This window comes from Salvia splendens, chromosome 15 (assembly GCF_004379255.2).
Source record: "Salvia splendens isolate huo1 chromosome 15, SspV2, whole genome shotgun sequence".
In the NCBI taxonomy this organism is placed as follows: Eukaryota; Viridiplantae; Streptophyta; class Magnoliopsida; order Lamiales; family Lamiaceae; genus Salvia; species Salvia splendens.
The window spans coordinates 12,733,836-12,805,924 of NC_056046.1; the positions used below are offsets into that span (position 1 = coordinate 12,733,836).

The 72,089-nt window shown below is 35.5% G+C and overlaps 2 protein-coding genes, 1 long non-coding RNA gene, 2 other non-coding genes and 2 pseudogenes across 14 annotated transcripts; 4 read left to right on the forward strand and 3 right to left on the reverse strand.

Annotated features, from left to right (window-relative positions):
• Nucleotides 1–27,816: 27,816 nt before the first annotated feature.
• LOC121767666 lies at nucleotides 27,817–36,594 on the reverse strand (annotated as a pseudogene).
• A 4,315-nt stretch (nucleotides 36,595–40,909) lies between these two features.
• Nucleotides 40,910–46,575, forward strand: LOC121766714 (annotated as a pseudogene).
• LOC121769630 lies at nucleotides 41,462–41,568 on the reverse strand. The gene has a single exon (XR_006043650.1). It is a non-coding gene; the product is annotated as a small nucleolar RNA R71 (small nucleolar RNA).
• Nucleotides 46,576–49,524: 2,949 nt separating the features above from the next.
• LOC121769230 lies at nucleotides 49,525–51,593 on the reverse strand. Of its 2 annotated transcripts, none has more exons than XR_006043520.1 (4): nucleotides 51,173–51,593; nucleotides 51,031–51,079; nucleotides 50,090–50,160; nucleotides 49,525–49,991 (listed from the first exon to the last, which is right to left on the reverse strand). It is a non-coding gene; the product is annotated as an uncharacterized LOC121769230 (long non-coding RNA). The 2 variants fall into 2 exon arrangements; XR_006043519.1 differs by having other exon boundaries at nucleotides 50,783–51,079.
• Nucleotides 51,594–51,672: 79 nt separating this feature from the next.
• On the forward strand, nucleotides 51,673–51,743 carry TRNAG-CCC. The gene has a single exon. It is a non-coding gene; the product is annotated as a tRNA-Gly (tRNA).
• A 530-nt stretch (nucleotides 51,744–52,273) lies between these two features.
• LOC121769535 (glutamine-dependent NAD(+) synthetase) lies at nucleotides 52,274–60,073 on the forward strand. Of its 2 annotated transcripts, XM_042166373.1 has the most exons (13): nucleotides 52,280–52,640; nucleotides 53,065–53,370; nucleotides 53,888–54,111; nucleotides 54,806–54,909; nucleotides 55,082–55,216; nucleotides 55,928–56,096; nucleotides 56,974–57,109; nucleotides 57,769–57,907; nucleotides 58,062–58,238; nucleotides 58,550–58,717; nucleotides 58,979–59,074; nucleotides 59,442–59,570; nucleotides 59,649–60,073. In XM_042166373.1, the coding sequence occupies exons 1-13, from the start codon at nucleotides 52,447–52,449 to the stop codon at nucleotides 59,853–59,855; spliced, it is 2,184 nt and encodes a 727-aa protein (XP_042022307.1). In that variant the 5' UTR covers nucleotides 52,280–52,446; the 3' UTR covers nucleotides 59,856–60,073. The 2 variants fall into 2 exon arrangements, with proteins under 2 accessions (XP_042022308.1, XP_042022307.1); XM_042166374.1 differs by lacking the exons at nucleotides 58,979–59,074; nucleotides 59,442–59,570; nucleotides 59,649–60,073 and adding an exon at nucleotides 58,823–58,971 and having other exon boundaries at nucleotides 52,274–52,640.
• Nucleotides 60,074–60,937: 864 nt separating this feature from the next.
• LOC121769044 (glutamine-dependent NAD(+) synthetase-like) lies at nucleotides 60,938–64,753 on the forward strand. Of its 8 annotated transcripts, none has more exons than XR_006043463.1 (13): nucleotides 60,945–61,335; nucleotides 61,457–61,765; nucleotides 62,028–62,251; nucleotides 62,325–62,428; nucleotides 62,508–62,642; nucleotides 62,712–62,880; nucleotides 62,960–63,095; nucleotides 63,176–63,314; nucleotides 63,457–63,642; nucleotides 63,746–63,886; nucleotides 63,968–64,051; nucleotides 64,091–64,241; nucleotides 64,450–64,469. XR_006043463.1 is itself a non-coding variant. In XM_042165699.1 (13 exons), exons 1-13 carry the CDS (start codon nucleotides 61,142–61,144, stop codon nucleotides 64,603–64,605), a joined length of 2,106 nt encoding a protein of 701 aa, XP_042021633.1. In that variant the 5' UTR covers nucleotides 60,951–61,141; the 3' UTR covers nucleotides 64,606–64,753. The 8 variants fall into 8 exon arrangements, 4 of the variants coding, with proteins under 4 accessions (XP_042021635.1, XP_042021636.1, XP_042021634.1 ...); XM_042165699.1 differs by having other exon boundaries at nucleotides 60,951–61,335; nucleotides 64,113–64,241; nucleotides 64,450–64,753; XR_006043466.1 differs by lacking the exon at nucleotides 64,450–64,469 and having other exon boundaries at nucleotides 60,938–61,335; nucleotides 63,457–63,628; nucleotides 63,757–63,886; nucleotides 63,968–64,109.
• The last annotated feature ends 7,336 nt before the right edge of the window (nucleotides 64,754–72,089 follow it).

The following is a 72,089-nucleotide window of genomic DNA, read 5'->3' on the forward strand; positions in this document are numbered from 1 at the left end:
TCAAGTGAGACAATTAGTTTTACACACATTGTAAAAAAGTAGTATTGTATATATGATGTGTTATATTTATATTAAATATATTATACTAAATTAACTTTTCAATATGAAGCTAGTAATTTTGTAAAAGAAAACCACCTTCATACATGTATATGCAGTATACTGGCAAAAACTCAACGTAGTTATCTTTGTATAATAAAATTATGCCTCACAAACATTATGACTATATATTATAATTAGATATTATTAATAATTGAGTGAACTACATTAAAAGTCTCTAACGTTTTCATTTGTGTCACTGCAGGCCCCTAACTAAAAAAAATATCGTCAGACAACCCTAACCTTAAACATAATCACATATCGTATATTTATAGCCATTTTTCGGACCAAAATGCCTAAATGCCTTCAGGGGCATTTTAGTCAACTTACCAAAAACATGTACACCTACACTGCAGACCTCCACTGCCTTGCAGACCTACCCTCTGTAATGTCATGTCATATTTGAAATTTCCCACGATATATACATCCATATTTATTTGGATTTTTCATAAGATTGGATTAGATTTAGGATATCTTTGTCTTCAAAATTTGGGCATTCGGTTTGATTCAGATTGTATTTTAAATAATAAAAAAATCCAAAAATCATAATTACGTTGTTTATAATTATATACTATAAATTAATACTAGTACATTCAGCAAATTCTATATACAATGTCCCCAACTTAATGTTCATAACTTTCAACGTATTTCACAAAATATTCCGCTATGCAAAAATTCCCATCAAGTCAACAACACATGAAATAACATCATTATAGCAAAAAAAAATCGAGAAGGGTTAATAGTGTTTTATGTCCTCAACTTATTTTTTAAAATGTTATGGAGATTTTCTGGAATATGCTAAAAGTAGGGGACATTTTACGAAATACACTCAAAGTTTGAGACTTTTTCTAAAATGTTCTAAAAGATGAGAGCATAAAATGTTTTTAATCTTCTTTTTTTTCCTAATCATAATTGTTAAATCTTCATATACCAACTTCTATTGACGGATTTAATGCTATACCTTACCACATTAATTAATAATAACCACGTTGAATAAATATGAAAGTGAAAAAGTAAAAAGGAGGCATGGAATTCAAAGTTATTTTACCTTTCATTTTCATATTCATTTTGGTAGAAAAGTTGGCACGCTGTAGTAAATAGTTCGGTGCTCCATCTTTATTGGTGACAATATCTATATCCAATATTAATAAGTGTAATATACTTAATTTAAACTTTAAATGTATAATTTACCATTAATGATTAAAATTTATTATTACATAATTTAATTGTTATTATGAACATCTATCAAAATATCATTTATATAATAAAATTTATTATTATTTGTTACGATAATGGTGATACATGTGTTCTATCGTTAGTGTAGTCTATAAAGATGTTTTCCAGATTTTATGTACTATATTATTGATATTAAATTTATAAGTTTTTAAATTATTTTTTATGTATTTAAATTATGTGTATAAGATGATATTTAAGTTCAATTAAGATTTGCACTATATTACTGTATATGTGAAGAATACGAAATGACTGCACAATATGTCCAATCGCCAACCATCACTCGTGTCAGGAACAATAGAAGTCGCAGCATGCAGGCCGCCACTGTCAGAATGTTCACTGAAATGACTGGAATGCCCTTTTAGGGCTTAAGGGCAATATAGTCAGAAAAAACACGATATGTGATTATGCTTAAGGTTAGGGTTGTCTGACGAATTTTTTTTTGGTAGGGGCACGCAGTGATACAAATGGAAACGTTATGGACTTTTGATGTAGTTCACTCTTAATAATTTACTTGCATTATTATTATGCTCGGAAATCCAACATAGGATTTTGTTTTTTTATTTATAATCACTCTCTTAATAAACTAATTAATGATTATTAAGGATCATATGGCAATCTATATATAACTTCTACAGCTGGGAGTAATATTGAAATTAAAATTGAAATTCAACCATTGTTATGCTATGTGTTGTTGATATCTTTTGATTATATTTTGATGGACAATGTTGAAGCATAGTCTAGTAGTTCCCACGTGGATTTACTTATGAGTAAAAAAGAGAATATAATATACTATCTATCATTATTTCCGTATACCACTACCTACGTGTGGGGAAGTATTAATGATTATGTGATTGTTACCCACAAATATCTTCTCAAGTCCCATCCACATTATTTTTCCCAACTATAAGTTTTTCCTTTTCAATTCATCAAAATCAATTATTTTGATACGCATTTACTCACATATCATTTCCATCCACTAAAGTACTTTTTACAGTAGCTCAAAGTATGTTCATATATATAGTGCATATATTTAAATTATATTTCGATGAAACAAACTCAACTAATAAACAAATCACTGATTTAATTGACAGAGCATGGTTGTGAGCATCTTGATTAACCATTGTGCCAGTTAATTTTGGTCAATTAAAGTATAGAACAAAACAAATACTCCGTAATATATGTACTTGAAAATTGTTTGTAACTACCCATTTTTAAAGTAGTGTATAAGTGAGATTAGATATCAAAGAATATTAAAGTATATTCAAGACCAAGCTAGTTGATTGATAAAGCACAAATCTAAAGGAAGGGACCACTTATAATAGTTAATAAATGATCTATTGCATATGCTAACATATTTTATTTTATAAAGAAATTAAATGCCAGTCATTATATGTTTGACGTAAGCAAACAACCGACAGATCTCAAATTTTATAATTATTTTATGCAGGGAAAATTTGAGGAGATCAATTAAGTCAATGATAATATATATGGAAATGCTTATGTGTAAAATCAGTGTGCCTTATACGTAATCATTTGGGCAACAATCTAGAAATATATGAATATATGTGACCATCTTTCTCACGATTGCATTCGCCTTCAACTAATCAAATCATAAATCGAATACCAGCTCTTTTAGTCTGAATAACCTCCCATAAGCAAAGACGTAAAATATAAAGGAAGAATATAAGTCAGCATCTTTTGTTAATTAGTAGTACTATCAAAAGTTTAATTAAAAGTTTTTGTAAAATTATTAATTTGGAATGCCAAGTCATATTGCCAATATGTCTAGACTATGGAATATTTTCTCCACATTAATAGTAGTATAAGGAAAAATAAAGGCTCTATCCGCCACTATTGATGCTCTTACACAAAAACAAACCATTATTTTGTTGGAAAATAAGAGACAAACTTGCCGGGCGAAAATTACAAGGAAAATAAAATAAGGAAATTTACACGGAAACAACTGAAAAATATTACACAGAAAAGAATACGTGGAAAGCGGTAAGCCGAGTCGAGGAGTCCTCTTTCCGCAAGACGAGATAAGCTCTGGTAGTGCTCTCGGTTTGGCGTGTCGTCCCCAAAGATAAAACGGCTTCGTCTCTAAAGTAGCAGCACCGCTAGCAACAGAGCTCCGGCGAACAGGAGTAAGGCGGGGGCAGAGCTTCGACGGGAAGATTATGCAGAGAGGGAAAGAGTGTGTATGCAAGAATGCTTGTGTATGTTCTATTCTGAATGCACTAGCCATTGGGAGCTGAAGAGACACGACGCACCTGGACATGCTACACGACGGGATACACCATGGACCGTCGGGGTCCATCGGGGACCTTTTGTCTCCCGTTGTGCGTCGGGTTCCAGTGGGGACATTTTGTCTCCCGTTATGCGTCGAGGTCCAGCGGGAACATGACGTGGACCAGGACCCGTCTGGGATAGCGTGGAGTTTGGGGTGCTCTAAAAAGAACAAGCGGGGCTTGAACCACGCTCCAACAACCAGCTCCAAAGAAGATTCAAGATCCAAGGCACACGGGGCACGGGGCACAGTGTGCGGCGGAGCGCGTGTGCGCGCGTGTGGGCTCGGTCACCCGTTTTATTCCACGATAATTATTACACATAATAATTCATCTGATTAAATACTTCATCAAAGAAGTTTATCATCCCGATGTGGGATAATTAACACTTAGTTAATTAATCCCTTAGTTTTTCCCATAACTTATTTCTAGCTTTATTGTGACCAACTTTAATATATTATTTCTCACTCACCGGGAATCGGATTTGAGAAAATGAATATACTACGGTCATCTACTCGGAACGTAGATCGACGCAATTGCATTTAATTTCACAAAATTAAATGTCTTGTAACATTTATTATTAGTCAAAATCATTTGACCAAGCACGATTCGAACATATTTGAAATTATCCTTTTTTATACGATGATGAATTCCAATCAATTCGAAATAAGGTTTATTTCTTTATTTTTTATACAAAATTATGACCATACTTTTTCTTTTCGAATTATTATGGCAACACGATTTATTCTCAATATTAATAAAACTATGAGATCGACATATTTAAAATCACAAAAGCATAAAAAATATTTTTGCAAAACACAGATTTTTTCTTTTATTTTAGAAATCAATATAAAAACTCAAAAAAATATAAGAAAAAACTTATTCGATTTTTTAAAAAAACTAAAGATTTTCTATTTTATTAGTATAAAATAAAATATGCTTACGTAAGACGGAAGGTGTAGAATTTACAAATCATAAAAAAGTATATAAATTTGTTTGAAATTAAATTATACATGTTACCATAAATCTATAGTAATAAAGTACTGTAATAGTAATTAATTAAAAGCAATAGTTGGTACCTGATAGTACTATATTTACTTACAGAAATGTATGAACTATTGAAATTAAGATAATCAAATTTCTGAAAGTCACAAAACCAAAATTGCAGAGTATTGAATAAGAGTATCAAAAAATCAAATCTTCTGAACTAATAACTATACTATAAGAAATGAGGATTTCCAGCCACAAGAAAACAAATAGTACTAGTATTATAACTTCTTTCATAGTACCACCACTACTACACCTTTTATCCTGCAACATATATGGTTCTAAATATATTTATCTAGTTACAGGGGAGCAGTACACTTTCTATGCACTTATATAGTTATAACATTGAACTGTTAGATATACAAATGTGGGGTTGTGATTTCATCAACTGAGATTGCATTTTTTAGCATTGTAGTTGCATTAAAGGTAAATTAGTCAGTTCGTGTATTTAACCCACTCTTCTAATTTGAGGCGCAAGATTTCAAGGATCATTCAATTACACGATCCATCTGCTCATTCAACTCATTTCAAACCTTTCCACTATCTTTCTAATTCATTCAACTTTTCAATTCCGCCGCGTTCACTTCCAAAAACCTCCAAAAACACATTCTCAATTCAAAACCCTATCAACCGATCACCAATTCGATAAATGTCTAAAAGACGAGAAATTTCAAACACCACAGAGCCTGACATCAAGAATCTTCACGAATTGGTAATTTCCTGCGTGTCCCGGTTCTTGTTTCGTGAAGTTTTGTTTGCTGATTCAATTGCTTAATCTATTTAATTTCTTTTTTTGTGTATTTAGATGTTCTTCATTATGTCGATTTGGTGTGATGTACTCCCTCCGTCCCGTGTTACTTGCACGTATTTCCTTTCTGGGCGTCCCAAGTTATTTGCACTCTTTCCATTTTTAGTAAAAATTATCACCTACAGCCGTAATATTTGACTTTGTCTATTACTCATTCCTTAATCTCCGTGCCGAAAAGGAAACGTTCAAGTAACGCGGGACGGAGGGAGTATTTGCTTAGCGTTGTATTCCTTTTGCTTATTGCGATTGATTTGTTGCTTAATTCTTTTTTGTTTGCTTAATTTCGTGATAAATATGCTTTTTGTTAGATGATATTTGTGTGTTGAAACGTTTTGCTTAAGCTATTCGAAATGTTGCTTTTTTTCTTGTAAAAAAAATTGCTAACTTTGTGTTTAACTATGCTTAAATTTGTGTTTTGAAACGTTTTGCTTAAGCTATTTGAAATGTTGCTTTTTCCGTAAAAAATTGCTTACTTTGTGTTTAACTATGCTTAAATGTGATTAATTCTTTTTTTTGTTTGCTTAATTTCATGTTAAATGTGCTTATTATTGTGTGTAGAAAAATTTTGCTTATGATATTCGAAATCTTGCTTTTTTGTATAAAAGATTGCTTATTTGAACTAAACTGTGCTTATTTTGGATGCGATAATTAGATTTTTGCTCATTCTGTACATTGTTTAATTTGTTGGACATTTTGCTTATTTTGTTCGAGAACATGCTTAATTTCATGTTAAATATGCTTATGTTTGTTCGATATTTTGTATATTGAAAATTTTTGATTTGCAATTCGAAATGTTGCTTTTTCTGTACAAAAGATTGCTTACTTTGTGCTTACCTATGGATAATTTGGCTACAAAAAGTTTTGCTTAAGCTATTCGAAATGTTGCTTACTTATTGAGATACTTTGCTTACTATCATGGTCTGAATCGAGTTTTCTGTACACCTTTAGTTCACAAGCGACGGAAAGGAAAGAATCCAACTGATGGCGATGCTGAATAGTGCAATGAGGAAGGGAAGAAGAAAGGGCTAATTGATGTTAAGAAAATGATAGCAACGTACTCTAAATAGTAACGCACGAGAGTTTATGATTTTCAAGCACTTGCTGTTTTCTGTTGGATACAATGTTGTGAAGCAACTTTTTTACCGTACGGTGCAATTGATACTTGTTGAACGTGCAATTATGTTTAGATTATAAGTTTGTGATGGAAACAATGGTTTATGACTAAATAGCTTTTGGGACTGGTAGTTGATCCTTATTTTTTGACTTGGAGATGTCCTATTGTAGTTGATATGTGAATCAATTTTTTGACAGCAATGCGAATGTATGTTAATGGTGATGCAATTATTTGGCTGTTAATGGTAATGCAATTATATATGTTTAGGATGCAATTATTTTGTGTAGGAACCCCTCTGACATATATATTTATAATAACAAATACAAATTAAAAAAAGAAATCATATATTAATCATTCCACAATCCAAATGTCATAAACAATTTATTAGACTTATTTAAAAATATTCTAAATCCGCACATATAAATAAACATCAAATGTCATAAACAATTTTGGATCCATATGCATATGCCTCTCTGCTCAATTTATTATTATGTGACAAATCAAGCCTGGTATCTGCCCGGGATTCCATTGTATATGACCCGAAGGTCCCATTGCCTTTGTACATATATATGACCCGAAGGTCCATTGCCATTGTGTATATGATCCGTAGGTCCCATTGTCATTGTATACATATATATGACCCGTATGTCCATTGTCATTGCATATATGACATGTAGGTTCATTGCATTGATATAAGACCCAAGGCAAGACTGTCACATATCCTTTTTAATTCAAATGATTCAAATATTCTAATGCCATATAAAACATATCAATTGCACACTAATATATTTATTGCACCAATCACATATCCATATCACATTCCACAAAATAATTCCAAATAACACAACTATATCATATTCATATCATATAATCCAAATATTCACTCCAATGTCAACACATAGCAATTAACTACATTACGTGCGTAAAATTAAAAGTGTGATTTATACACACCCGATTACAATAAGATAATCTAGCTAGTTGAGCACTTGTTCATGCTTCCCGTCCAAAATCCTCAATTATAAAAGTGAGAGTGTATATGAAAATTAAATTCCTAAAGCTCATCTTGCATTCGCTTATCCTATTTAATCTGCACTCGTTAATTTTGGTTTCCTCCTCTAAAACTTCCTTCTATTCTCTTTTTTTCTCTCTTCCTCTCTAAGATATATACATATATAAATAATTTATATATATGCTGGAGGAACATAAGTCGGCTAAATCGACTAATTTTTAGTAAAACACCTAAGCACAACTTTCATGCATCATTTCCCTTAATTACACGTGTACTCCATTCCACATGTATAAAACCCCAATTTTATTCTTTTAAAGCATTAGCTATAAGTATACTATTTACAAAACTTTAGTAACTAAAAGATTTCATAGATTGATGCAAAAGGCTATACAAATATGTACATATATTGTACGAGACGTAAATATATATACTTAGTGCATATAAGAAATATTATTTAAATAAATTCTTGTTACATATATATCATTTTATTGTCACGTATGTATATAATAATGCTTAGCTATATATTAGATTTATGTGACGAGTATGTAATAAAATAAAATACATTGTTATGCAAAATTATGCAATTTATAAGGTTAGGGATGTTACGTTGTCAATTTTTAAATTTTTTAAATTTTCATAATGCAACTTTATCTCCACGGTAATGCAACTTCATCTCCACTGCAATGTAACTTCGCATGGAAAGTAATGCAAATATTGACTTATGAATTTGATCAGTTCATGCTGAAATAAAAATTTTAACCTATCCTAATTCAAATGGAATTGCACTGTAAAAACTGTAAAGAGATTGTGTTCGAAAATGCATAATTAAACCAGTGTATGCATAATACTAAAACATAATTGTTCTTCAAACTTTATAGTTTCAGCAAGTAAAACAAAAATGCTTCAAACTTTCTCCTTCCCCTTGCCCTTACTCTGCTTACCACAATTTCTCGAGTCGTGCTAACCCAGTTCATTGCATTTTGCACATCTTCGTTGAGGTTTACTAGCCTTCAGGATGGCCTCCTCTTTTCTGAACAACCACCGCCAGAAACAAATTTCGAAGTTACTTTCGCCAAACAATCACACCTCTTTGACAAACGGCGCCGCTTGTGTACGAAATCCTCCCTTGCACTTATTTGGTCTGTGTAGTCCACCTTTCTCATTCCTTGTTGGTTGCATACTAAATACTGCCAAGTAACCTGTTCGCGAACAGCCTTATTCCCTTGCTTACGCGTATCAAAAACAGCCACACGGCATAAGCATCGTCATATGAAATCTCATCATCTAAAGTTCTGAATTTCTTTCCTACAACGGGCTTCATCTCATCCGGACACTCAGGTACACACCGCACTGAAACAACAACATAATTCGCAATACATAAAATCTACATGATATCAAAAGCATAATATATACCAAAAATTGCATCAAAAGTAGTATATGTTGCATTGTAATAGATTGTGGTTCTTATCTAGAATATGTGTGTTTATTTTGAAAATTGTATTGCATAAACATATGTATGCGCAACTCTGATTACAGACCTGGACCATCTTCTAGCATAAAATCGTAAACTTAATGGGATTCACATTCATAAACACGTTCTTCTTGAATTTATATTCAATGAAAAGAAGTCAAATGAACAAAAGTAACAAACTGAAATTTAAATTCAATCACAGAATACAAAAAACGAAGAGCGAATTAAAACATCAATTGAACGTGAATCAACCAAAACAAAAAAACTGACCTTCGCATGAACTATCTAATTCCATTGATGTCATTCGTTGGTGATTATAGATTTCGGCAGTGTAAAGATGGTATATTCTGTATTGTATAATTCGACTGTGCAGACTGTATAAATCTTCTTCAACCGTGGAAAAGATGAAATCTTGGTGAATAATGATTAATTTAACCGTAAACAAAGTAAAGATTGTAACTTCTCATTTCTCACCTATAAATTACGTCAATTTAATTATTTAATATAACTGATCAATATGTACATTCCAAGCTTACCCTTCGTAAATGCAAATATGAATATTAAATCAAATTCCAATCAAGTGACGTGGCAGAATCATGTGCGTCCATAACTGAAATCGAATGGTCTATATTGGTGGGAAGTTGTGAACTGTGATATTTTTGAAGTGCATCCCTTTAGTTACCTTCCAAATTCTACTTACTTTAATTTCAAGATCCAGGCATCCCTCTAATTTGTAAATACATGATTTATTTACAATACTTCGAAGATATATTAGTTATAAGTACTCCATTTTTTATCATCGCCGAGTAGCATACCCTTCTTATTTTTGTTCCTGCTCATGGCCTCATGCCTTTTATTGTTTTATACACTATACCATTTAATGAAAAAGGTTACTGTGGGTGCGCACTCCCACTTACCGTCACTAATTACATGCTTAAGTATTAATAGAGTAATTGAATGTTAATTTAGATAAGGGTAGTGATAAATTAACAAAAATAGTATATACAAAATATGATATTTTAGGTATTTTACATTGTAATAAATTTACAATGATTCATGAAATTAATAGATTACATATTTACCCTTACATAATCATTTAGGAAATTATTAAATTTACAAGTACAAACTTAGAAAAAATTATTTCTTACTCATTGTATCTAGACATTAATATAATTACTCAACTAATTTACATGAATGGTGTAGCCGTGTAGCCAACAATATATAATTTCTGCTTCTATTTTTCACTATATACGACCTTTTAAATTATTTATTAATTTATTATTTGGTAATCTTCTCGTTATCTGTATATTTTTATGAAACGAAATTAAATACTCCTATATTATGTATAGAAAACAAAATAATTATTTTATTATTATGATTAAAAAAATATAAAAATAACAACATGCATATATATACTTTTCTAAGTGCTATCCCCAACTAACTAATTATAATAATTAAATCGATCTACTTGTATACTCTATATCTCCACTAAAAAATTATGAAAAAACACTAATAGAGAGTATATAAATAGTTAAAAACAAGTTAAAATCTTAATAGTTATTCATGTCCAATTATTTTATTTTAAATAAATTTTAAGATTGTAAATTATAAAAATGAATACATGTATACTTAATTTCTCATTATTAGTATCACATAATATTTGATGATCATTAAGTCAATTTCATTGTATACACTACATCTTCACGTAAAAATCATAAAACAAAATTAAATATGAAATATAATAGTGAAAAATAAATTTAAATTGATAATAGTCATTCGCGTTCAATTATTTTATTTTTAAGTAAATTTTAAGATTGTAAATTATAAAAATGACTACATGTATATATATTTAATTACTCAGTGTTAGTATCACTCAACTACTTAATGATCACTAATTCGATTTCATTTTATACTCTACATATTCCTCACGCAAAAAATCATGAAATGGACTTAGATATGATATACTCCATGATAGTGAAAAAAACAAATTAAATTGACAATAGTCATTCCCGTCCAATCATTTTATTTTTAAATAAATCTTAAGATTGTAAATTATAAAAATGAGTACTTGTATATGTACTTAATTTCCCATTGCTATTATCATCCAACTAATTGATAATTATTAAGTCGATTTAATTGTGTATTCTACATTTTCACTCAAAAAATATGAAATGAAATTATATACTCTATGACATATTATAGTAGAAAAAACAAATTAAATTGATAATAGTCATTCACGTCCAATTATTTTTTTAAAAAAATAAATATGATGATTGTGGTAAAGATGACTACATGTATGTATACTCTATTTCACAATACTGGTATATTACCCAATTAATTGTCTATCATGAAGTTGATTTCATTATATACGCTACATATTCGTGCATAAATCATGAAATGAAATTAAATATGATATATAATAGTGAAAAGCAAATTAAATTGACAAGAATCATTCGCATCTAATTATTTTAATTTTTAAAAATCTTACTATTGTAAATTATAAGAACTACATGTGTTATATAGTAATAGTACTACTCTATTTCTTAACGCCAATTTGATAAAATCGATAAATGATCATTAAGTCGATTACATTGTATATTCAACATCTTCATGCCAAAATCATTAAACAAAATTAGGTATGATAATATATAATGGTGAAAACTGAATTAAATTGATAATAGCCATGCACGTCTAATTATTTTATTATTAATTAATTTTTAAGATGGAAATTATACATGTATATATACTTTATTTCTTAATACTATCACTCAAATAATTAATGATTATTGAGTCTATTTTTTTTGTATACTCTACATCTTAACATATGTCACACCCAACCCATCTTCACATATGTCACCCCCAACCTCTCTGACGTATATCTTTATAATAAAGAAATACAAATTTAAGTAAAGAAATAACATATTAATCACTTCACCATCCAAATACTATAATTACAAAATTCATCATTTATCAGGCTTATTTATAAATATTCTAAATCCGCACATATAAATAAACATCGAATATCACAATCACATTCTCATCCATATGCATATGCCTCTCTATTCCATTTATTATTCTGTGACAAATCAAGCCCGGTATCTGCCCGAGATTCCTTTATGACCCGAAGGTCCCTTTGTAATTGGACTCAGGGGTCCCTTTGTCATTGGATATATGACTCGTAGGTCCCATTGCCTTTGTACATGTATATATGACCCGAATGTCCATTGTCATTGTATATATGACCCGTAGGTCCCATTGCCATTATATATATGACCCGTAGGTCCAATTGCCATTGTATACATATATATGACCCGAAGGTCCATTGCCATTGATATAAGACCCATGGCAAAACTGTCAGATATCCTCTTTAATCCAATGATTTAAATAATTCCAAAACCATGTGTAAACATATCAATTGCATCAATTACATATCAATATCATATTCCATCAGATAATTTCTTTACAATATATAAAACATATACATTGCACCAATCACATATCCATATTATATTCCACCATCGATATCAAATAACACATAATCATCTCAAAGTCATATCATGTAATCCAATTATTAAATTTACTTAAGCACGTAGCAAAGAATTACATAAAACTGGTAAGATTAAAAGTGTATAAAAGTGTGATTTATACACGCATAACATAAAAGTAATTTAACCAGATTCCTGAGTTCGTCTCCTGATCCACAACTTTCACTTCAATGGATTGATTACTTTCTTTTTCTCTCTTTATCGAACAGATATGTATCTCTCCCTTTTCTTCTATTCTTCGACTCCTCTTATATGTTTCTACTAAGTTCGTAGTCCCTAGCAGAATATATGGTTTTTATCTATTTATCATAAAGAAACTCGGCTAAACAAAATCCAAGTGATGAGATGATATTAAAACAATACACGTGTAATACCTCATCTGTACACCAAATATATGCATGTACATATTAAGGGTGTACACGCGTAGATGTATTATATAGCTTACTCATAAATTATAAGTGACTAACGCATTCTCATGCGTACCCCACACACACATATATAAGAGCATATGACATATTTTATTACTATTTTAATTTAATTCTAAAGTCTATATGTACACATGTACAATTGCATTACTCATAATACACATATATTTATAAGACGTTTATATATATAGAAATGTCATCATTCTAACTAGCTAGTATACATATATATGTACTTTTCATGCACGCATGATTTAAATTTCACTATTTAACACTTAAATTAAAATATAGTTTATATACTATTATTTGTTATTCTTTATAACTTCTAAATCCAAGCTATATTGACATCCCAAAATTTAGTAAATGCTACGACTCCATAATATTCATATAATACATTTATAATTAGAATGATACTAAAATGTGCAAATATATATAAAATGATGCATGTTTTGGGTCATGGATGTTACAACATATAAGTCTAAAAATAAATTAGATATGATATATAACGGATAAAAAATAAATTAAAATTTTCATTCACATCTAATTATTTAATTTTTAAATAATTATTTTATTTTATATAATTTTTATAATTGTAAATTGTAAAAACGAGTATATGTATATATATAATTTCTCTTTGCCATGGAATAGCTTATTGATGATTGTTAATTCGATTTTCTTGTATCCTCTATTTTTTCCCGTGAAAATCATGAAATAAAATTTGATATAATATATATAAGTAAAAAGCTAAATTAAAATGTTAATAGTTAGAAACAAATTTAAGAAATTTAACGGTATCATTCCATTGTTAAATGATAATACTCTCTTCGTCCATCCCCAAAGAATATGCACTTTGGGTTCAACAAGGTTTTAATGTAAATTTGGTAAATTAAGAGAGAGGTAGAGAGAAAAGGTAATTAAAGTATTGTTAGTGGAGAATGGGTTACACCTCATTAGAGAGAAAAAGCTTTCCAAAATTAGAAAGTACATATTTTTATGGAACAGACTAACAAGGAAATAGTGCATATTTTTGTGGGATAGATGTAGTATTAGTTAGATAGAAATTTTAGAAAGTCAAAGAAGTTCAATTTATGAAATTTACTTCTATTTTTAAACGATATAATATTAGTCAGACAGAAAATTTAAAAAGTCAAGAACTTCAATTTATGAAATTTTCCCAAATAATGGAACGTTTTTATTGCCATGATTGTTTATAACTTCATGCCATATATAATTGCTGTACGTAGTGTTTGACTTTACAAATATAATAAAAGGGTAATTTAGTATAAAAATAATAGTTACTAAAAAAATCGGTTCAAATAAAAATCGGTTTAAAATTTAAGGGCATTTGTATATACAAAATTTATTAATTTATCTTTATTCTTTAGATAATTAGTCGTATGATAATTAAGCTAATTAAATGCGTCGTTTATGAAAGGGTCTGGCACACTTGAGAGCCGCTCCACTCAATATACTCCTTCATGATATTAGCTTAAAAATATGAATTGGTCCATCCATAATCACGTCCCTTATAATGTCTCTTTCCTTCATTACAACACTTTTTATTTTATACTTATTCCCTTAATTATTCATGCATCTCATATTTTCTCTTCATTCCTCTACTTTATTCTCCTCAGTACTCATCTACTTTATTTTCTCCTCACTTAACTCTAAACATCATTCTCCTTAAATTTCGTGCTAAAAAAAACACCTTGCTCCTTTAATTTATAGTCCATTTTGTTAAGTCTTACATAAAATTGGTTTACTTTTATTTTCGATAGGTTTCTCACTAGTCTACTTTATCAATTTCGTATTAAAACTCGTGTCGTCTATAAAATACTCCTTCCGTTCCTTGTTAATAGTCACATTTATTTTGGACACAAAGATTAATAATAGTATGTTAAGTGGATGGTGAATAAAGTAAGAGAGAAGTAAGAAAGTACAGAGAATAAAGTAAGAGTGAGAATTATTTTTTGCCAAAAATTAAAAATAATTCAATCATCTTGAAATTTTTTGAAATAGAGAAACGACTCAATTAACAATGGATGAAGAAAAATTGTGTTGCAACCGGCAGAATGATTGCAAATTGCCTCTTGTTAAATACTCCGTGAGAAAACTATTACTCCCTCCGTCCCTGAAAATTTGTTACTTATTTCTATTTTCGCTCATCCCTAAAAATTTGTCATATTTCACTTTTACCATTTTTTGTAGTTGACCCCACATTCCACTAACTCATTTTACTCAGATTTTATTATAAAACTAAATATAAAAGTAGGACCCAAATGACATTAATTTTTCAGCCTATTTTCTATTACATTTCTTAAAAGCCGTGCCGGGTCAAATGGTGACCAATTATGGGGGACTGGAGGGAGTAAAAAAAAAGAAACAATGAAAGAATCATATACCACACGTGATAAATTTACTATCGATGTGTGCTTTTGTCTTCTTCCCCAATAAACGAACGGTTTAGGTCAAGTGCAAAGAATTTGTTTTTAAAATATTACGAGTTGTACCTACTGTGTAACAGTAGTATAAGTTTATCTAAGTACAATAAATAATTAATGCGTGACTATTGTAGTACATAGGAGTATTTAAAATCGTTAGGGACAAAATAACGTTGTGGGCCCTCAACTCCATGAAAGCCAATAATAATTTGTAGCCCAAATTCTTTTTAAAATAAATAATTAAAATTTTGAAAAAATAGTACGCGAAGGATGGGTCTCGAGCATAGAGTATTTACAAATTACAATTGCTAATATTAATATATATGCACAAGAGCTTGGTTCTTCTTTCACCATTTTTTAAGTTGGAAATCATTTCACTATGTTTTAAGTTTTTAACATTAAGAGTGAAAAAAGTAACGATTTATTATGGTGGTGGCCTCATGATTAAGTTATATGAAAAAAAGAGAAACTTGTGTACGGCCTTGCATCGTGTTCCATCTTTCTAGACTCATGATTCACTTTATAATGATATATAATGTATAAAAGTCCAATCTTTTTTTATAAATAAAGATGAACAAATATAAAAAGAAAACGTGTGTTGTGGTTGTCGCCTTGTGGATGTTAATATAATTTAGTACTCCGTAATATTTTAAAATATTTGCAGTAATATAATTTATCTATTATCAAATTCAAAATGTATCCATCACCATTGGTTACAATATTATAAACAATAAATCAGATTGGCATATGTGCTAACAATAACAGTGAGAAAATTATTTAATTACAAAGCTTTGCCTCTTCAACCACGATCAACAAATCTATCTCTATATTATTTAAAAAAAGTGAAGAGGATATTCTGTGGCTTCCAATATCACCAATTGTATATTTGTGTAAAAAAGGGAAATCAACAATGAAAATTCCAACAACCTAAATTATAAAAGAAGATCCACGAACAAACACGACTTATATGGTTTGTTAATTGGATAATCACAACCTAGCTATATGCCTATATATATTTGCAGCAAGATCTCGTCATGATCCACGCTGTGACAATATTAATAATTAACCAACTTTGAAGCAGCCAGTCCATAATTAAATATTATTGCAACTTTTGAAAAATGAAAATATTTCTTATTTAAAATTTGATTATTTTTAATAATATTATTTATGGGTACAGGGGTAGCAGAGGGCTACTTTATTTACAAGTGCATGTGAATACAGAATTATTCAACTCTTCCCACTGCCTCAGAAATTAAACACCAATCATGTGAGCCCTCTCATTATTTTTCATGCATTTGCCTTCCACGATTTCTAACTGATTTTGATTTCTACTGGAGTATTTCGAAACAGTAGTATACTAATTCATACTACTAAGTACTATACTTTGTTAATGTGGAGAAAGCTGCTTTCTATAATTTTTATTTTATAAAGTCATCCACATTAACCGCATTTCACTCATAATTCCATTTTCCAGTTAATATGTAAGCAAATCCCATTACAGTTACAACACCGAACCAATTAATAAATGTGAAAGTATATTATATACTGTACATAAAAACCAAAACCAAACGCTAGTGTTGATTTATATCAATAAATGTGATAATATTTAGATTTTATAAATATTGTAATAGTTTGAGTATGTTAATCGGCTGATTCAATATAATTTTTGTGGAGTATTAATTATAGAAAATTATTTTTTAGATTTTCAATTTTTATCAGTTTTTTTAAAAATATATTGTGTAATTTCATTTTCGGATTCGGTTTTTGTAGTTTGAATTTTGATTTTTCGGTTCGGATTTCAGTTTCTTGGCTTTACTTTTTCAAATAATTCAGTTTGGTTCAGTTCAGTTTTCATTATTCCGTTAGGTTCGGTCCAGTTTTCACAAAATTTCATAATTTTTTTCTATTTTATTTTATTCTTATTAAAATATTTTTATAAATTTTAAACTACAAATAAATCGTGTGACCGAACGACCAAGATGCAAGATGTGAGGCCATTGTTTTAAACTTTTGGCGTGAGGTGTCCCAGTCAAATGAAAATAATTTGAAAGCAATCATTACATTCACAAATCATGTGTGCACTGATTGTGCGATACTATGCGGTAATTTACTCAACTATTTTCGTACTTTATTTTTCTGAGATTTAAAAAAAAAAAAAAATATACGTAAACATTAATTAGAGTGAACTATAGAAATAGTTTTTAGACTGTGGGGTTCGCATATTTCTGAAATATGGTAAAAATATCACCAGAGATTTCTTAGTTAAGACTTAATTACATTTGTACTCTACTTTAAAAAATGAATATTCAATTTTAAAATCAAATTTAAAATAGCATACAATAATTTGTTTTACCTAATTTTTCTCTGTAGAAGTATGTTTTTAGATAAAATTAAAGTCAGAAATCAGAATGTTTACAATAAGTCAATAATAGTGTACTAAATAAAAATTTAATTAAAACCCGTCCTAAGAGTAATGTTTGTGCTTTACTTTAAATAACGAAAAAAATAGTACTCCGTAGTATATTATTTTATCACAAATATTGGTTATTGAATAAAACGTTTAATACTAGCATTTATGATTAAAATATAATAAATGGAGAAATATTTGAAACAAAAAAATAAAATTGACAAAGTATTTTTGCTGATTTTCTTATTTTTATAATAATTTAATTGTACTTTATTAAAAAATGAAAGAAAAATAATTCCAAGATTATTGTTGTTCTCCAAACTCAGATGGCATATACTCCTTTTTCATTTTTTCTTGGCAATAATCTAACATCAGATTAGCCAACACGCAATTATGATTTTTTCAATATTGCGACCCCAGTGTCCTAATTGTAGAAATAAAATTCAAGCCGGCCGGGTTGTATACCTATCACAAGTCACAACCATCATATTATTAAACAGTAGAACTAATTAAATTCACACTTCATCAATATGCTACTATTACATACAGTCCATTGAATAAGTCAAATAACTTTACGCGAAATTAATGAAATTAGCAAATAGAGCAATGCTAATCTTAAATTCAAAACATTAATCATACTTGTATTACATGTCCTTTTGAAATTTTAATCAATTAATTGTAGCCCATGTGCGTTTGTGGTTTTGTACTTACATAATAATAAATCTCTCCGAAATTCCAATATATGTTTATAATATTTCATTGTTTGTTTTTAAAAATATAAATCAAATTATAGCGATTGTTATTATTTTTAATTCGACGTGCATTAATTATTTAATTATTTATTCATTTTTCTCACTCTTCTTTTAATTATTTAATAATTAATTAAACTTAGAATAAATGGAGAGTGAGAAAAATAAATAAAAAGTTAAATAACTACTAAGAAAGAGAAGAAAAAAAGTGGGAAAAAGAGAAAGAATTAGAGAGAAACTAAAATATCTCTTGATATTTAAAAGTGAAAAAATGGCAAAAAAAAGTCCAAAAATATCTCAATATAATTAATTACTACAAAACAATACAAATGACTTCTGATGATATTTTTTTACTAGAAATTACTCTCTTTGTCCCATTATATTTAAGATGACCCCTTTTCATTTTTCGCATGTGTTTTGGAAAAATATTAACAAATAGTTAAAATGGAGGGAAGTAAAGTAAGAGAGAGAATAATGTAGAAGAGAGTCGGGAAAGTAAAGTAAAAGAGAGAATAATGTAGAAGTGACTATTTATTATGATTTTCCCAAAAACATGTGCGAAAAATGAAAGGGGTCATCTTAACTGTTACGGATGAAATATATTTTTATATGTAACTATTCCTAATTGTATTAAGTCTCTGTTATTTGTACAAAACAATGATGAATGTATCATTTTTAGATCCTTGTATTTTCTATGGTGTTTTACTTGTTTCATTGGATTTCTATACAAAATTTCTATTTTAGTATATCCTTCTACTTGTGTTTCACGTGTTCATTAAATCTTTTGTTATTTAATTAACATATTACCCATTAACAATCCATTAACTGTTTCGGGTCAGTCCAAGTCCGGATGATTTGAATTTGAACTATATCGATAGTAATAATTGACTGCATCCTTAACGAAAAAAAAGATAATGATTTCATTAAATAAAGAATGACTTCGACTGTATTTATAACTTCAAGAATATATATAGAGATATTAATTATAGAGCTTATACAAAAAATATGTAAACGGGCAAAAATAAACGCAAAAACGTATAAAGGGATCTCAACATATGATGCTGCCTATTTTTATCATACTATGCTGTGATTAATAATACTATTCCATAACTCGAATTGCTTGAATATGTAGTACTACTACACATTAATCGGAGTATGTATATGTTCAGTATGTACTAACTTACAATTAATATTAGAAATTAAACGACAATAACCAGCTGTAAAGTTGACTGCCTCTGTATCCTTTTTGCTGTTTGTGATGCAATTGTCTTATTTTGGGAAGTGTACCACTAATGTTGTTTTTAACTATGTTGTTCTTATTTTGCAGCTTTTTTATTAATCGGAAAAAAGTTGACGTCCTTATGATAATAATAGAACATGTGGCTCTGATTTTAGTCTTTTTAATATGATGGCATAAATTAATACTCTATCCGTCTCACGTTACTTGACGCGTTTCTTTTCGGCACGGGATTTAAGAAAATTGTGTTTAGTGAGTTAAATAAATTAGAAGAGAGAATAAAGTAAGGGCATCTCCAGTGGCTTTCGCCCAGCAATAGCCCAGCTACAAACTCCTCATGCCACATCATCAGCACTAAAAATCCTCCTGTCACATCATCAGGACAAGCAAATAGCCCAGCAATAGCCTAGCCTCATCACCCCTAATTATATAAAACAAATAATTGACAATCACACAAAATACGGAATTAAATTTACGACACAGATACGGGAAAATCTAATTATTTTATTTAAATTTTTAAAAAGTACATTTAAAAAATTACATAATTAAAAAAAACTAACGCCGTGCAATCCTCCGCGCCCACAACTCTTCAATTAAATACTTTTGGAGTCGAATATGAGCATCCGTTTGACGCATGTCAGCATGTGCTTGGAGGAGGTCGGCTTCATTGTGCGGGACCCCATTTCGTACGTTGGGGGCGGCTATGCCGTGGCTTGGACCGGCTTCATTATCGTCGTTGGTCCAACTAGTCAGTCGTACACCTTCATCTTCGACAATCATGTTGTGCATGATAATACAGGCGTACATTATATCAACAATGCAGTCGATATGCCACAAACGCGTTGGACCCCTAATTGCCGCCCATCGAGACTGGAGCACACCAAATGCGCACTCCACGTCCTTGCGCTGACTCCTGGCGTTCCGCAAAGTAGGCCTTCCTCTTATCCGATGCGCATCTGATCGTCTTCACAAAGACAGGCCACCTAGGGTATATCCCATCCGCCAAGTAGTAGCTCATATCATGTTGGGTCCCGTTGGCGACAAAACTGATGGCCGGACCGACGCCCTGACACTGCTCGTGGAAAAGGGGCGACGAGTTGAGGACGTTGAGGTCGTTGTTCGACCCGGCTATCCCAAAATACGCATGCCAAATCCATAGCCGGTAGTCAGCAACGGCCTCCAGGATCACCGTGAGATTCTTTCCCTTGTAGCCGGTCGTGTAGAACCCCTTCCAGGCAGCGGAACAGTTCTTCCACTCCCAATGCATACAATCTATGCTGCCTAACATACCCAGGAACCCATGCATCTCCCCGTGCATCTGCATCAGATACTGGCAGTCTTCGCGAGTAGGGCTTCGAAGGTACTGATCACGGAAAATTTCAATCACGCCCTGACAGAAATACTTCATACATTCAAGGGCAGTCAACTCACCTGTCACGCCCGCATTTTCTAAGGATAGAAAACACGGTTGATCGCGACTAGGGGAGGGTTAAAGAAGCGGGGAAGAAAGGGGGAATCAACACAAATCGACCATAGCTCGAAACAAATGAGAATAGCTCGAATAAAATCAGAGTATCTCAACAATCAACAACTCAAAGAAACAATATTTAGCGATACAAGAGCTCAAAAGAATGAAAACTACTTAGCGGAAGCATTTGAGAGAAGGAATATGCCACGTGTGAAGAAATTACACATTCTAAACACTTAAATTTCTTCAACGGTCTTGCTCAACACCCACCGCACCCGTCACGCTCAACCTGCACATTAAGAAAAACAATATGCAGGGCTGAGTACTTGATGCACTCAGTGGACTCATGCCGAAAACATTTTATAAAAAGTATTTATCATGCCACCATTGAGTGACCTTGGGGTTTTAACTTTAGAAATTGCCCAAGACACTAAAATAATTTCCATCGTAAAACTCGACTGATCAGTCATTTTCCCATAGATGTCCACCATATCTGATCCGTTGATGACAAGGAATGTGGCCACATTCCAAGTCACTAGACCGGCCGACCCAAAAGACGGCTCACGATCTCCATAGGTGTACACTAGCCTGAATAGGGACTCACTCCCTAGACAGACCCGAATTCGATTATCCATTGATGGCAAAAGCCACATCAGATAGGTTCCATAGATAAAACAAAACACGGCATGACAAATATTCATATTATTTTCACATAAAAAAAATACTTAGGGCATTGCCCTTATTTAAAAAGAAAGCCCACCTCGCTTGCTTATACCACACAATCACGACTTTACGCAACCTTTTACTCTTGGTACCCTCGTACGTGCAACAACCCTTGTCAATATCACCACACAATCAGGTTTTCCATTATTACAATTATCATGCATGTCCTATCATTCCTTTCATCGTTCTCTTAGATTGTCCACTCCCGAACGTTCATCAACATAAGGAAAAACATGTCATAATACTTCTCAACGTGTTACACATAATCATGCCATAGGATACCTTCTTAAATCATACATGCATCATATAATTCATTAAACTTAGCAACAAGTGATATTTTCACCTAACAACAAAACTTGCAGAATTGCGCGGTTGGTTTGTAAAAATTATTTAAAATTCATCCGGTCTCCGTTGGGGCTGAAACTTTTCCACAATACAGTAGACACATAAAATATCATTCAATTAAAATTTCACATCAAAATAATCTTTTTAGGTCGGTCAAATCGAAAACGTAACTCCCTGGTCGAGAAAAACAATTTCTGGCAGAACTGCACAGTCAACTTCAAAAATTCACCAAAAATAAATCTTTCGTCCAAATAGGTTGAAATTCACACACCACACAGAAGATACCTTAAGGTTTACTCAGAAAAAAGAATCGTATAAAAAGGAGTTTGTTTGGTCGGTCAAACATGCGTCGGAACCTACTGTCCGAATACTACAGATTTCATGCTCCAAAATTCGAGTTTTCCTAAATGAATGCAAGGAAATCAAGGCTGGGAATTGATCGGTGATTACCTTCTTAGGCGGCAGAAAACTCTCTTCTCCAACTCGGTTCTTTCTCTAAATTTTAGTTCCTGGTTTTTCTTGGTATTGAATTTATGTGTAGAAAGATCGTGGGATTGATTGGATATATACAGACAAAACTGATAGATATTGATGGATTTGGTGGTTGGAGAGATTTTAGGGAGTATAGATATGGGGAAATCGTTTGGTGATAAAGTTTGGAGATATATATTTGACCAAGTCAACTAGGAAAAGATTTAATTAGATTTATTTTATTTTATTTGATTTTTTTTCTCTCTTTTTTTTTCGGGGTGTTACATCACCGATGTGGAGGTACTCGTACCACATGTCTCTCGCGCCTCCGTAGGCCAACTGCCTGATTGCCGCAGTGCACTTTTGAATAAGTGTGTGGCCGGGTATGCCAGCCGCATCGTGCCTGAAGCGGAAATGCAGATATCGCTGCTCCAAGGCCTTAACAATACGTATAAACAAGGCTTTGCTCATCCTAAAACGTGAAATGGTTGTCGTTGAACCGCAGCTCCTGTGCGAAGTAGTCTGCGTATAGGCGCTGATGTGCAGCTACGTGATCACGTTCAATCACTGTTCGGCGGTGGACAACTGGTCGTGGTCGAGGTCGAGGTACCGCCGGCTGCAAGGCCCTCTGCAGCAGCCGATCAATCTCACCGTTCGTATAGGCCTCTAACGCTTCGTTCATTCGACGATCGTACTCCTCATCATCCCCACCACTACCACGACTACTACCACCAACGTTGCTAATTTCCCGTTGTTGATCTTGTACAGAAATTAAGATAGAGAGAGTAATCGTTAAAACAAGTGGTGCGAATGAAAATGACGTGCAAATCGCGTATATATAGTGTTTCGAAATTTTTTTAAAAAAAATTAAATTCGCTCGCCGGTCCTGAGCCTGCAATGGCGGCGAGTGGACCGGCGAGCGCATCGGTGAGCGCTCGCGAATCGGCCAGCGCTAGCCGGTTTTTCACCGAAATGGTGCTCGCCGGTTCCAATGGTTCGGCGAGCGGACCGGCGAGCGCCGGAAATCGGCTAGCCGGCCCGCTCGCCGCCATTGGAGATGCTCTAAGAGAGATGGTAAAGTAAAAGAAAAAACAAGTAAGCATGAATAGATGTTTTGTTTTTAGCCAAAAAAAGAAATGACTCAAGTAACTTTGGATAACCTAAAATAAAATACTGTACGGCTCAAGTAACTTGATACGGAGGGAGTAATTTTTTTTGTCTTGGCTGATTTACGTCGACTTTTAAGGTTAACAACTTTTTTTGGGTCATCATCTACTATCTCTTGCTATATACACATCATATTTCTTCTTCGTCATCATTTCTCTCAATTTTTTGCAAAAGATCGTTGTTCGACCTCAAATAGAGAGGCAGTATCTGGTTCGTTTTTTCAACCCTCCAACCTCCTTGGATATTCTCAGCCCTTTGAACGAACAAAATCCTACATCCGTCGTCGTTCATTCTAAACAAAAGGAGAAGCATCGTCGTTTGAGTCATTTTTTTCACTATGAATATATGAGTATATACAATGAGAAAATGAAAGTTAAATTGGGATGTATCTATAAAATTTATATATTAAAAATTATAATACAAGTCAAATTAGACATTTAATAATGTAGATTCCAAAATGAAAATAAAAATGAATTTATAATCGTGGATGAAAAGAATAAGATTTTAGAATTGATACATTATATTGAAAGTGAATTGCGTGTGGCCATCTGCAGGCTCGACTTGTTTCGTTCTCTTTATTTTTTTCCTTTTGTATTTGGCTACTACGTGGAATATGCATTTGCAGCATAACACAAAAGAGGAAAGGTTGTACCCCTCAAGAAAAAAAGGAAGAAATAGAATTGATATATATAAGTATGTAACAACAATATTAATTGCTTGCATGTGAAAGACGGTACATGGTCGAATTACAATTAACGACAACGGAAGATTGAGTGGCAAAATTGTGAGACAAAATTGTGAGCAAAAATTTCCAAGCTCGACCCCAGCTAGGGGCTCTGCCCCTTGGACCCCGCAACTCGAGGGCGCTGCCCCTGAACTCCGTCTAATCATAATGAATTCAAACAAGCGTGCACTCCGCACTTCCAAACTTATATGATGTCTCATTATGGCAATATTGATCAATCAAGTTAATCCAATGATATTAAAATAACCAACAATATATACGGCTCGTTGAACTATGTATTTTTGTTTTAACTATGTATTTTTTTAGAAATTATATAACTTTTTTTTAAAATAAAGTGGTTGCATTTTCTCCGTATTCGTGTCAAAATTTTAATTCCGTAAATTGTTTAATTTGGTGAATTTGTGAATTTTTATTATTGTGGAAAGTTCGTCGGGATGTCCTTGGGGATGTCCGCCACTGTGCAGTGGGAAGTCCTTATGACGTGGCATGATGTGTTTTTGGGATGTCCGCCGGGACATCCGCACCACTGTGGATGCCCTAAAGCGTTGGATCGGACTCTTCTTTGGTGTCAAGGTAATAGCTATGCGTGGAGGTTCGAGTCCTCTTCAAGGCATAATATTGAGAATGCTCATTGAATAAGCAATTCAATAAGAGAGCTCGGATCGAAATTCTTTCTTTTCCATCACTTTGGCATATGTCAAAAAAATATTGCGATCATACATCAACCAAAAAATCAGATCAAGAGAAACACAATTGCTAATACCCCACCTACACACCACTGAAGTGACTTAACCAATAAAACATAACACTACATGTCAAGTAGTTGGAAGTAATATGTGTTGGTGGAATGCTATGTGTCGCATTCTACTTACTATTATTGAAAGGTAAAAAATAGTAATTCTTATTTGCGGATGAAATGAAATGTAAAATGTAATAGTGGAAGAAGGATTACATAATTGTCAAAATGTAAGCTTTCATGCTGCTATGTCAGTTATGCATGTTGAAAACCATGCCAATTAATATCTTACTAGCAACGTAAAATTTTGTGATTGAAAATTGATTTTGACAGTTTTTATTTAATTGGTTATGTATAGTTTGGAGTATTTTTGTTAACATGTCGATCTTTCAGGTAATTAAATGTAATTATTTATAAGTTGAGGATTCTATTAAAAATCAATAGTTTGAGTATTAAAATGTAACTTCACTTGCATAATTTTGTAACTATACAATCTGCTACGTACTTTCATCTCACTTTTAGTTAGTTCAATTAATCTTAGTATATCCCCAAATGCAATAATTTACTTTACAAAAATAACTATCCCACAACTTGTAAATAGTTCCTTTCTACACTGATCAGCTTATAACCGGTCAAATAATAGATAAAGTCAAATCATGATATCTTGTTTTACAATAAGGTTAAGGTCCAATTATACTACCAACTTTTCATATTCTAAGAAAAGCAAATCATGTTATATGCTTTACATTAAGGTTAAGGTCCAACTATGCCAACAACTTTACATATTCTAGTACTAAAATATAAAAAACCTTCACTTGCCCCATGTGCCCACAGGAGAATTCTTTGGTTTTTTTATGGAATTGTTTAACAAATATAGTCAGACTATGTTTTGATATAGCAAATTGAATAGGGTTATAAAATGTTTAAATCAATTGATAAAAAAATCCAAGGAGCGTGGTAAGTAACAACTCCCAAACCATAAAGAAACACAACTTTGTTAGTTGATAAATTGTTTATTGGCGTCACTAGATCATATATATCTCACCTCATTATCAACAATATCACGCTGTCATAAATCTTATAACTAAATATAAATTCTTTGATATTTAAAATTCGTAAAATAATTAAATAATTGGGTGGCAGATGTGTATATAATTGTAGTGTTACTATGTAACCGGAGCAGCCGGTGGAAGGGAACCGACCACGTGCATGGTACTACGAATTGAACCAAAACCGAATCTAAGAGGATCGAAATCGGCCCCATGTGAGTAATGAATGTTGAGCTGTAACTGTAATACTCCCATAGCATTGGAATCATCAAGACAGCAATCACGTGAATCATGTGTCACACTCACTGACTGGGTTGGGGGCTGCTACAACATTTCTAAATATCTTTTTCTATTTAAAATCTTATTTTGACTCTTTTATGAAAATATTAGCACAATAAGAGTTTTACTTTTATACTATTCCCTCTATTCTATAATAGATGTCGCACTTTTCTTTTTTGCTTGTTCCACAGAAGATAGCACATTTCTTTTTAAGGAAAAGCTCTTCTCATATAAATATAAAATATTATTTTCTCTCTTCATTTAACACACAAGACAAAAACGCATAAATTTGTGTTATTATCCAAATGTGGCCACTAAAATTAAAAAAATAAATATTTCAAAATGACAAAATGAAACATCATTTCATTAATGGAGTTAGTATTTTCTAATTAAGGTATTTTGTTTAGTCCTTAGCGAAAGGTTCGTCTTTTATACTCCCTCCATTCAATAGTAGTGGGGGCATTTCTTTTCGGCACGGAGATTAAGAAAGTAGAGAGATGAAGAGAGAATAAAGTAAGAGAGAGTAAAGTAAGTGAGAAGAAATGTGTTAACTTTTACTAAAAAGGGAAATGACTCTACTACTATGGAATGTACAAAAATGGCAAAATGACTCCACTACTATGGAACGGAGGGAGTACATTGCACAAAGAGTAGTCTCACAGGCTGCCTATTGCGTCACTTTCATGTGTCACATGAGGTGCAATGGAAAACATAAGACATGAAAGTGTCATAAAGATAAAGTGTTTGATAAATTGTTGTTATATTTGTAGATAAAATTAAGAATATATAGTTCCTATCATATAAAAATGTTTAGGATCTGATTTTTAACTGATCCAAATATTAAGATTTGATTAAAACCTTAATAACTTTTACTTTTATCTTTATAACTATATCATATAAATTCTAATATTTCAAGGTTAAGTCTCCTTGTAAAAGGATCCCAACCCCTAGATCTAATTCCAAACATGTAGCAACACGTTATGTCTACATTTCTTTGCCGATATACATATTTGCTGAAACAACTGTCCTAATATGCATATGGTGCATTGCTACATGTAGTCATGTAGATGTGTTGGTACATTTGCTAATTTCTGCAGCCACAGCCCAATAACATAGCATGAGAGTATTGCACGGACTAATTTTTCTGATATCTACATGAAATATTTGGAATTCTTCTCACTCCTAAGCGGCCACAAGTCACCCCCAAATTGAGCGTCGGGCTTGATGATGCAGTTTAGGGTTCTTACTTTGTGTGATGACAACACGATCGAAGGAGCCCTCTGTGCCCTCGCTGTTGGTGGATCGGAATATATCCAACTCGACTCTTTTGCCCCGTCTGAAAGGCATATAAATAATTCTCCCCCAGCCACTTCCAAGATCAGCACTAGCTGCTGCTTCTTCTTCATCCTCCTCGACACCCTCAGCACCACTTTCATTCACTGTAGTTGCATCTGATAACTTTTGATCGTTTGAAGCCATTTTGTCAGCATCTTCTTCATACTTGTCACTCCCGGCTTCTTCACTATCAAAATGGCTCTCTGACAATAAACAATGTTGGTTCAACAGGATGCACATCGAGCAGAGTTACTGAAATAAAATATTTCAGCTATAATGTAATCCATCCTTATAGCAAATTTGAGGCACTTACCCACATCGATTTCCAAATTTTCCGGTATTTTATTAGCTTGCATCTCATTCAATGTTTCAAACTTCATACCATCAAGAGGCCAAGCGTCTCTACGAAAAAGAACAAAGAATTCGGATGTGTTACTACTAAGATGCATGTCCAAGAAAAATTAACAAATATGTCCATACATAAAAAACGAAAATTGTAATAAACAGCAAAACATTCCAAGTTATCAAGTTCACAAGAGCTGGAAACACAGATACTTGACAAAAATAACAGAAATAAAAAGCTTCATCCTGCATTTATCAGATAATCTTAACATTTAGAGGAAAGAGAAAAGACTCAAGAAAAGCTAAACAGCACTGCAAACTTAGCGCATATTAACTCCAAGTCTACCATCACTACCCAACAGAGCAAAAGTTGTACATTGTATTACATGCAGTAACAGGAAGGAGAGTAAACCATTTGAGACTACCATGATCACAGGAAGACGTGTTCTTCTATTGTAAACAAAGTAGAGAACCAATGTTTCAGTGACCTAAACACTATAATGTTTCAGATGTGTCCACATGTCTGTATGTCACTTTAACTTACTGTGTGTGAAAGTCAAACTGATAACTCAATATGCTTTGTTTTTTGGATGATGGACAAAAAAAATTTCTTATATGACACCTAGTTACCTATACTAGGTTTCTGTGTATCCATTTCAGGTTGATAACATCCTCTTATGGATCTCAAAATGTTTATCATAAAACCCTGTAGATTTTGATTAAATTCAAGTACGATAGTAAGGTTGAATAATTGTTGAGTGTAACTGCCAAAAGAATTTATGATTGTCAAAAGCTTTAATTAATTAACTAACAGATATTCGATATCTTAAATACCAGGGTCAGATAAGAGTAAAACAAGTCCCAGCTCGCCAATCGTTATGGTAATAAAGGGATAAGCCAATAGTATTCCCTAGTTGAATTAATTAACATTTATAGGCTGATTGATATTCTAGGATTATAGGGACTTAAATACATTTATGTTCTAGGCTGAGCATAGGGAATTACACACTAGAGGCCATCTTCGTTCTTTGTATTTGATCCCTAGATTGGCCACTAAGCTCAGGAGCCATAATATGCATCGCAATTTAAGACCAGGCTCTGGCCTAGCTCACTGTATTATTTCATAATTGAAATCTCTCTCCAAATAAACATAAGTCAGATCATAATTATCAGAATAGTTACGTGAAAAAAGACAGATAGTTGGACGGTTTTCTTGTGAGAACCCAGCATGGTGATTTCGAAGGTTGTCTTCCATCCGATAACCAAAACCAAGCATTAGGATATAGTCCTGAAGATCAAAATTGGAGCCATAATAAATCAAAAATCCCTCTAATCTCTGCAGTAGTTTCAGTGAAAACATATGTACAGCCGGCACATATATGGTGAGCTAAATCTGCGAGAAAGATCCTCGGGTAACTTAAATAGTAATCAATTTTACGGTTCCTTCAAGGTTCCCACCAAGCTTTTACAGCCACTTATGCTAAACAATACCTCGCATACCCTCGTTGCTTCATCTTCCCCATGCTTGGGCAACCTAACCGTGAACTAACAAACTCAAACCCCCTGCTGAGCCGTACTGCAATACCTAGTTCAAATCACAATTCCTCCATCATCAAGTGAGCAAGCAGTGTTGGGATAACTTCAACGTTCCCATTTACATGTTTGAGTTGTGAGACATGGAGAAACAAGGTAGATGCATGTCTTCACAGGATGAAATGCAGTGCAAACTTCATATCATATTCTTCATAGTGCGAGCTATGGTAGGTCAAATTAACAAACACCCTAACCCCAACCACAAAGGACAGGTCTTGCCAGTGAGCAATTTGACTTCACCATGCAGCCCAGTTGAAGTGTAAAACTCAATTGGCAAAGCAATGCATTGTTTGCCAACTCCTCGATACCAGCCTGTGCATTGCCTACACCACGGCCAGAGGTGGCTGACAATGGATAATTAAAACTGAGATTCTTCATGTGGCTAAATGGTATCATGTGTTAACCGTTAAAGCAAAACTGGCTCATGGTATCCACAAACTCCATGTCTTTTTGTGCTGAGGCGATGAGGCAAAACAACAAATATGGACCTCCCTAAATATAACTAAGCACCTCAGCTTGGCCATCAATCTCAAGATGTTAGTAGGACTAAATCCCACACTGTCGCTCATTTTCCCACATCATGTGTTAGCACTTGGTGGTTTCACAGTTTCCCCACGACATGGACTTTCACATCGAGACCACCTTTGAAGCAACACCCATAACACGAAATACCCACACCAGTTGGCTGAGGCTATCAAACTTCAAGTTAAACCATCCTTTAAGGCCGATCTATGCCAAACCAACTCTGCCAGGATGTCCTCATATCCATTCTTTAACCTCTCAATTTGTTCTCCAATTCCATTCGAGCAACTTGTAGTTTTGAATATAATCCATTTCCATTCCGGCGGTTTAAACCAGTTAAGGGAGCCTCAAGAACAATATCAAATATGAAAAGGAATTCTATAATAAAATGGTTCTGAATGAACCAAACAAAGAGAACACCATATTCCTGTTCTCAAGCACTTAGCGCCAATTCTCAAAGGTTAATGTTATGAGCAGATTCAAATTATTATCATCTATATTTAATCAATTTATGTTTATTCTAATTAGTACTAGTATTTATTTTATTGATGTAGTTGCTTGATAACACCTAAAATCACATCTTACTGACGAATTTTCAAGAAAACCACATCTTACTTAGAAAGAACAACTAACCTTGGTCTTGTTCCTCGTCTAAAAGCAACATAACAAAACTTTTCATCTTCAAAGCCACGTAAAGGACCCTTGGATCGCTGCAGAAGTTTTACAGATTTAAGAAATTATAAGTATTTTCCATACCCAGTCAATATATAATTACTTCTAATAGACAAATTTGTTTCCTGAAGAGCACAGAGTTGACATTGCACTATAATAGCAACTTAAAAAGGGGTGGGATGTTCATAAGAAGACCTCAATATATGTGTGATCTGGTAAAAATACTTCTTAATAAGTCAGGTTGCTTTCCATATAACTACAAACAAATAATGTCAGACATCAAAACCTTTTTTTCAAGCGCAAGGGGATTCTGGAGAAAGGAGCCACAGGAGCTAGATTGCAAGAAGCATCAGAATTAAGCAACATTGAAATGTGATAGCTATAGACAAAGAGGTAGTATGGTCTTATCAGCAACAATGACACAGCACCATGCAGGCTAAGTAACTTAAGATAGCTATAGATGGCCAACGGTGACAGGGGAGGAAGCTTTAAATGATAGCAATGATAAAGTGGTGGTAGGAAGGAAAGAAGATCACAGGCTCTGATCTGAGGTTTGACTGAGGTGCATTTAGGACATGAAGATTGAACCCCACCCTAGGTTAGTGGTGATGGGCAAATATCAGAGGTCCCATTTCTTTGAACATTATCCAATGAGAAATGGGTGTCCCCATTCATTACTTGTTCCCAGAATATTTTGAGAATGAAGTTGGCAAGAGCATATCCCCACATATCCAACAGAGTACAAGTTTGGTCAGTAATGAAAATTGTCTACTTTACTCAGAGGATAATGAAAATGCACATCTAGAGGACAATTCTCACGGACTAATTAATGGTTGCATACTAACAGCCAAGTCAGCCCATGAAGGATTTTAAGAGACTTGTGTACAAGTGCAAGGTGCTATAGCATTAGTTATCACAAAAAAAAACCTTGTATAATAGCTGAGATGGTGTCCTCTCCAGGTGCTGGACAAAATGACAGTATTTCCCGTATTCTGTAATGGACAAGGTCCATCGTGCAGACACTGCAAGAAAAATCATGAATTCATAATCGGTCAGAATCAATCTAGCTGTTTGCTGAAGATGTTACGTAAGCTGCAGCATATGAAACATCAACTCCATTACTCACGGGAGCAACAATAAATGCACCAGTTTTTAGTGTCATTATATCTTTAGAAGCTCTCTTGGCTGCATTCTGCAATTTCCGGGTTCTCTGGGGAGCAAAAGCACATTCGTATCAGAAATAAACCACAAAAAGAGGATTCCAGAAAATACAACCATTATGTACCCTATTATCCATCCATAAGATGTGGGATCGCATTTGGGATATAATTTTTTATCCTTGGGGAGTTCCAGGCTCCACCAAAACCTGATCCACAGTGCAAAAAACTGTGATTTATGAGTTAACAGAAAACTTTCATCAAACAAATACAGAGAAAACTTTTAGACGAGGCAGAGGAGGTGCATATGCAAGAGAAATTACATCACGAGGGAAAGCAGCCAAATAAAAAAGATAGTCGTGGATACAATAAGAATAACAAAACCAAAATGAAAAAAAAACAATATTAAATCAGTTTATTCAGTTAGTATTAAAAGAGGGGATTTTTTTTCTTAAAGTTGGTTCTACTTGTAAGAGTTCCACCTTATGCTTAGTTGTATGCTTACTATCAAAAGTTGCATTCATAATTAAATAACCACCCACGCGTTTTTGGCTCTTTAATACTCCCCCCGTCCCACAAGAGTACGCACTTTTTTCCTTTTTAGTCCATCCCACAAGAGTATGCACTTTCTAATTTTGGAAACTCCTATTCTCTCTAAAGAGGTGGGACCCAACCACCACTAACAATACTTTAATTACTTTTTCTTTTTGTCTCTCTTACTTTACCAATTGTGCATTAAAACTCGTGCCCAACCAAAAGTGCATACTCTAGTGGGATGGAGGGAGTAGTTTATATAAGTTCAATCTTAAAGAGGCGTGCCTATATACAATATATTTTTTCCCTTTCAGAAATCTCAAACGTTCTAGTTAAATTACCACCCTCTCAGCCCTAAGAGTAATGCCTTTGAGTCCATGCATACACACATTGTCAGGACCAGTGGGTAATGTCAGGGTCAGTTGGTGGATTAAGTTCAAAGATACTAACAACATATGTTGCTTTTAAATCTGAATTTAAGAAAAGAGTGTTCAACCTACATCCACAGAAGAAATTAATCTTGAAAAATAATGCTGTATATGAATTCTGATTGAGTTCTAATCTCACAATAATCAGGTATTTTCTACTGTTATGGTCCCCACTACATTCATGCAATATGGCTAAAATCTGAAAAAATAATAGAGATAGTAGTTTCAGGTCATATCTAACAAAGTGTCCTGTTTTTTGACACAAACATGCAACTTTAGAAATGACACACCTCAATGCATGCTAATAAGAATGTAAATAGATAAAGTTAACTAAAGGTAACACGCCAACCATTAAGTTGAGAAAATTACCAAGATGTCTTCTGTGAGATCCCAGAGCTGGCGCACCAGAGTGATTCTATCCTTTAATGATGGTATCTCTCCAAGCACGTAAGACTTTGTGAGATAGCAAAAGATATTTTAAATTAAACCATGAGATTCGCATAATAAGCACAAATTGATAATTACAAAAATTGAGCATGCAACTAACATAGTGTAGCAGCTCGATGATATTGAGAAGCATTTAAACGAAAAAAAAACAGAGAATGTTTATAAAATAGCAAAAAAGTAAAAAAGATACTTACAGCAATGACCAAATCATGTTTTCTTCCAGACTTATTTTTGCTTATATTTTTAGTCAGTCACTGGAGGCTATCGTAGCTTTGGATTCGAGGCAATTCTTTTAAATCTGCATTCATTACCCAACACAAAACACAACTCAGGAGTAATCAAGAGATTTGTTTCACAATATCTATTGAGCTTAACTGATATTCAAAATGAGGTCAAGTGCAAGTGTCTTAAAAAATGGGAAAAGTGATGATTAAAATTTTTAGAAAATAAACACGGATGCAAGTTCAGAACATCAACAGTTAGACCACAAAAAGTTAGAACTAACTGCATTAATACACAAGCAATGTATATCAAAATCTTGTCCCAACTTCCAAATCCACACCTTTGTTGCCTTGGTGCTCAGATTTTAGAGAGGTCAAGAGTAATAATATAAAACATAAGAGAATGTTGGTAGGAGTACTAACTCGTAAATGGTAGCATATGCCAAGAAAGAAAATGGATATGATCAAATAGATTTATAGATTTGTAACTAGAAATTCTCATTCAAACTAGAAACTGTGGACAAACTTCATCTCTATTCTCCATCACTCACAAGCACACAATTGCATATTTACCCAAGATCGTCCTTTTACTCAATTACTTCTACTCTTTTCCTGTGGATGACACCGTACATTAGTACATTACTATTACCCATGACCACAAACTAAATATTCAAAAAACAATCAAAGCAAAAAAAGGCAGAGAATCCATAACCAAAAACTGCTGCACAGCTCCGAAGTAGAAGCAAAATTATGAACACCAATCAACGTTTGAGTTTGGTACGGGATTCCCATGGAAGTTAATGAATACGAACCAATTAATATTTGCTTCTAAGACCAACAGTTCTAGTGATATATTTGATTCTTTCAAATCATCCCTCATTATTGAGAAGATAAAAAAGAAAGAGTAAGGTCATTTGCCTCAAAGTTCACATAGAGGAAAAGATAATTACCACCCCAACATTGGACATCCCCCCCCCCCCCCACACCCACACCCATACCACCCCAAAATAAGGTAAAAGTAAATAAAACATGTTTCAAATTCAATATGTAGTATACAGACCAAGTGTCCTCACATCATACCTTTAATTAGACCTAATCCTGCTCTTTGCATTGATTGTGATGGCTCCACCAAGTTAACATGCTCCAAAGACCCAGGCCAACCTCCCTTATCGCCCTACAAAATTGAATAAACACGATAAAAAAAAAACAAAACCAGTTCACAGACGATATAAATAGGCATATATCATGTGAAACCCAGGAAACGTGTTCAACGGGCTCACCACAGTGCTGAACCAGTTCCTGCCCCAAAATCCAGTACTTTAGTTGGAGCAAAATCAGGAACTCTTCTTCTCACCTAACACCATCATTAAATTCTAATTAGGGATAATAGTTCTCCAACCGTTAGAGGTTGAATTAGATTATCTGGGATACAACACTTTCTTTTTTCTCTAAAAAACATATCCTACAAAATAATTAAGTGAACTATTAAATAAAAATCACCATGAAAACACTTGTAAACAGATATTTACAGGGACGGGAAGTACACTGTGACGCATATCCTGTTAGAGTTTAAACCGATGATCACATGTTCAAAACATTTTCACAAAAATTTAGCAAACTAGTGAGATTCTGACAAAAAAAAGTACAGAATTCACTAGAAAAGAGAAGGATGCATATTCTAAACAACATATTACAAATACGAAGTAGACATAGATGTGCCCCTGGCCAAAGCTCACACAGACACACGCCATGGCTACGTCTACTTGCTTCTTTACCTCACTGAGAACTCGGTATAGAGCCGAGTAGACTGCAGGCATACGGGAAGCAACATATGCTATGGCTTGATCTTCTTGGTATCTAAGACCAGCATCTCCATAGGCAGTGGAGAGTTTCCACCGCTGTGAGCGTTCCATAGCCTTCAACGGATCTTCCACTAGCTCCTTCGAAGTTGAGCTAGGGAGGAGCAAGTTCGCTTCCTTGATTCCAGTGAACGATCGGGACAAGCTTAGCACCTTCTGCCTCATATTGAGAAATTCTTGCTCTGGAACACAAATTTTGCCTTAGCACTTCATGAACGGACTAAAATGCATTAAGTATAAACTAAATTCCACATCACTTACCTTCTATAAAGCATGCATCAATTACATTGCTGGTAGTGGTCTGATTACGAAATACTAGAAAAATTCATTATTGATTTAGACGAAAATTCATTTCTCATTTTCCTTCAGAACAGTGTAATAGCAAAGATCCCCATGGGAAGTGCAACACAATGAATGCTATGCCGAACAGTAAACCTCGGAGGTAGGTCTCTATGGCAGTGCGGAGACGGTCTGAAACGACGTGGCAGCGCTGAGATTGTTTAGCTGCGAGCTTCAGCGTCTCGGCTGTGAATCTTGGCAGGGTTGCCATTTTGCGATTGGTCGCGAGCCACCGGCGCCGGAGGTTTAAGGCGGCAACAACGTAGGGTTCAATGCAAAGTCGTCTAATAAGGGTGAACCTTCTATCTACTTTAATGAAGAAACGCCTAGCGACTTTAAACAGTCTAAGCTCACGAGTTTCAGATATCATGGGCTTTATTGGGCTACAGCCTACAAAGCTGCAACAGGTTAGGCTGAGGTGAAGTTGGGCTTCTAAATGCCCTAATTGGATTGGGCCTACTTTAGCTATTGGAGATAACATTTTCGTTCAACATTTTATACTATGATGTTTGATGGTTTATTATGTAGAGGGGTGATAAAATAAAATATATATATTTTATTTTTAAAAATATGTTAATTTAAGTGGGACGGTGAAAGTAGCAATTTTTTATCGCATTTCTATGTTCATTTCCGGTGAACAATATTTAATCGTGCCTCCCAATATTTTCTATCACGTTCTTTGCTCATCTGTTATTTCATATATATTCTAATGATTGGGTAGTGATAAAATGCAAATTCATATATTGTATAAAATCTAAACTATGATCTGAACCGTTAAAAATATCAACATATGACAAAATAATAGAAAATGTCAACATAGCATCAACCGTTGACACCGTGTTAACATTTTATGTTGCTACTATTTTGTCATATGTTGACATTTTCTAATAGTCCAGATCATAGTTTGAAGTTTGTACAACATTTAGAGTTTGTATATGATTACATTCCTGTTCTAATATGTATAACAGTAGCATACAATTTATTTACATATAAGAACAATTTTTAAAAATTACATAGTTAAATTACGAACCACTCAAGATTACATAAACAAATATAACATAATTTTTATACTAAGATTGAATCCAAAAATTACATAAGAAATTATAGTCACTCATGAAGGGGCCCAAGTGCGCCTAAATTTCTTCTACTAATTGTGTTGGAATCAATTGTGATTGGAAGTATCACGCACCGACTCACAACGCTTTAGGTAATCTCGACAACGCTTTTTGCGTATTATGATTTGGAATGTCTATTGTATCGAATAACTCAAATAGTCATATTATGTATTCGTCTACCCAATAAGGGACATTCGTTCATTCTTCATCGGTAATCGTGTTGTGAAAAAATAATAAGGAAGTAAGATATTTATAAAGGTGATAGATTTATTAAAAAAATGGAAAACAACAACCAGGGATTAGCTAGTTATTCGAATAAGAAAAAAAGGAAAGTAATTAAATTTGGTTAATTTTTTAATATTAGAAAAGCACTCCCAATTCGGACTAAGATGGCCCATTGGCTCACTCACCCTCACTCCCCAGCATGCAGTCCATCAGCCAGTCCCCGTGCAACAAAATCTTGTCATGCTGGGACATGACAAATATGAAAGTTGTTGTTAACGGTATTATACACTTAGCCACATTATAGATGTTAAACTTGGTTTGTCCGGCCATCAAAAAATATTATTCCCTCCGTCCTATTACAAGTGAGGCGTATTCTTTTTTATCCGTCCACTATAAGTGAGACATTTTATTTTTTGGCAAAACAACAATATTCTCTCTTACTCTTTCTTCTCTCCTACTTTTCCTCTCTATTTTTTGTACTCCTAAAAACCCGTGCCCAAAAGAAATGTCTCACATGTAATAGGATGGAGGACTAAATTTAAAATTAAAATCTCATAATTTTTTTAAGGAAAAGAGGGTCAATAATGGATACTTAATGATTTCTTTTTGTGGTGACTCAAACTTTTAATGTATAAGTTTGAGATGAAACATCTTACTAATTGGATTGCATTTTGATATCAAATTGACATGACCTTTTTTTTAACCATTTCAAATAAAGATATTTGCTCGTAAATTCATAAATTTTCGCCAAATTATGATTATGCAAACAAAATTTAAATTTTTTTGCGTAAATCATAGAACTATTGATTATCTATGATTTTAACCAATCTAATTATGCATACCAATTTTAAAATTTGTGTGTAAATTAAGTATAAAACTATTAATTTTAACCAATCAAGATTTTGGTATTAACATGACTTGCTTAGTAATATGTACTGCAATCCAAAGGAGAGCAGGACCAATTTTCAAATAATTAGCTTCAGTTCAGATTCATTTTCAATAATAATTAAAATTTCAGAGTGATTCGGATTAGGCAAAAATTATAAACTAAAATCTGAATGCTCATCAGACAAAAGCAGGGCCAAAATTTGAATGTTCATACCTACTTGCATGTAAAAAAATACACCCAAAAGCTATTAAAAAGTGACCCAAAAAACCACATTATATGGTTTTTAAACCTTAAAAAGTAAAATAAATAAATAAAATTGGAAGCCGATCCTCAAGAAATGATGTACTACCATTTTGTGCAAGACAAGCAAAAAAAATCAAAGAAAAAGCAAACCATACATAAAAGAGTAAAGGCAAAACTGGTCGTGAACATATGCCCATTTTATGATTTTGGTCCTATACTTTATCTTTGCATCCTGAACATTTCAACTCGGATCACAATTGGTCCTACGCTAACAATTCCGTCAATTTTAACCCGATTTTGATGGTTTTAACAGTCTCATTCGGGTTAAAACCGTTTAAAAATCAGTCAAAATCGAGTTAAAACTATTTAAAAATTGACGGAATTGTTAGTGCAGGACCAATTGTGATCCAAGTTGAAATGTTCAGGATGCCAAAATTCAAAAGATAAAGAATAGGACTGATGCGTAGCATATTTCTTATACTTTTCCCCCTAAACTACACATTTTTATGTTAATTATAACTCATCAAGTTGTATTTGTATTGAAGTTTAGGAGGGTTGGAAGCTGGAAGTTCGCCGGGTGGAATTGGCAAAGCATGTAGAGATCAGAAATTTCGCCCGGTCGGGCGATTATGAACTTCAAAACGCCCGGTCGGGCGATACGCGTAAAAGCATGAAGAGAGTCCAGAAAGTTCGCCCGGTCGGGCGATTCTTGTCTCTAATTTCGCCCGGTCGGGCGTTTGTTTCTTTTAACTGCAATATTGCAGTTTTGTGCGGCGGTTTTCTTTTCCCAAGGAGAATGCTGCAAAAGGAAAGCGACGTGAGGGAGGAAAAGGGGAAAAAGCTGAGAAGAAAGGCAGAAGTAAGGGAGAGAGGGATAGGCAGCAGAGAGAGTGACGTAGGGGAGAGCAGTGATTATTGACCAAAAATTAAGGAAAGAAAAAGTTGACTGTGGGGTGCCAATCTATATTGAAGAATTGTTAATTCTTCAAGCTTACTCCATGAATCAAAGGGTTTTTCTTCCATTGTCAATTGCTCCTAGTTTAATTATGCTTGGCTAAAAATATTGTGTTACTCCAAACATGTAATTGGATAATTTGTTCATGTGATTTATGCTATGTTCTTCTTTATCTTATGATCATTTTTACCACAATTTTAGTGTTTGAATCTATTACTTTTGGTGCACCTTTTGTAGTAGATCTTTAGGCTTATTTGAATGTCTCTTTAACTTTGAATAAGTTGGAACATTGTGGTAATTAATTATCAATTAGATTTGTTCAAATGATAATTTGATAATGGATTTCTTGAGCTTATAGTAGTTGATCTTTGAGTCTCGCGCTTCCGTAGGATCCTTAGATTAATGAAAATTAGTTTATAGAATATGTGTTCAACTATTCTTAAACTATTGTTTGTCAAGCATGTTCAGTGCTAGCATCGAGAATTGATTTCATAGTCCCGTGATTCATAAGATAGAGTTTGATATTAGAATAAATCACCGTTTTATCCATGAGTGTTTGGAGTAACATGTTCTTCTCTTCATTCGTCTATCTTGTTTTAGTTTGTCTATTTGTTTTTGCATAATCTAGAAATCAAAATCTTCAAATTAAAATCCTCTTTAGTATGTGTTTTCTTAGTTTTAGAGTTAAGTAATCTTTCATTCCCTGTGGATCGACACCTTAAATTACTACAAACGAAGCTGTAATCTTGCAGCGAAGTGGTAATATTTGGGTTAATTAATTGAACTTGAGTGCTATATTATCTTATTGTAATAAACCTAAAATTACACATCAAGTTTTGGCGCCGTTGCCGGGGAAGGCAATAGATTGTTTAACTTCTAGTTTGTGTTTTGTTTTATTTTTGTTTGATCTTTCTTTTATTTTTGTAGGTACTCATTTCGTGTTCCTGGAGGTGTTAGCCATCTACCACGTCTGGACTTGAAGACGAAGGAGTATATCTTCTAGGTTACTTCTTTCTATCTTTTAGTTTAGGTAGTTTAGTTTTTCACTAAAGCAGACACGTTTTATAGTACTTACCCCGAAGTTGTCGAGAGGTCTCGCTTTCGGTAATAGGAAATATAGTGTGTTTGTGCTTGGTGTATTTTCTGTTGCGCAGGTTTAAAAAAAATTTAAAAAAAAAAGTGAATGCACACACGGTCACAGGGTACACCACCGTTTGGACTACTCTGTTATCAAAGAAGAAGTAAGGTTAGAGGGTCAGAGTTTGAGATCTTCCCGGACTATTCAAGTCCATTCAGGAGTAATCGACTCTTTGGTGAAGAAAGGGATCAGGATTCAGACGGTGAATCAATGGCTGAGAACAATGATATTCCACCACCTGTGGTGAGGTTTGGCGACACTCTGAGATCGGGAATTGAGTACCCATGGGAGTGTGCCTACGCAAATGACAACGTCAACATTCCACCTCACTACATCAGTTTGGTGAATGGAGGAAATCTTTTTCATGGACGGGATGATGAAGATCCGGTGAGCCATTTGAATGCCTTCTACGAGCTGACAAATTCTCATAGACCTCCAAATGTGGAGCATCATCGGATTAAGAGGGCCTTATTTCCATTCTCATTGAGGGAGAAGGCAAGAGCGTGGTATGATTCATTACCGGGCTACAACATAGCAACATTCCAAGAGTTGAAGTCGTTGTTTCTTGTGGAATACAACTCTCCAATGAAGATTGAGAAGTTGAGAGAGGAGATCACCTCATTCCGACAGAAGTATGATGAGTCCTTCGCGGAGGCATGGAAGAGATTCACAGATTTGATAAGGAAATGCCCAAGTCATGGACTAGCTCCGGGGCATGACCTTTTGAAATTCTACAAGGGACTCAACAGTGAAGGCACGGGATTGGTGACTGCAGGTTCGAATGGGAACCTAGATGATCTAACTCACGATGAGGTGAGGGCCTTGTTTCAAAGGTTGGCCAACAATCAAAGGAATTGGCACAATCCAAGGCGAGGAGCTGATAGAGCAGGAGATACGTTTGGTGCTACAAAGGATGCGGAAAGAGTGACCGCAATTGAGGCTCAACTGGCGGACATTAGCACTCAAATGTCGTCGATGACAAAGGCAGTTAAATCTCTTCAATTGACTCCTCAACCCCAAGCTGTGACGGTGATGAGATGTGGGTTGTGCCAAGACGGGCATCATACTGATCAGTGCCCAAGTCTTCAAGGACCACCCGTGGAGGATGTGAACTATATTGGCAACAATCGCCAAGGGTTCAATCAAGGCAATCAATATAACAATCAGCAAAATTGGAGGCCTCAACAAACGGGATGGAATCAAGCTGGTCCTAGCAACAACTCGGGTAATCAATGGAGGAACAATACTCAACCCCCGGGTTATGAGAAGAAGCCATCAGTCGAAGATCAGTTGGGACAGATTCTCTCTTTTATGAATAAGAGTCAAAAGGAGAATGAGAATTTCAAGGAAAGAACAGTGGAAAAGTTTGGACAGATGGAGGCGACAATGAGGAATCTCAAGACTCAGATTGGACAGCTTGCCACGGCATCACACACGAGGATTCCTAACACCATCCCAAGTAATACTGTACCTAATCCTAGAGGCAATGAACAGTGTAAGGCAGTGACTTTGAGAAGTGGTCGCGAGTTGGATTCGACACCATTAATGGACGGCCAAGGTACTTCCGGCATCTCACACGCAGGGGCGGATGAGATGTTAGGCTTGCATTCCTCGCACGCAGGGGCGGACGAGGCATGTAAGGGAAGTCCCGCGTTGGTGCAGGGGGCCCAACATGGTCAAGAACAGGCTGCATCCGGCAGCAAGGAACATGGTGAAGAATCCGATGCAAGTGGAAAGTGTTCAGCAGAAGAGAAGGGTAAGAAGATAGTGGAAATGGAGTCAAAGAAAAAGATATTGACAAGTCCAGCACTAGATCCGAAAAGCAAGTTCAACTTCCCCGATCATATTCCTCCTCCACCATATCCAACCAAGAGGAAGAAGAGGGTCCCCAAAGAGAAAAGCTTTGAGTGGATGATGAACGTGATCCGGAAAGTGAATGTGGATGTATCATTGGTGGACCTCTTCACTAATTTCCCCAAGTTCTCCAAGTTTTTCAAGGATATGATGGCAAACAAGGAGAAATTGCAAGATGAGGGGATAGTGGCTTTGAGCATGAATTGTTCACAACTGATTTCGGGAATGATGCCAATGAAGAAGAGGGATCCGGGAAGTTGTGTGATTCCTTGTGAGATCGGTAACACAATCTTCACGAAATGCTTATTAGATCAAGGATCGGGGATCTCACTGATGGCTTTAAAAACTGCTAGAGCCATTGGATTAGAGGACAGAATGGAACCCATCGACATTGCTCTACAATTGGCTGATCATTCCATCGTGAAGCCCACTGGAATAGTAGAGGATGTCTTGGTCAAAGTCGACAAATTTATCATCCCCGTTGACTTCATAGTCTTGGACATGCCCGAGGACAAAGAGGTACCAATTCTGTTTGGTAGACCATTTCTTGCCACGGGAGATGTGTTGCTTGGAGCAAAGGACAACTCAGTCACGTTCAGAATTAATGGTGAGCAAGTGACCATTAATGTTGAGAAAGCGATGAAGCATCCTAGTGATGCAAAAGCGTGTTTTAGAGTTGACGTCCTCGATAAGTGCATTTTTGACAAGATGTGTTGCTCGGCAAGAATAGAAGGAAGCGTGTATGATAAAGGAAGTTTGGAGAGAGACTATGGTTCGACACTTAAAGTAGATTTTGATGAAATAGAAGATTCTCAAGTTGATCAACCAAGTCTCGAGAATGAATGTGTGGTGGATACTTTCACGGCAGATGTGAAACCTTCAATCGAAGTACCACCAAAGCTAGAATTGAAGCCACTCCCGACAAATCTGAAATACGCATTCCTTGGTGAGGGTGAATCTTTACCGGTTGTGATATCGGCGATGTTGAATGATGAAGAAGAATTGAAGTTGATAGAGCTACTGAAGTCACACAAGAAAGCTCTAGGATGGTCCATTGCTGACATCAAAGGGATTAGCCCCGCAATTTGTATGCATAAAATCTTGATGGAAGATGGAGCTAAACCGGTAAGAGAAAGACAAAGAAGGTTGAACCCACTTATGCAAGAAGTGGTGGAAAAAGAGGTGAAAAAATTGTTGAAATTTGGGATGATCTATCCCATTTCCGATAGTGAGTGGGTCAGCCCGGTGCAATGTGTACCGAAGAAAGGAGGAATAACCGTGACCGTCAATGAAAAGAATGAAGTCTTAGCAACTCGATTGGTAAACTCATGGAGAGTTTGCATGGATTATAGAAGATTGAACAAGGCGACAAGAAAAGATCACTTTCCGTTGCCATTTCTCGATCAGTTGCTAGATAGAATTGCGGGTTATTCTCATTATTGCTTCTTGGATGGATACTCGGGGTATAATCAGATTGCAATTGCCCCGGAAGATCAAGAAAAGACGACATTCACATGTCCTATTGGTACTTATGCCTTCCGCCGGATGCCTTTTGGTTTGTGTAATGCACCGGCTACATTTCAACGTTGCATGATAGCAATATTTTCTGACATGAATGAAGACATCATGGAGATCTTTATGGACGATTTCTCCGTTTTTGGATCCTCATTTGACCTTTGCTTAGAAAACTTGAGACGGGTCCTACAAAGATGTGAAGAGTCGAATCTCGTGCTAAATTGGGAAAAGTGTCAATTCATGGTCAAGGAAGGCATAGTGTTGGGACACAAGGTGTCGGAGTTGGGATTGGAGATGGATAAGGCGAAGATTGATGTGATTTCGAAGTTACCTCCCCCAACGAATGTGAAGGGCATCCGTAGTTTCCTTGGTCATGCAGGATTCTACCGAAGATTTATAAAAGATTTTTCAAAGATTGCAAAGCCACTTTGCAACTTACTTGAAAAGGATGCCAAGTTCGTCTTTGATGATAAATGCCTTGAGGCATTTGAACAGTTGAAGAAAAAGCTAGTCGAAGCCCCTATTATTATCACACTGGACTGGTCGAAGCCATTTGAGTTGATGTGTGATGCTTCGGACTATGCTGTGGGGGCCGTTTTAGGCCAAAGGAGAGATAAGGTCCTACATGCCGTCTACTATGCTAGTAAAGTACTCAATGAAGCTCAATTGAATTACACCACGACGGAGAAGGAAATGCTAGCAGTAGTGTATGCCTTTGAGAAGTTTCGTGCATACTTACTTGGCACGAAGGTGGTAGTGTTCACGGACCATTCAGCTATCAAATATTTGATGAATAAGAAAGATGCAAAGCCTCGGTTGGTGAGATGGATTCTCTTACTACAAGAGTTTGACGTGGAGATTAAAGACAAAAAGGGGACCGAGAATTTGGTAGCTGATCACTTGTCTAGACTAGAGGGATTGGAAGAGACGGAAGATGAGAGAAAGAAAAGGATCAACGAGAAATTTCCCGACGAGCAAGTGTTGCAAGTGGAAGCCCGGGAAACATATGTGCCGTGGTTTGCTAATCTGGCGAACTACCTTGTCACGGGTATTATACCAGAAGGGTTGTCTTCTAACCAAAAGAAGAAGTTTTTGAGTGACACCCGCACATATGTTTGGGAAGATCCATTTCTCTTCCGTATTTGTAGTGATGGAGTGATTCGAAGGTGTGTTGGAGAGCATGAGCACCTTCAGATTTTGTCTGCTTGTCATGATTCTGTATATGGCGGCCACTTTGGAGCACGTCGAACCGCATTTAAGGTGCTTCAGTCCGGATTCTATTGGCCATTGATCTTCAAGGATGCAAAAGCCTATGTAGAGAGATGTGACAGTTGCCAAAGAACCGGCAATATCTCGTGGAGAAATGAAATGCCGATGAATAACATTCACGAGGTAGAACTCTTTGATGTTTGGGGAATAGACTTCATGGGACCGTTTCCCAAGTCTAATGGGCAACAGTACATTCTCGTAGCTGTTGATTATGTGTCCAAATGGGTAGAGGCAGTGGCCTCGGCAACCAATGATGCCAAAGTAGTGTTGAAGTTTATCAAGAATCACATCTTTAACCGCTTTGGGACACCTCGAGCTATTATCAGTGATGGAGGAACTCATTTTTGCAACAAGTTGTTTGAAAACCTCCTAGGAAAATATGGTGTCCAACACAAGGTTGCTACCCCCTATCATCCCCAAACTAGTGGTCAAGTTGAAGTCTCCAATCGTGAGATAAAACGAGTGCTTGAGAAAGTGGTGAAGCCGTCTCGAAAGGATTGAGCTCAAAAGTTAAATGATGCTTTGTGGGCATATCGAACGGCTTATAAGACCCCGATTGGAACTTCGCCATACAAGTTGGTCTTTGGAAAAGCTTGTCATTTGCCGGTAGAACTGGAGCATAAAGCTTATTGGGCTTTGCAAAAGCTCAACTTGGATTATGATGCTGCAGCCGAGAAGAGAATGTTTGACATGAACGAAATGGACGAGTTTAGGCTTCATGCTTATGAGAGCGTTGATCTCTACAAGGAGCGTGCGAAGAAGATTCATGATGCAGCCATCAAGCCTCGTCATTTCCATGAAGGACAACTGGTCCTTTTATATAATTCTCGGCTCAAATTGTTTCCGGGCAAGCTTAAGTCAAGGTGGTGGGGTCCTTATGTGGTGCACAAGGTGTACCCCTATGGTGCTGTGGACATTCGAGATCAGAAGAGTGATTCTATTTGGAAGGTGAATGGCCAACGCTTGAAGGCCTATGTTGGAGTTGAGAGTGGCATGGAGGCAAGAGAACTGGCTACACTAGTGGATCCCAAAGTGTAGAGCAAGGAAGAGGAAGGTCGAGCCAACGACTATAAACAAAGGCGCTGATTGGGAGGCAACCCAAGTTTTTATTTTTTCTTTTATTTTTGTTTCCTTATGTTGGAGGTTTTGTTTGCTCAATTCTTTCCTCTAACATTTATTTTGAATTGAGTGTTTCTTTTTATAGGTTTTGTTTCTTTTTGTAGGAGCAACATGGAGATGTGACATATGTTGGAGCTTAGGAGGAACCACACCCACAAAGGAACTTACACCCGCCCTCCCACCCGAATGCACTATGGACTTCTTGCCAAGTTTGGGGGAGTATCTTTCCCTTTACTTTATAATTGTTCTTCTATGCATGCATTGAGGACAATGACGCATTCAAGTTTGGGGGGGTTGTCAATGATTTTTATGCTTGATGCATGTTTATTGGGTGTATTATTTGATAAAGGTGTTTTGAATCAATGTATTTGACGGGTGCATGCTTTATCTTCGGCTTTCTGGTTGGGAATTCGTGCTTGATTTTACTTCATCTTTGAAGCTTAGGATGAATGGAATGGGTGCATGAATCTATTTGAAAAAAGCATGTCGTGATTACATCCGATTTCTTGAGTTGAGGAGAGTGTGAAAATCGCATGACTTGTGGAAATTATGTTGGATTAATTTGCTTTATCGAGTGAAGTGCTTGCGTTCGTTTGTGTTAACGATTTGGGAGGATAAGGCACTAGGATGAACTCTATGGCCAAATGATCACATGCCTAGTCCATCAAATGATCCCCTAGAAGCCACCTTGAGCTTAATTCCCTATTCTTTGTGTAAACACTTAGCCAAACACTTAGCTACTTAAATAAGCTTAATTTTAGCCTCATCAATAGATCTTGCTACTATTTGGGTGCTAAATACAAGTTGAGCTTTGTGTTTTGAGTTGTGAGTGTGAGGTGGTGGATTGTAAAGAATAGACATTTCTAGACTTGATAGAAGGTGAAAAGAATGAAGTTCTAAAAAAAACAAGAAAAAAAGAAAAAGACGACCTCCAAATTCACAAAAGTCGAGGTCTTTACAAAAACAGAAAAAAAAAAGAATAAGTTGATGAAATAAAGATAGAGCTTCTATGTTTGTTTGTGTAATCTCGTCTGGAATAGACCTCAAGTTTGGGGGAGTGTGGGTTTGGTTGTAATTTTTCGTTGGTTAATCTTTGGAAGGAAGTTGTAGGAGGGAAGATTTTGGCACTCAAATGTGTAGCCTTTGAGCTCACTATCCATATTGATCCTACCTCGTCCCTAGCCCCATTACAACCTTGAAACAAGACCTTGGACCTTATCGTTGATGCTTGTGGATGTTGTGTAAATAACTTGGTAGAGTTAAAGAAGTTCAGTTTGAAATCCGTGTGTCTATGTGATTAGTAGTGCTTGATGAGTCGATGATGACGGTTTGAGTTGTTTGATCGTATGTTTGGACCTACTTTGAAGTGCACCTTGACTTGAAGTTCTAGGGGGATGAGTGATTGTTCTTGAGAGTGGGAAATTTCGATTGTAAATGTTGGGGGTTTAGATTTTGTCACTCACGTCCTTACATGATTCTTTTTGATGAAAATCTCTTTGCGGGTGAAGTTTGGATGAGTTTTCGTGCTTAAAATGTACCTTGCTCGGGGCGAGCAAGAGCTCAAGTTTGGGGGTATTTGATGCGTAGCATATTTCTTATACTTTTCCCCCTAAACTACACATTTTTATGTTAATTATAACTCATCAAGTTGTATTTGTATTGAAGTTTAGGAGGGTTGGAAGCTGGAAGTTCGCCGGGTGGAATTGGCAAAGCATGTAGAGATCAGAAATTTCGCCCGGTCGGGCGATACGCGTAAAAGCATGAGGAGAGTCCAGAAAGTTCGCCCGGTCGGGCGATTCTTGTCTCTAATTTCGCCCGGTCGGGCGTTTGTTTCTTTTAACTGCAATATTGCAGTTTTGTGCGGCGGTTTTCTTTTCCCAAGGAGAAGGCTGCAAAAGGAAAGCGACGTGAGGGAGGAAAAGGGGAAAAAGCTGAGAAGAAAGGCAGAAGTAAGGGAGAGAGGGATAGGCAGCAGAGAGAGTGACGTAGGGGAGAGCAGTGATTATTGACCAAAAATTGAGGAAAGAAAAAGTTGACTGTGGGGTGCCAATCTATATTGAAGAATTGTTAATTCTTCAAGCTTACTCCATGAATCAAAGGGTTCTTCTTCCATTGTCAATTGCTCCTAGTTTAATTATGCTTGGCTAAAAATATTGTGTTACTCCAAACATGTAATTGGATAATTTGTTCATGTGATTTATGCTATGTTCTTCTTTATCTTATGATCATTTTTACCACAATTTTAGTATTTGAATCTATTACTTTTAGTGCACCTTTTGTAGTAGATCTTTAGGCTTATTTGAATGTCTCTTTAACTTTGAATAAGTTGGAACATTGTGGTAATTAATTATCAATTAGATTTGTTCAAATGATAATTTGATAATGGATTTCTTGAGCTTATAGTAGTTGATCTTTGAGTCTCGCGCTTCCGTAGGATCCTTAGATTAATGAAAATTAGTTTATAGAATATGTGTTCAACTATTCTTAAACTATTGTTTGTCAAGCATGTTCAGTGCTAGCATCGAGAATTGATTTCATAGTCCCGTGATTCATAAGATAGAGTTTGATATTAGAATAAATCACCGTTTTATCCATGAGTGTTTGGAGTAACATGTTCTTCTCTTCATTCGTCTTACTTGTTTTAGTTTGTCTATTTGTTTTTGCATAATCTAGAAATCAAAATCTTCAAATTAAAATCCTCTTTAGTATGTGTTTTCTTTGTTTTAGAGTTAAGTAATCTTTCCTTCCCTGTGGATCGACACCTTAAATTACTACAAACGAAGCTGTAATCTTGCAGCGAAGTGGTAATATTTGGGTTAATTAATTGAACTTGAGTGCTATATTATCTTATTGTAATAAACCTAAAATTACACATCAAGGACCAAAATCATAAAATGGGCATATGTTCAGAACCAGTTTTGACCTTTACTCTACATAAAAAGAGTGCAAGCAAGCTCCTCAGTTGTCCCTTCATCTCTACATTACCACTAACATGGTGGAGCAGTTCAGCAATTGGAACGATATACTAGAATATAGACATCATCATCGGAGCCTTCAACAACGACACATAAAAAAGAAAAGCCAAAGCAAAACATAGCAAGGAGCAATGTGGGGAAAGAAAAAATTCATTCAACAGAAAGCAGAAACAGGGTTACTGCTTTGACTCTGAATGACTAGAGGGATTCACGATCTTCGAGCATTTCAATTAAAGCTTCCATAATTACGAACAAAATGTGCGAACTAAGTTTGACATTAATCAACACAGGGACAAATATTACACAGACTACAATGCTGAGCATTAATGGTGGTTACCATAAGATGCAGTGGTGATAGAGGAACAGATCCCCTCATGTAGTTGGCCAGATGTGAACTGTGCAAGAAAATTGTTTTGGTCAAGGAATATACACACACCTAACAAATAAAGTAGAAGTTATCCCAAAATGACAAAGGAGGGAAGAGGCAGCATACCAGGAAAGCAGGCTCATGCGACACATTGCGAAATCCCCCTCTTGAAAGCAGGAAATAAGGCCCCTAATTCACTGCAGAAAAGTGAGATATCTAATACTACTCAATAAAAACCAAAATACCAAGATAGTCTTAGTAAATTCCACCACAATAACAACTCTCCACAGGAAACTTTAATTTAAGAGACAGTGATATCAATGGGGAACTCAGTTCCATACAGGCAAAGGAACAGCAGAATCTACGTCCCAAGATGTGAGGCTCTCAAGGAGCAAAGGGCGAGGCTCTACATCATACGACGTTGCCTCTACATGCTAATCTGTTGGAGGGAAAATGACGACTAGGCATGCAGATCCAAGCAAGCGGCTTCTAAGGTTAGATCACAGGAGGGATTCATATAATTTTTAGAGCTAACCATTTTTGAATTATAGTAAAAAGGAAGAAGTTATTGCTATGGTTTAGTTTAGCAAAGCATGTAAGTTTGGTACAGCTGCAAGAAAGGCATCAATTCACTACCATTGTGTCTCTAAATCATCCTAGAAGGTAGATTGTGATAGTAATCAAGATATCTAATCCGTTTGTTCTCCTAAATAGCACATATAATCGAGTAATCCAAGCATTCTAATTCAATCCGTTTGTATTTTCAAAAGGGAATAAATGATAGCACAATCACAAAGCCAAATTTGCCTAGATAGTTACCCTTTTCTGTACAAAAGTAATATGTAAAGGCAGATGTGCATTCTTAGTTAGTTATTCGAAACAATGTGAAGATGACATTCCTCCCTTGAAGCTGCAACAAATCTTTAGCTATCTCGGTCACGTGCAAAACGTTATGCACAACTCTGCCCCATTACAGGAAAAAGAGCTAAAAGGTGGAGTTTCATTCAACTTATCAGCATTTTACATGTGAGAAGAACACATTCATTTGAGAAAGATCAGCTACATACCAAAATCTGCAGCAAAGCAGCATTTAAGATAGTATCACAGCAACTATTCCTGCACAAATAAGGCATGAATCAAATACTTCTTTAAACTAATCTCCATTAACATTCGCCAATCAACTCCCAAAGCAGCCATCTAATGTCTTACCCGTTTCAATTCATTTCGCTGCACCGCATAGTGCTGTAATTATCTTACCTTAGCAAGATTAAAATTTTCCTTTCTTCAAAAAGCTCCTTGAACTATATGGATTACACTGGCTATTCAGTAGACCCAAACAATTGATCAATGATGCTTATAGACTGCGCGACTTGGAAATTAAAAACGAGCAACAAAACACAATGCATAAAAGAAAAGAAATTGTGAGACATGAAAAAGGGCATGTGAGTAGAATCAAGGTTTCGCAAATAATAAGAAGGTGCTGAAAATTGAACAAGCACAGTTCAAAATCAATAGTACTAATCCTATATTGAGTAAACAAAGATACCAAAAAAGAAAATCAAAGCTGCAAAGTACATAAGAACCCTAAAACAGTCTAGTACTTGAGCTCATTTGTCACAGTCAAAGAGGGGCGGCTATTTGGAAGATAAACCAAACTGTACTGGCCGATAAATATTAAATATTTATAACAATTCAATTAAGTCACGGAAGCGCATCTAGTGTAGTGGTATCATAGTACCCTCCCACGGTACTGACCGGGGTTCGATTCCCCGGATGCGCAACCTTTTGCTCAGATATTATGTCGTTTGTTTTACCATTTGATAATTGGGAAGGGAGTAGAAATAGAAAAGCTTTAGCAAGCCCAAAAAGAAGATTGATAAAATTGAAGAATACAGTGTATGTAATCCCATCCTGATTATAATTCAACACTTCAATAACCCAAAAATAAAAATAAAAATAAAATAGCTTAGCAAGCCCAAACACACGAACGTCTAGGTAGGTTTTTTTTATTTTATTTTTATGTTTTAAAATGCTTTGTTTATTACTTCATGTTGGATGCAAATAGAAATATTGAATTATCTGAAATGGGGAATGCTATTATACCTCTGTGGGGAATTCATAATTTGAAGCATAATTGCATAGGATTTTATGGACGTTGTTGCTTCTTCAGCTGTATAGCCTCTTTATTTTAAAAAGTGATAAAAAAAACCGTCGGTTTTACTATAACAATTTCGTTTTTTTAGGTGTTGGGTTAACTGTAGGAGTTCGGTGAGTATGGGAGAAGTTTGACACGAATTCTTCAATTCGCACCCGCACGCACGACACGTAACGTTTATTTTCCGCTCTCTTTCCATATATATAAACAAGCTCAACCTCCAAAATCGAGAGAAGACAATCCGAATCTACGCCATATATTCTCCGCCCACTCCTTTTTCTCTAACTCTCTCTACTCATTCACATTTTTTCCAGCAAATTGCAGGGAAATGAGGCTTCTCAAGGTAGCCACCTGCAACCTGAATCAATGGGCAATGGATTTCGATTGCAATATGAAGAACATCAAGGAATCCATTTCTAGGGCCAAAGAAGCCGGAGCCGTCATCCGCCTCGGCCCCGAGCTTGAAATCACCGGCTATGGCTGCGAAGACCATTTCCTCGAACTCGACACTGTCAATCACGCGTAAGCGCCTCCTCTATTCTATGCTTTTGCTCCCGATTTTTATGTTTAACTACTCACAAAATAACAGGGGACTGATGATCGACGTGACGTATTAAGTGTTCAGCTACTGCGAAAATTCAATTTCAAGTGATGCAAAATCGTGACCACTGAGTTTAAATCTGTTTTGCAGTGAATCGTTTGGTTATTTCTGAATTGCTATGCTGTTATGGAAGAGTTCATAGTAGAATATGCTAATGTAAATATGCAATTAACTAACTTGATCCCTGAAATGCAATCAATTGGCTCTTGTAAAGCTCAGATAGTTTTGATACATTGTGATTGATTTAGCATCAAGCAAAATGTTGAGTTGTTAATAGCTTACAACTTGGAGAAACCTGCCCCCTTTATTATTTTTATTGTGACAATTTGAACAATCATTTTACAGGTGGGACTGCTTAAAAGAATTATTAGTAGATGACTGGACTGATGGCATATTATGTAGTTTTGGTATGCCTGTTATCAAAGGGTCAGAGCGCTACAATTGTCAAGTGCTATGCTTGAATAGAAAAATAGTGATGATACGTCCAAAGATGTGGCTGGCAAATGATGGAAACTACAGGGAGCTCAGGTGGTTTACGGCATGGAAACAAAAAGGGCCTCTTGAAGACTTTCTGCTTCCAAGTGATATATCTGAGGCTCTATTGCAGACAACAGTGCCTTTCGGCTATGGATATATTCAGTTCCTAGATGTGTAAGCCATCATGTCATCCAGCCTCATTTTTTTTTTCTAACTTTTGATGTAGATCTCTTGCCATTATTTTTAGTCCGTTGATACTAACATGATACTGGCTCATTTATCTCATTATTTTCTGTGAAATGCGCTCAAGAATATAATTCTAATTTCTGAAGTAAACTTTTAGAATATTAATAAACTAAAGATGCGTGATCTTTTTAAGCAGGATTTTGTTGTGTGTAAAACTAATATTTTGGATGAAGCATATATTTTATGAGGCGCATAGAGGTTTATTTTATCAAATGCCTCTGATGATTCATGGTATGCATCAATTCTAGTCACACCAACCAGGTTCTGCGAGTATAACGAGTTTCATCTTTGGAATAACCGGAACTCCTGTTTTGCTGCATTATGTAGCTATACAATCTGAATCAGGTTTATAATCATGCATACAAGCTATAGTTGAACACTTGAGCTTGATCTCTGGAAACTGTTCACAAATTCTACAGCTTTAACACTTTTTTGTCTTGCTCAGAGCCATTGCTCCTGAAGTTTGTGAGGAACTTTTTAGTCCCATGCCCCCTCACGCTGAGCTCGCTCTGAATGGCGTTGAAGTATTTCTGAATGCTAGTGGAAGTCACCATCAATTGCGTAAACTTGATATTCGTCTCCGTGCTTTTATTGGAGCTACAAATACCCGTGGAGGAGTTTACATGTACGGTAATCAACAAGGATGTGACGGCAGCCGCCTTTATTATGGTGGGTGACCCAGCGTGAGTTGTTTTTCCACAGTTCGTACTATGGGTGGTTACGGCTTATCTGATTTATATTCTTAAAACAATAGGGAACAATTAAGACATCTAGTACTGCCGGGGCTTTCACTATGAGCATCACTAAAATGTAAATGCAGCAAATTTTGGCCCTCCAGTTTTCAGTTTCAAGTTTCAACCTGGTTGCTTAAACTTTGATCTTTGAAATAAAGGGATAGCTTAGCACCTTAACTTTTCTATAGCCATTTCTCTTATAGTCACAAACTGTGGATATGAAACTTTGTTCCTCCATATGTCATCCTCAACCTGATTGCTCAAAGTTTGAACGTGGAAAATAGGTGGAAATCTTTGTAATAATTGCATTACTAAGTTTAGTATGTGTTGTGATATTCCGGAGTTGTTAACTTTGGTGTCATTCGGTGTTTTCTGGGAACCTTTTGCTTGATGAAAGAAAGACTCTTGGAAGTTTACTAACTTTCTCTCTCCATCCTAATATTACTATGACAATATATTAGAATGAGTCATCTAGACTCGCAAGAAGTATCGCAGTTTGTGATGAACCAGCATATTGAACTACTTGGATCTCATTACTAAATTGGAATGCTTAGATTATGGTCCACTCCTTTTCCTTGTGATGCAAATAATTTTTTGAGGAGTCTTGTTTGATAACTTCTTACGTTCAGATGGATGTTCCTGCATTGTGGTGAATGGTGATGTGGTTGCACAAGGCTCACAATTCTCCTTGAAGGATGTGGAAATGGTGGTTGCTCAAGTAGATCTAGATGCAGTATGTACTAATGCAATTTCTTGTTAGGGTCTTGGAAGAAGTTATTTGCTTAAGTCTGAACGGAGAACTACATAAAATAAAAAAAAGATTCTGTTTTTCAGAATTTGGTTATCATAAACGGTGCTCATCACATCATTTGTATAATTTGATTTACTGAAACTTCTCATTGCAGGTTGCCAGCCTTAGGGGATCTATTAGTAGCTTTCAGGAACAAGCCAGTTGCAAACCAAAAGTTTCCTCCATTGAAGTACCTTATAGACTTTGCGAGTCTTTTACGCTCCAAATGTTGCTTTCAAGTCCTCTGAAGGTGAGGAAATACCGGGTTGACAAGAAAATGTCCCAATACTAATGCTAAAACTCGTGTTAAATTCCTGTATGATAGTTCACGGAGGTAATATAGAATAATCATCCATGTTTCATGTGATGGATGACTTCAGTTCCTAAGAAACTCTTTGATATAACATTTATTTATGCATGAACCTTCACTCATGGTTACCTCTTGCATTAGAAACCTTACAAATCCAATCTTGGTTTACTTATTTCTTTGAGGCTTCTTGCATGCTCTGTTTTCTTCAAAAGAAAGTTAGAGCACCTAGATCACTTCAGCCTATTCATCGTTTATGATCGTCTTGCACATTACGAAAGCATGGGATCATATCATGTATGGGCTCTTTTATTCATTTCTTTATTTCTTTGCTATTTGTTTATGAATATATATGCCTCTGTATGAGTAGCCAAAATAAAACCATTGCAGTGGCGATACACATCTTACATTTATCTCACGTGTTTGCATCAATGAAAGTAATATACTTGGCAGGGTTGTTTATATGCCACCAGTATACTTTCACTTATCAATTATTTACTTTCTACTTGTTCTGCTTTTAGATTTCAAGGATCTAAGCTTTTTTTACCCCCTCTTTTGAAAAATTAGTTAATAACAGTATGTGCAATTGGAACCTCCAGAACAATAGTAGCTTCACTTGTTAAAGTTTACTGAGCGACTTCTCATTCTTTTCAGATTAAATATCATTCTCCTGAAGAAGAAATAGCTTTTGGGCCAGGCTGTTGGCTGTGGGATTATTTGAGACGAAGTGGTGCATCTGGTTTTTTACTTCCACTCTCAGGTGGAGCAGACAGCTCATCTGTTGCTGCTATAGTTGGTTGCATGTGCCAGTTAGTAGTGAAAGGTAAATTTCTATATTTAATTCCATCCCCATTAATTTGTTGATCTGTATTCATTGGATTAATGATTCAGTCGTCACCCATCTAATATGTCAAGCGAATAGAGAGGAGTATCATTTTCAACTTCTAAATATTTCTTCAACATGCCCCCTCATGTATAAGGTGGTTACATTTTTTGGTTCATCAGAGCTTTGCATGAATAAATGGGTAGTGTTAAGATTTGAAAACAAGACCTTTCATTTTCCTTGGTTCAGATGGTTGTGATACCACTGAAGTATCAGGTCAACATATTATATATCTGCAGCATGATGTTCTCCTCTAGCCCTTTGTTTTGGTTCTGATTACAGTGTCTATGTTATTTTTGTGATAATGAGGGTTCTAGCACTCATCCTTCCTCCTAAATTAACTCTCTGAAAGAAATGTCTATGTGGTCAAACTGACTTCGGTAATTTCATTTATTTCTGTATTTGAAGTGAGCAGAGATCTAATCATCACATGCTTGATAGAGTGGTGGGGGGGGGGGGGGTTTGCAATTTGTTTGTTTGCTTTCTGAAGATACGAATATTCTGTACATCTTTAACCATCCATTTGCTCATGTTATTCTCAACAAAGATGAAGTGAACTCCAAGAGGCCTTTTGAGCCAGTATATATTTGATATTTTATACCCTTTTCCTCTTGAATTCAACAGAATGATGATCCCTCTTTTTCACTTATTTGTCTGTTTGGCCAAAAAGTTATTTAATTGCCTTAGGCTACATAATTTTGAAAAGATAACATTGCATGTGATTGTATGAGGCCTTTATTCAATCCTCATGTGTAGAAACGGCCTAATATTATGCCTATTTTTGTACTGGTATTGATTGTGAGGTTTGTTACTTCAGCAATATCAGAGGGGGATGAACAGGTTAAAGCTGATGCCATAAGGATTGGCCATTATACTGATGGACAATTTCCAACAGACAGCAAAGAATTTGCCAAACGTATATTCTACACTGTTTTCATGGGGTCTGAAAATAGGTGAGAATATATGAGCAGCTTTTTGTACTTTTTGAGAAACTTATCAGTCTTTAGCATTTTATGTACCATATCCCTGCAAGGTCAGATATGATTTTCTAATATTGGTTGTTATCTTAGTTGGTTCATTTGCAGTACTTCATCTATTTTCTTTAGTTGCTGTAGGTGGGATCATTTTTCAATGTTTCATCTTCAGTTTCTCTGTTTAAGTTTCCATTTATTTAGCTTATCTTTATTCTTTAGGTGGGATAATTCCCTTCTTGAACTATTACATGGTGTAATATTCTTGTTGAAGCTTATGTGCGGCCTCTGCAGTTTGCATAGTCTGAGATAGCTATAAAACTAATGATTTGCAAAAGACAAATTAACATCCCCAGTCTGACCTTAGTATCAGTTTGAAAAGTTTTCTTTGGGGTGTCTTCAGCTATGAAACATGAAGCATTTCTTGTGAAACAAATTTTGTTATTATAGTTGAATAGGATGATAATTAATTGTTGATGAGCTTTCCACCTAAGTAAAGTTGTGTAGAATTTTAAAATTTTAACACTAGATGTCTCTTTTGACTACCTTCCTTCTATGGCACTGGCAGAATGTGTTATTTAACTTTTACTTTCTTTTCGTGATATTTTCTTGTGCCCTTAACTTACTTTCATTTATTGTAGCTCTAATGCCACAAGAACGAGGGCAAAGGTGCTTGCAGAAGAAATTGGGTCATGGCATCTTGATGTCTCAATAGATGGAGTGGTTTCTGCTCTGCTCTCTTTGTTTAAGACACTTACAGGAAAACAACCACGATACAAGGTAAAATCTGAACAGATGACATTTACAACATTTTTGCTTGTATCATAATTTCATCTAGGAGTAAGTATATGACTCAACATTTATGCTGTAGTATATCTGTATATGCAGGATTCCCGTAATTGAAGTTGCTTGTTGTATTACTGTTTTATTACAGGTAGATGGGGGCTCAAATATTGAAAATTTGGGACTGCAAAATATTCAAGCTCGAATCAGGATGGTCTTAGCATTTATGCTAGCATCACTCTTGCCATGGGTTCATAACAAACCTGGTTTTTATTTGGTCTTAGGGAGCTCAAATGTCGATGAAGGATTGCGTGGTTACTTGACAAAGGTACTACATATGTCTAATGTTACAATGGTTCTTGGCAAGGTCATCCTTGCTTTATATGCATTCATAATTGCATGCTTTTCAAAATCATTTTGTCAGTTTGAACCTTTACAAAGAAACTAAAACTATGTTAGAAAAGATTCAGGCAACTTTTTGCCTATAGCTTATGATTGATTTCACTTCTAATGCCTCTATCAAGCTTTTAGCCTCCTCACAACGGATGACTTCACTGAAGGATCTTGAGCATCACTGAATTCAACTTTTCCATTCATTATAGCGTGAGATTTGATGGGTGCTCATGTTTTTTTATGCAGTATGATTGTAGTTCTGCTGATATAAATCCTATTGGAAGCATCAGCAAGCAAGATTTGCGAAGATTTTTAAAATGGGCTGCTGTCCATCTGGGTTTCTCTTCTTTGAAAGAAATTGAATCTGCTCCACCCACTGCTGAATTGGAGCCAATACGATCCAACTACAGCCAGGTATCTGATCACATAGATACAAACACGTCAAACAAAGCTAATTTTTCCTTCCAATCTTTCACCCCCTTCTTTTAACTTTCTCTAATCCTGTATAATCTTTTCCAGTCATTCTGTTTTTTCGCATGTAGCCATTGTCCTTCAACACAGAGATAGTTTTCTCCTTGATGTGGAGGCGAGACGTTTTTGTGTTTTAAGTTCTTTGTATGCCACTGTTAAATGCTGATATTGTGCATGACTAATATATATATTCTTAAAACACAGCTGGACGAAGTGGATATGGGAATGACATATGAAGAACTCTCGGTATATGGAAGGCTGCGAAAGATCTTTCGCTGTGGACCCGTATCCATGTTTAAGGTTTATTTTACTTTTTGTTTATGTTATAACCTTTCGACTTTGCTCTTGACAACTGCTCACCCTTCTTCGTACACGCACTTATCTCTCTTGTGCAATTAACAAGGTTGATAGTATGAGTCAGCATTGTTAGTGACAACTGCTAATTCCAGAAATGTATACGTAGGTTTGTGGAAGCTAGGATTTATTTGCATGCATAGGGATGCTGTATTATGTGTATTCCTGTTTGCATGAGGATCCTAAATATACTTTGCAAGTCCGTGTTTCTTCAAACTAATTTTTTCTTCCGGTGATTGTCAAATTAGTTTACTTTGCTGCAATCTCTGTTTGAATACTTTCTTGTTGATTTATTTTCTGGTATCTATGGAAGAATCTCTGCTACAAATGGGGAACAAAGCTAACTCCAGCAGAGGTTGCTGAGAAAGTGAAATATTTCTTCAAGTACTATTCTATCAACAGACACAAGATGACAGTTCTAACTCCCTCATACCACGCAGAGGTACTATTTTTGGTTTTGTATGTTCATTTTTCTCTCCTTTAGCCTTCATGGGCCGGTTCTAACTATTTTTTTGTGCAGAGTTACTCACCAGAGGATAATAGGTTTGATCTTCGCCAGTTCCTATATAATGCAAGATGGCCATATCAATTCCGGAAGATAGATGAACTTGTGACACGGTTGGATGGTGATAGAGTGGCTATTGCAAATGAAGCATCGGGGCTCAGATCAGATGGTGGCATGGGTGTCGTAGCTGCAGGTTCGGGCAATCCAAGTGTTGGCTTATAAATTTTGCTATAGCCGATCGATACTCCCCTCGCCATGATGTTTGGTGTAATTTACGTGTTTTAAGTCTTTGTATATTAATGTCAACTTTAACTTGAGGTAGATGTCATTTTAAAAAAATTAAATCTTTCCCCATGTTTTCTTCTAGTGATCGAATAAAAAACAGGGAACAACACTATGTCTGTCTATAAGCTGCATATCGTAAAATATTATTTTCCATCGATTGGATCTTCTCATTCAATTCATAGCCACATCAATCAGATTCAGTATATCAACCCACAAATTGTCTATATGCTGCATTTCGTAAGATATTTATCGCATTAAGCTTTGAAAACAAAATTTTAGAAAATGATACGATTGGCAACTCACAAAAAGCTACCGAATAAATTGACTACTATTCACTCTATTCTATAGACTATACTACTCTTTCTACCATGCTTTTAACTGTATCCACATACTTTAATATCTTATCATGTTATCTTCGTTATCCAATAATATTATACTCCTATTTTCATCATGCGTACATCATTATTTTAATGTCTTGTGTGCATATTAGCAGCAATAGTATATTTAAAAATGTGCCTATGGTTCGACATTATAAATTTATTATATACCAATAAAAACGACTGTACTATCATTTTTGTTGAAATTTGAATTTGATTAACAATCATATTGTATATCACACTAAATATAGTACATAAAATTATATAGGTGATAACTACAGTAAGTTAGTCATTGTAAAATGTAAAAACTATGGATCATTGGTAGTTAAGGTATATATTAATGCTTAATAATAGTAGTACTTTTTTAGTTAACAAGGTTCTTTTAAATGGAAGTTTAATCTATTTTTATTGACAGAAGAAGAAAAACTGAACGTAAGAAAAAGATTAAAAAAATGTCTTGGGGGTATAGAGAGAGAGAGAATTGTTGAAAGAATGAGATGGGGTAATTTGAGGTACCAACTATAGAATACAAAAAGAGAGAGACAATAAATAAATGAACATTAAGTTTCACACAATTCCCTCTCTAGGTAAAAGATTTTATATTGCTTTAATGCAAGTGGATTCTTTTTTTAAGTGGTTTACAGATGAGTTGTATCCATTAGAGCTTAATCTATTCCGTGTTAAATCTTAATTAAAGTAATCAACATCTTCTCGTATCTCATGTCGATTCCACCAAAAAAAGATTCCCCCATTTTGAATTAAAAAACAACCGTGAACATACATAGTCATGTTTGCTTATAAATGGAGTGTAAATGAGTTTGAGGAAACATAGCAGATTGAATAAAGATGAGGGTGTTGAAGGTGGCGACGTGCAGCTTAAACCAATGGGCAATGGATTTCGACAACAACATGACCAACATTAAGGAGTCCCTGCGCCGAGCCAAAGCCGCCGGCGCTGCGATCCGTCTGGGCCCGGAGCTTGAGATCACCGGCTACGGCTGCGAGGACCATTTCATGGAGCCAGACACCATCACCCACGCGTGCGTACTCATTCAATAACTCATCTATCTTGAAATTACATCACTAAAAATAATTTAAAATGTGCGTTTTTATCATATTTTGTTTATTTATCTTCGCTTAGCTGCCAATACACTTGTGTAGGTGGGAATGCTTGAAGGAACTGGTGACGGGCGATTGGACAGAAGGGATGCTATGCAGTTTCGGGATGCCGGTGAGCAGAGGGCCGGAGCTCTACAACTGCCAGGTGCTCTGCCTCAACAGGAAGATTCTCATGGTGCGCCCCAAGATGTGGCTGGCTAACGGCGGCGGCAGCAGCGAGCTCCGGTGGTTCACGGCCTGGAAGCAGGCGGAACCCCGGCTCGATGATCTCCTGCTGCCGCCTGATGTAGCTCAAGCCATCTCTCAGCCCACCGCGCCTTTTGGATATGGATTCATTCAGTTTCTTGACACGTGCGTTAGTCCCCCCTCTATCACACAATTGCTCGACTTGTTCATTTCATTGTAATTTCTGGTAAATATTAATTTTCAAAATCTTATAAAAGTTGTCCCTATATTCATATTGACCTGACCTTAGTCACTATGCACCAGGACTTGGGCTGGACTAGACTGATGCATGATGCATTTTAGAATAATACTCCATATTTTACTATATAATAATGATTGTATATGTAAATTGTTTTTCAGTCAATTTGACAATTGTGTTGGTTCTTAGAGCTGTAGCTGCTGAAATCTGCATGGAATTATTTTGTCCTGTGCAAGTTCACCCTGAATTGGCTTTGAATGGAGTAGAAGTTTTCATGAATGCAAGTGGAAGCATTCATCTAGTGCAGAAGATGGAGCGTCGTCTTCGAACTATAACCACCGCCATGTCTGCTCGTGGAGGAGTTTACATGTACAGCAATCACATAGGATGCGACGGTGCTCGCCTTTACTATGGTATTGCTACCTAATATTTATGTAAACCACAACTAGTACTCGTAATTATAAATTCTCTGATTTTGGATTGCAGATGGATGCTCATGTATAGTTGCAAATGGAGATGTGGTTGCCCATGGCCAACAGTTTTCACTTAAAGATGTGGATATGGTTATTGCTCAAGTAGATCTAGACAAGGTATGAAATTCAATTTCATTCTTCCAAAACATTTTGTAATTGTAAATCATTATATACTGACTGATTATAATATGATCAGGTGGTGAATTTGAGACGCTCTCCCAGTAGCTACAAGGAACAAGCCAGTTGCAAAAACAAAGTTCCATCAATTTTTGTACCTCACAAGCTTTGCCACTCTTTCAAGCTCCAAAACTCAATTTCAACTCCAATAAAGGTAATATTATCCCAATTAATTATAGATTTGAATATGCATTATTGAGTTTGTAAAGTATAAAAAATATAGGTCGAGTATCCTTGCCGTGAAGAGGAAATAGCAATGGGAGCAGCCTGCTGGTTGTGGAATTATCTTAGGAGAAGTGGTGCTTCAGGTTTTCTGCTTCCACTCTCTGCTGAAGTTGAAACTTGCTCTGTTGCTGCTATTGTTGCTTGCATGTGCCAACTTGTTGTCAAAGGTTAATTCAATCACCTGTTTATTATACTTATATCTTAAACAAATATTCTTTCAATTATTAAAGTTTTTCTTTTATGCAGAAATTGAAAATGGAGATGAACAAGTGAAAGCTGATGCAGTGAGAATTGGCCACTACAGTGATGGGCAGTTTCCAACGAATGCTAAACAATTTACTAAACGCATATTCTTCACGGTTTTCATGGGAACCGATACTAGGTGAGACCGATAGAACCATGGCGCTATACTATTGCTTTGTCTACCGGTTCAGTTTTTAAAACATTGGTTTGATGTGATAGTAACGAAGCCTCAAGTTCAAGCAAGCAACACTCGAGGGTGGTTGCAGAGGAAATCGGGGCATGGCATCTCGACGTTGCAATAGATGGAGTGGTATCTGCCCTGCTCTCCTTGTTTCAAACTCTCATCATCCCTAAAAAGGTACATCACCTCATGGCTTTTTTCTCCAAACTAGATTAACTGTTTCTTATATTCGTAGCTTCAGTCATGTATTATATGGTGACGCTTGACAAAACGCAAAAGTAGATATATAATATAACTAATAACAGTTGTTGAGTATTAGAGGCAGGAAAATGGGAGCACAGATATTATTGACAAGTCAGCAATAGCGAAAATTAGGAGTCGAACAAGAATGGTCGTGGCGTTCACGTTAGCCTCACTATTGCCATGGATCCACCACAAATCCGGCTTTTATCTGGTGTTGAGTAGCACTACTGCCGATCAAGGATTATCTGGTAATCTAACCAAGGTCTGATAATTAATTCTCTTGCCGTTTACATTTCTACTATGGTCTAATAATACTACTAGTACTAAATTTTTTATTTTACTAATAATGATTATGGGATAAATAGTATGGTTGCAGCTCTGGTGACATAAATCCAATTGGAAGCATCAATATGAAAGATCTTAGATCATTCTTGAAATGGGCTGCAGTCAATCTGGGTTATTCATCCTTAGCACAAACTGATCAAACTAACACTCTTGAATCTTTGGTATATGCTCTTGAAATTAAGATCAACTTATTTCACTCATCATTTTCATAATTTTACTTTATCTCGATGGATCCACATTAGGAGAGGGGAATGACAGAGGAAGAACTCTCAACATATGGAAGATTGAGAAAGATTTTTCATTGTGGACCAGTATCCATGTTTGAGGTATAGAATGGAGTTCACTATTTTTCATTTTAATAGTAGTAAATGAATTGTGTTGTGACAGAATCTGTGCGAGAAATGGGGCGCAAATATGAGTCCAACACAAATAGCTCACAAACTGAAACATTTCTTCAAGAGCTATTCGATAAATCGACATAAGATGACCATTCTAACGCCTTCGTATATAATGGAGGTATACAAATTTTGATAAATATTCTTGAAATTTAGCATATCAATTTATAAATATATTGCATAGTTATTATCCTTTATATTTGACATGATTTTATTAAAATCGGGTTCCAATCAATTTTTATCAAATTGATTTTGATTATCCCTAGATTATTTTCCTATGTTGATTTAGCTAATGAAGAAGATCAAGAAATAAGATTTAATTTATGCAGAGTCAGTCATGTGAGGACAATAGAATTGATCAACGGCAAATCCTTTACAATCCAGAGTGGGCATATCAATTCAGGAAGATAGACCAACTTGTACAACAACTTGATGCTGAAGAAGAAGAAGAAGCTCTTCCAAATCCACAAATCAAAAATTCATGATTGTATATCTTATTATTCTAATGAAATTGTAGTTTTACTTTTTCATGAGTGATTGTATTTTACTCTGCTAATAGGATTTCTCCAATTTTACTAGTATTTCAAATAGATATGAGTATAAATCAAATAAAATTATTAATTACCCTAGTTATACTAAAATTCTAATTAAGGATTCTTTGGAGTTTTCTTCTTTCTTTTCCTCAAGAATTTCCTTTCAAACAAGTTATGACATGAACGTTACAGCAATAATATTTAAACAATGTAGCATTATTATTTAGGAAACAACATCAAAATTATTTCTGCAACCGAATTCTATCATTTTGGATAGATTCCATTTGTTGATATCAGGACCCCACTCTAAGCAACACCATGTTCTGGTAAAAGCATTAGCAATGGAGGGCCTTCCCCATCGGCCCTCTCAGCCCCACCCCTCTCCCCCAAATGGCCGATATATCGGCACAACGGATGGCCGATCGAAGGCCCTCTCATTTTTTATTTTTTTCAATTTTTCTTATTTTCTATATATATATATTCATTTCCATTGTTTTTTTCGAATTTTTTTTCCATCTCGTTGTACTCTATTTTCTAATCTTGCAATACAACGACGATTTGCATATTAATATTTTTTTGCATTTAAATTTATTTAATTTGTTAACATATTAAAAATTACAAGTGCTACAAATTTAAAATAAAATAAATGATGATGTGGAAATGAATTGGAAATAGGAGGCCTATGGGAGGGCCCTTCCATTGCTAATGTTATAATGGGATATACTAATGGTGTACTATTCAGCAGCAGAAATGAAACAGTTAGAATACAGAATAATTTTGCAGTTGCTTTCATTTATATGTAATTTAAGTTTATCGATCAATTATGCTGGAATATAATAATTCGGAGTATAACTTAAGGATTGCCCAAACCAAAATACATAATCATTAATTATAGTCACCAAATTCAATTATTAAATATGTTATGATTTGAGTATTAACTGAATCAGTTGATAGTACCAGCTGGTATTATGTCACTTATCTAATCTTTAAATTAGAGAAGTCCATGCTGAGATATTTGTAATCCAACTTTAAGTTTAAGTACTAATTTATAAAATTACTAATACGAATAATAAAGGATTTGTGGTAAAGAGAAGGTCTAGATGAAGGATTAGGGTTGGAGTAGGAGCTATGAAGGCTCCCCTTTTGGAGACTATGGAAGGGTGAATATTATGAATTAAGTTATGAGGTATATATAGACTTGAAAAGGATTTAAATTTGTTAAAAAGTTTCCTCCAAGCAATAGTAAAGATGGAATTTTCGTGCCCCATAGTAGAAGGAAAAGATTTGGCTTCACAAGGTAATGTCTTCTTTCCTTCTTTAAATTTCCGTCTAAACTGCATTTGACAGCTTTGTGCGATCTTCGTAAAATGGCCATAGCTTTCTCTACAAAACTCCGATTGAGATGATCTTGATACCAACACGAAGCTCTTTCGAAGATGAAGAGAATGACATATAGAACGCCCTGATCAAACTTCAGAATCTTCGAAAAAATGAGTTTGAACACAGGTTGTCGTGCATTGCTTTTTTGTGGCGGACCGCTGCACCTTGGCCAGCGGTCGCCATGCATTGATCCGAAGTTTCTGTCTCTTAGGTGGCGGTCGCCACGCATTGCCCAGCGGTGGCTGGGCGTGTCTTCATTCCATGCACAAATTTCCCGTAACAGACCGCTACAGATATGGCGGCCGCTGAGCGGCGCTGGTCGCCGGTAGTGTTGCAGCGGTCGCTGATCGCTCTTAGAAACTCCAGATTTCTTACTTCGCGTTTTGACTCCTTTTTTAAGCTCAAATATGCACATTTCTCACAAAATATGTCAAAATACCAAAATGTATAAAATATACAAATAATGGACATGTAATGCAACTTTGACGTTCAAAACGGACCAAATAATGGCCTTAAAACCGTGCAAATTCCGAGCGTATCAACTAGCATAATCTTGCACAACATGATTGTCGCCGACGAAGGACCTGAGGCGGGAAATTGGTTCGACCCTGAAACCCCGGGAAGCTCTACCGCAAGTAGTCCGCCTCGCAGTGGAGTGCATCTGTCTTTGCAAGAGCGGCTGTGTTCGGGCAACCATTAGACAATCACCGCATCACTTTCCATGATTATGCGGATTTCAATAAATTTTAATATTCGGATTTCAATTATGTATTTTTCGTATTTTCGGATGTTGTAATTTTCGGTAGACGCACATGATCGTCACTAGAGAACTCCTTCTTCTGCTTCTTTGCCTCCATTTTTTTTATGATTTGAGTTTTGAGATTTTGAATTTAGAGAGAGTGAGAGGAAGATACAATGTAGAGTTTCATTTTAAGATTTTAGTTACGTGTTTTTTATTTTTTAGGATTTTAAATTGTAATTTTCTTTTATTTAATAAAGTGTGTTTTTATTAATTGAATTTGTTGGAAATAAAAAATAAAAAATGAAATTGAATGAATAGTTAAGGGATGAGATGGTTAAGAGATGGATGAATGCATGTGTTGCCTCTTAGTTAAGAGGTGGGGTAAAAAGTGCAGTGAGACCCATGAATATTGAATGGATAGGACGGTTAAGAGACGGTATTGAGACACGGATGCGGATGGCCTTATCCACAAACGAAATATTCATCCTTTCTTATTTCTTACTTCATATGTCCTATAAAAAATGTCATACTTCCCTTTTTAGTTTGTCTCACTAAAGATGTCACATTTTCATTTATGAAAAAAATTCTTTCTCACATTAATATAAATATTATATTTTATCTCTATACTTTAAAACTCAAAACAAAACATCCTAAATTTTTGTGTCATCCCACAAGGGTGAAATCTTTTCTGGCACGGAGGGAGTACTATTTTTTAATAATGATATTTTTTTCCATTGAAATGAGAATAAAGAATACGAAGTGAAAGTTTTTTTTTTTTGGTAGAAAAAGAAAAAGGAAAAGATGAATTTAAAGAGTGACAGTTTCTTTCTCCTTTTTTTTATATATAATTAGATATTTTCTCTGTCACAGTCACAAACATTCTGTTTTCCTGCCTCACTCGATGTTTTTAAATATAAAAAATGTTATTATTTTTTTATATTTTATTTTCTATATTTTAACGGACTAATTATATAAAATTATGTACCATAAAAAAATATTTCACATACCGAAGATATATTAAATTTACAATCAAAAGTAAAATAAATAGGTGGCGAGAATGAGTAATGGCTTATGGGCCAGCTATGAAAAAAAAAACAATCTCAAAAGTCAAAATTTGCTACTAGGAGTATAATTTATGTTTTTTTTTCCTGTCACGTTACCATTTTTAGTTTTAACCACCATCCCTGCAATAAGACATCTCATCATCATCATCATCAACCATAACTTATTTTAATATTTTTCATCTTTAGTTCTTTTAATTTTCAATTTAGAAAATAAAATATATATATTAAAATGTCAATATAATTTTAAAAATACAACACTGATAATATTTTTATTTGATTAAATTTTTTTATATTTTTATTTAATTAAAATTCTTACATGAAATAGAAGAAGAAATGAAGGCATTTAGCAGACAAAATAATGTATATTAAAATTTATAAAAATAAAATAAAAACTGAATTCAGCCGCGGCTGAAATGGCAGCAATTAAGAGTGTCCATAGTGGTGCCGCCACGGCGGGGGTGGCGGAGGGGGCTGAGCCGCAAACGCGGCGTGGAAGGGGCGGTGGGGGCGGTTTACCGGCGACCGGTGCCGGCAGTGTAAATTTTTTTATTTTTTATTTTTTATTTTTTCTGAGTTTATTTCTATAAAATATATATTCTCAACTCATTTTTTTCACTCCATTCCCTTCTATTTATTTTTGTCCAATTAATTTTGTTCTAAGCCAATTAAAATATACCAACAATTGATAAAATAATATGATTTGTAACTATAGAAGTGTTTTTGTGGTTGTAGATAAGTTTTTGTGGCAGTGACGTGGCTATTGACTATTGTCCACCACTATAAACACTCTAAGAGCATCTCCAGTGTCGGACATCCGGTCGGACGTCGCGACGGGCGACCCGGACGTCCGCCATTGTGGCGTTTGGGGTCCGATACGGACGTCCCGTGAGGACGTCGGGTGTCCTCGGACGTCCCTGCGACGGGCGGGCGGACGTCCGCCACTGTGGCAAGGGTCGGACGTCCCGCTCGGACGTCCGAAATTTTTTTATTTTTTTTAAACCCTATATATACAGCTCGTTGAACTTCATTTCATTTGCACCACTTGTTGTTAACAAGTTTCTCTCTTCTTTTACTACAAATTTCATTTCTACTTTTAATGGAGAACGATAGGAACTCCCCGGCCACGAGCGAGTCGCAGACTCCGGCGTTTCCCATCGACCTGGAGGGAAACGCCAGCGGAAATGCGACAACAGTACCGGGAATGGGACAGATGGGTGGGATGATGTCCCCTTATATGTACAATTGGATGGGACAGATGGGCGGTATGGGTGGTATGATGCCCAGGGCAGCCGGGATGGGGGGCATGACCCCAAATATGATGATGCCGGGGATGGGGATGGGGGGCATGACCCCAAATATGATGGGACAGATGGGTGGGATGATGCCGGGGATGATGGCGGGGATGATGCCGGGGATGATGCATGTGGGAGGGGGTGGCAGGGGCCCTGAACCACTAGCGGACGATGTCTATCGGCCGGTTGTGGATATGCAGTCTACTGATACCCCTTCCACTTATGTTCCGGATACTCAGTTCACCGGCATAGACACTTTCTCTTTTGAGGAGTTGGGGATATCTCCAGTCAGGCAGACGCCCGATGATATGAGCGGGGGCAGGGGGAAGGGACGTGGCAAGGGCAAGGGGAAAGCCCCAGGGTCTTCCTCACGAACGGTGGCAGAGGAGGAGGATGAGGAGACGGGAAAGAGGACGATCTGGAGCCAGTGGGAAAACGTCGCGCTTGCGAAGGCTTGGATTGCAATTGTCGAGGATCCCTATGTCGGTGCCAACCAGCATATTGACAGACTATGGCGTCGGATCGCTGAAGCCTACCACACACACAAATCGGCTAGTGCGAAGCGTCGCCTTCCCGAACAGTGCCGGAAACAGTGGGAGCGGTTGAGGCCTAAGCTTAGTCGATTTGCTGGCCTCTACCAAAACAACCTCCGCCAGGCAAGCAGCGGTATGTCCGAGGAGGATGTCCGGAACCGTGCCTTTTCTCAGTACCCTGACAGAGCCTTGAAATTCAAACAATTCGACCAGTGGGAGGCCTTTCTCGTGGTGAAGGATTCCCCAAAGTTTTGTGGGGGAGTCGAATCGGGCTGGGCGAAGCGGACGAAGATCAACGCTTCCGGTGAATACAGCAGCAGTGCTGGTTCGCACGAGCTCCCGGAAGCCGATGAAGTGTCCCCGCTACCGCAATCAGACTCTCGCCGTCGTCGTCGCCCGGTTGGGCAAAAGGCTGCGCAACGGAGGGCTAGGGGAACCAGCAGCGGTAGCGGGTCGTTCGAGGTTGAATCGGAGGCCCCTGCTCCCCAAGAAGATATCGACCGCCTCGCCCGCGCGCAGTTAACGACAAGCTTGGTCCGGACCATGCATAGGTGGCATAGCACGACCGATCCGCTGTACAAGAGGATGCTGAAGGATGTCATCGATGGATGTCGGCGCGATTTGGGGATGCCCCCCATTGGAGATGATGGCGCCGAGCTTAGCGGAGGGGACGACGGGGGCGGCACGGGCGACGGTGACGGCACGGGTGACGGGGGCGGCACGGGCGACGAGGACAGCGCGGAGTGAGCCGGGCCCATTGGATTATGTATTTTTCTTTTTTTGAATGACTATGTATTTTGCTTTTTTTTCTAACTATGTTTTTTTATGTTTTATGAATATGTATTTTTGCCCGTATTTTGCTTTCCCGTATTCCGTGTCAAAATTATATTTCCGTTTTTACGTAATTAAATTATTGTGATTTTTTTTATTGCGGGATGTCCTAGTGGGAAGGGCGGACATAGGAGGGGATGTCCTAGTGACGTGGCAGTGGGATGGGAAGTCCTAGTGACGTGGCAGGAGGTGTTTTTGGGATGTCCTAGTGGATGTCCTAGTGGGATGTCCGCCCACTGGAGATGCTCTAAGGCCGGAAAAGTATTAGTATGAGGGTATATTGACTATAACACTGGTGAAAACTTATTTTATTAAATGTCACATCCATCTTATTTAGATTAAATCTATAATTAAAAATATTTACCATTTAATAACGATTAATTGAAATAAACCCTTAAAAAGTTACTTAAATTGTAGTATTTCAATGAACAATGTTAAAATTGATTACTACAAGCACAAAATTTTTATTCAATACTGCTTGATTGCAACTGAGCGCAGGTCTTCCGTCATATTATTATTAGAGTGAACTACAAAAATGTTTCCTTCACTATAGGTTTATCTTGTTCATAGTCCCTAAACTTTAAAAATATCGTCGGACATACCTGAACTAAAGATTTATTTCAAAATTGGTCATTTTGGTTATTTTTGTTCCGAAAATGCCCTTTTGAGCATTTGGGTAATTTCGTCTTTTTCACATTTTAACTGTTTCAATATGATATTATTTAAGATGTACTAAATCTGATATTATTTCAAAGTTATCTTCTTCTTCCCTTTGTCATCCTTCACTTTGTTTTTTTAATTCAATATTAGATTTAATTTTATAAAATTAAATTTAAAATTTAGAATTTTAAATATCAATAAATTGTTTTAATTAAAGTTATTAATTTATGTATTCTTTCTCATCTCATAGCTATATATATAGAAATAAAACTATGCAGCCAACTCACACAAAACTCTTTTATAATAAATACATAAATTAAAATTTTTAATTACAAATAATTTATTAGTATTTAAAAATTCAAATTTTAAATTTAATTTTATAAAATTAAATCTAATATTGAAATAAAAAAAATAAAGTGAATGATGGAAAATGGAAGAATAAGATAATTTTGAAATAATATCATACTGAAACAGTTAAAATGTGAAAAGACGAAATTGCCTAAATGCTCAAAGGGACATTTTTAGATAAAAAATAGCAAAAATGACCAATTTCGAAATAAACCCTTAGTCCAGAAATGTCTGCCGATATTTTTAAAATCCAGGGACTATGAACGAAATAAATTCATAGTCAAATGACCATTTTTATAGTTCACTCCTCTTATTATTTTAATTGAGGCCCCGTCTCTAACTGTGAGTTCACCTATATGAACTATTTCCTATAAAAAAAATGTTTAATTGGCTGTAACATTGACTTTAAACTTCATTTCTTCATTATTTTGATTATTTCGAACAATATAAATTACCGAATAATCGTGGATAAGTGATTATGTAATACTTATAATTTGTGTTGATTCAGGGTTACCTGGAGGGGCAGGTCCAATGATTTGTTTTGTTATTTGTCAAGAAAAATAGTGGAATCCTTGCTCTCTTTTGA

What these genes read in the sequence shown, in the direction of transcription:
- LOC121769535 (XM_042166373.1), top strand. Translation starts at nt 52,447, where the DNA reads ATGAGGCTTCTCAAGGTAGCCACCTGCAACCTGAATCAATGGGCAATG. An exon ending in CTCAAGTAGATCTAGATGCA is followed by an intron (nt 54,910 to 55,081) that starts GTATGTACTAAT and finishes TTCTCATTGCAG; the next exon opens with GTTGCCAGCCTTAGGGGATC. An exon ending in GAAAACAACCACGATACAAG is followed by an intron (nt 57,908 to 58,061) that starts GTAAAATCTGAA and finishes GTTTTATTACAG; the next exon opens with GTAGATGGGGGCTCAAATAT.
- LOC121769044 (XM_042165699.1), top strand. Translation starts at nt 61,142, where the DNA reads ATGAGGGTGTTGAAGGTGGCGACGTGCAGCTTAAACCAATGGGCAATG. An exon ending in GACCAGTATCCATGTTTGAG is followed by an intron (nt 64,052 to 64,112) that starts GTATAGAATGGA and finishes GTGTTGTGACAG; the next exon opens with AATCTGTGCGAGAAATGGGG. An exon ending in CGCCTTCGTATATAATGGAG is followed by an intron (nt 64,242 to 64,449) that starts GTATACAAATTT and finishes TAATTTATGCAG; the next exon opens with AGTCAGTCATGTGAGGACAA.